The following is a 72,089-nucleotide window of genomic DNA, read 5'->3' as shown; positions in this document are numbered from 1 at the left end:
GAGGATATCTGGCTTTCGTGTCTTTCGTCAAAAACAACAACAACAACAAACAAACAAACAAACAAACAAACAAACAAACAACAACAACAAAACCACCTCATTTAGAGACATATATGCTTGTAGATGGAATTCTACAGTACCCCTCTATCTTTCAACAGTGCTTCATGAACACCGATATAAAGCAGTACGTAGCTACATCATCAACACCAATATCAGCAGTAGATAGCTACACTCATCAACACTGATATCAGCAGTAGATAACTATTTCATCAACACTAATCAGCAGTAGACAGTTACTTCATCAACACCGATATCAGCATTATAGCTACTTCATCAACACCGACGAAAAAAAATAGCAGATATGGTATACAATATTATAATAAATAAAATAAATAAATGAGTAAATAAATATGCATTTCGATGCAGCGGATATGCACGTGCGTGCGTGTTTTTTTTTTTAAACTCAGGTCCGCATTTGGGCCTAGTATGTGGTATTTCAGTCGTCATGCTGGCTGAAACTTCCAATGCTTCGAATCAGGATTATTTTCTCTGTCCTGGAAACAAAGTAATGTGATTCCAATGTTAACATTAGGTCATAGGGTAAAAGTTGCAAATGGTTTCATCCCCGGGATTTCATATTTATCCTCTCAATAGTATAATGATAATCTAGAAACTGATATAGCACATTGTCTATAGTAAATAAATTTATTATAATTCTTTGGCGAAATATGAAAATAAAAATACACGGAACAGTCGTATAGTGTATATTCATGCCGATCTATATAGTGCAAATAACCACGATTCAAGTGTGCTTTTTCCAGCCCAGGGTGACCCTTTACTTGATTATAAGGTGTCAGATTCATCATGAAATTAATTGTTGTACATTTTACGTTTGTAGGCCTACTGATGCGTGTTTTTATTATGAATGAGACTGTTCAGGAAAAGGATTTGTGCCCTCGCGCAATATTAAGGTATGACGGATCAACGTTTATAACGATAGAGGCTTAAACACAACCAGTCCCCCACTTTGTATAAGGCATCATGAATGCAAAGCTCCCCGTTTGAAAAAAAATTAAATGAAATAAGGCGAAAAAACTGTTCTTGGATTGGGCGTTGTTATTGGTGTTGCAAACAAAAACAAAACCACCCCCATTTAGAGGCATGGAATTCTACGGTACCTCTCTATCTTCCAGCAGTAGATATGCTTCGTCAACACCGATATCAGTACACATCATCAACACCGATATCAGCAGTAGATAGCTACACTCATCAACACTGATATCAACAGATACACTGTATCAAGACTGCACCGGTAGCAACAGTATATATCCTCAATACCAATACCAGTAATTTATATATAGCTACACGTCATCAATACTGATATCAGCAGTAGAAAGCTATATACTTTATCAACACCGATATCAGAAGTAGATAACTGCTTCATCAACACCGATTCACCGATATCAAGAGTAGATAACTACTTCATCAACACTGATATCAGCAGTAGATAACTGCTTCATCAACACCGATCAGCACTAGCCAGTTACTTCTTTAACACCGATATCAGCATTAGATATAATAGCTACTTTCAAAACTGACGAAAAAGATGGCATTAAATATTTTAATAAATAAAATAAATAAATTAGTAAAGGCCTAAATAAATATGAACGGTATTTCGATACGGCGTAATGCACACATGTTTTTTTTTCAACCCAGGTCCCTATTTGGGCCAGGTGGTATTTCAGTCGTCATGCTGGCTGAAACTAGCAATGCTTCGAATCAGGATTATTTTCTCTGTCCTGGAAACAAAGAAATGCGACTCCAATTTTAAAATCCGATGTTAGGGCAAAAGTTTCAAAATGGTTTCATCCCCGGTGATTTCATATTTATCCACACTTAAGGGATCTAAAATGAGCGTTTATTGTGTTTCGACAGTATTTTTGTGGGACATGAGAGCACCTCGGACCTATCGAATTGCATTCTGAATACGAAGCATGTCTTTCTGATATCAAATAATTTTCATTTTTGAAAATCACAATATAATACAAATTTTACGACAAATTATAAAAATTTGATATTTTTCAAATTGTTGATATATAACAGTCCTCGAAGTAAATTATATAAATCTAATGATATATTCTTAAAGTGTATGTAGCAGGAGGAAAAAGCCGACAGTCAATTGAAAATTTTGACCTTTCATATTGAAGATATGGATTTTTTCCCAAAAGACCTAATTTTTTTGGTGTTTTGGGAAAAAAATCCATATCTTCAATACAAAAGGTCAAAATTTTCAATTGATCGTCGGCTTTTCATCCCACCTACATACACTTTAAGTATAAATCATCAGATTTATAAAGTTTACTTCAAGTACTGTTAAATATCAAAAATATCAATTTTAATGATTTGCCATAAAATGTGTATTAAATTGCGAATTTCAAAAATCAAAATTATTTGATATCAGAATGACATTCTTCGTATTCAGAATGCAATTCGATATGTCTGATGCGCTCTGATGTCCCAAAATAAATACTGTCCAAACGTTCATACCCCAGCCCTTAATAGTATAATGATAATCTAGAAAATGATATATGGAGTGCATTGTCTATAGTAAATATTTTAATTCTTTGGCGAAAAATGAAAAAAAAAATGCACGGAACAGATATATATTATTCATGCCGTATAGTGCAAATAACCACGATGCAAGTGTGCTTTTTTCAGCCCAGGGTGACCCTTTACTTATAAGGCGCCAGATTCACCATGAAATTAATTGTTGTACCTTTTACGTTTGTACCTGATGCGCTTTTTTTAATGAATGAGACTGTTCAGGAGGATTTGTGCCCTCGCGTAAGATATGACTGATCAACGTTTATAATGACAGAGGGTTAAACACAACCCGTCCCCCACTTTGTGTAAGGCATGCAAAGCTCTCCGTTTAAAAAAAAAATGAAATAAGGCGAAAAAACTGTTCTGGGATTGGGCGTTGTTGTTGGTGTTGCAAACTAAAACAAAAACATCTTATTTAGAGGCATAACTGCTTTTAGATGGAATTCTATGGTACCTATCTATCTTCCAGCAGTAGACATGCTTAATCAACACCGATATAAGGCAGTATACGTAGCTACACCATCAACACCGGTATCAGCAGTAGATAGACACACTCATCAACACTGATGTCAACAGCAGATGTACACTGATACGGATATACCGGATGTAGCTACATCCTCAATACCAATACCAGTAATTTATATATAGCTACACGTCATCAATACTGATATTAGCAGTAGACAGCTATATACTTCATCAACACCGATATCAGGAGTAGATAACTGCTTCATCAACACCGATATCAGCAGTAAATAACTACTTCATCAACACTAATATCAGCGGTAGATATACTTCATCAACATCGATCAGCAGTATAGCCAGTCACTTCATCAACACTGATATCAGCATCAGATAGTTACTTCATCAACACCGACGAAAAAAATAGCAGATATGACATATAATATTATAATAAATAAAATAAATAAATGAGTAAATAAATATGCACGGTATTTCGATGCAGCGTAATGCACGTGTGTGTTTCTTTTCGCAACCCAGGTCCGCATTTGGGCGTAGGGCCTATGTGGTATTTCAGTCGTCATGCTGGCTGAAACTTGCAATGCTTCGAATCAGGATTATTTTCTCTGTCCTGGAAACAAAGAAATGCGACTCCAATGTTAACATCCGGTGATAGGGCAAAAGTTTCAAATGGTTTCATCCCCGGGATTTTCATATTTATCAATAGTATAATGATAATCTGGAAAATGATATATGGAGCGCATAATAGTAAATATTTTAATTCTTTGACGAAAAATGGGAATAAAATAAATACGCGGAACAGTCGTATAGTGTATATTCATGCCGTACCGTATATCAGATATAGTGCAAATAACCACGATTCAAGTGTGCTTTTTCCAGCCCAGGGTGACCCTTTACTTGATCATAAGGTGTCAGATTCATCATGAAATTAATTGTTGTACATTTACGTTTGTACCTGATACGGTTTTATTTATCTAATACGAATGAGACTGTTCAAGAAAAGGATTTGTGCCCTCGCGCAATAAAAGGTATACGGTATATCAGTGATCAACGACAGAGGCTTATAAACACAACAAGTCCCCACTTTGTGTAAGACAAGCAAAGCTCACCGTTTGGAAAAAAACTAAATGAAATAATTAAGGCGAAAACTGTTCTGGGATTGGGCGTTGTTGTTGGTGTTGCTTTTTTTGTTGGGTTGTTGTGCAAATGACTTGAAATTTGTTTCTCACTCTTTTCGTTCTCGTTTTTTCAAACAGAAAAAAAAAGATCCCCCAAATGTAAGAACTGGTCGAGTGTTTCCTACGTCATCTAAAATCGACATCCTGCTAAGTTGGTAAAAATGACACGTACAGTAACATTGACCGGCCTTTTTCCGGCAGCGCCTCATTCATTATTTTCTTCAATCGTGTCTTTCTCACCTTTAACCCCGATGCAATTTGTGATCCAGTAATAGCCATACCTCTCTAGGTTTTCGTGCTTCTGTTACCGCGGTAGATATTATTGTGACCAATTTATCACGTCACAGTAAGTAGTTCAATTAAATTACTACCTTTCAGAACTCATTTAATAATCAATGCAAGGACTCTAATTGATTCAAAGTGTTGGTGAGGTAAGGTCACTATTCTGAGCAGATGGGGAGGACACGTCTCCTTGAGTTACTCATCCCGAAGAAGGTGGTGTCTCATCGTGTTTGCAACAAGCAAAGGTCCGTGAACTTCTGGCGCGGCGTTTGAATGTTTTCTTGGAAACTATGAAATTATAAATTTGCAAGATCGTGCCGTATTAGGAACCAGAGATGCCAGTTTTCAGGTTTTAACCTGAATTCAGGTAATTTGTCAGTTCAAATTCCCGCGTTTTTATTTATTTTCAGCCTGTTTTGGGGCTTTTTGGCCGGCATTCACACGTTTTTCAGGTTTTTTGAGTGAAACTGACTGGCATCTCTGGGAACGACTGTGGCATAATGTTACATAAGTTGTTTTAGTGGTGAATGCAGAAATTTTTCAATGCAAATTTTAATAAGGTAAAGGGGTAGTTCCAGTAACTGTAACTCGTCATACCTAGGTCCGTAGATGTCATTATATTTATGATAAAGACTGAAGTCTTGCTGGCAGGACTAGGAAAAGGGGAAGACGGCTAAGTTTTTACAGAATTTGTGTATAATGTCCACGTTATTTTCCTTTACGGGGTCTGTAAACTACATTCATGTCATGCTTACAATGTGGTCTCATGTCTCCATGATATTAATTGTGAAAAACCCGTTAGATGCACGATTCACCTATCATGCCCATAGCAGTGATCGAGTTATAGTAGGCCTACACACTCACTGCCAAGTTCGTGGAAGTGCGCGACCCTGATCAGAATGAGGTAGTTAATTCAGTATGCTATAACTGCTGCTGCTTTCAAGATCAGATATTTCGAGCCGGTAAATTTAATTTGATGATTTCAAATAGATTGCTTATCATGTATATTGGTATGGTTGTAAACACATCGAATGTGTGTCATCGGTCCTCAGACTGTAGAATTGTGACTGCAGTACCCCATGGATTTAAGCTGATTTATGTAGGCCTAGTAATAGGCCTAATGTTGACGGACTGGAGCGTTTGGTTTTGCGTGATACAACAAAAAGAAATTAGAAACATTTTGGTATACCGCTGCAGTTCTTCGCTCTGCTCTGCCTCAGAACTGAATTACGCTATGACACACCTCAGTTGCCTATGACACAGCTCGGTTGCCTTGGACATTGTTGGATCACGATGTCCTCTATTTGTGAGTGCTAAGCACGAGCCAGATACCAAAGACGCATGCAGCAGCTTGCTTGTGGGTGGAGACCCCGGGTGGAGACACCATGAGGAATGCAACCTCTTTTAATTATCGGTATAGATGAAGGATAATACGAGTTGCCCATCCCCTCCCCATCCATGCATACTTCAGTTCATGATAAGCTTTAATAACATATATGAAGGCACTAACCTGGCTAACAAGTTGCAGTCCATTCTAAGCGTAGGTATTCATAAATAAAATGTCACTGAAATGTCTTCACTGATATTTTTACTCCTTTCACTCGTAGGTTATAGCGTAAGTAGAGGATACAAGTACACACTGGCTCATGGACTGCATGGATGGCGTAAATGTTGGATCAAAAAAATACCTACCATGGTACCACAATTTCTCCAATCTGACTTCAATAGTAAAAGCTCCCACTAAAGCCCTTGCTCAAATCAGCTACACATGGCTTGATAGTTTTTCACCTGAAGACCGTATAATGACTTCGAATTGATTATATTACATCATCATATTGAATCTCATCAATCCACACAATTCTCTTCATAGCTGTTTCTGCTGCTGGGTCGTTGACCTCAAGTTGATCAATTTAATTCTGCAACATTTTACATCATGCAAAAACATTTGGATTGTAGATAAGATTCAGATAATTTGGTGTATTTCATTTTCTTCTATGTCTATAGACTGTGTTGATTAAAAATAAAATCAGACCCATGTAGGAAAAAATCAGGACCAAAAGTTTCTTGGTAGGCCTACCGTTGGAATCAGCATAGCATGAACTATCTTCCTACATAATGGCTCCAGTCCAAAAACGTTGAGGGTTTGGGTAAAAGGTCATGAAACTTTATGCAGGGTCAAATTTCAAACTTGCTCAAATTATGTTAAAAATCATTATCAATGTATTCCACTAATCAAAAGGATTTACAAAATGTAGTTTAACAAATCAGGGATGTTTCAGTTTAGATTTATAGGCCCTTGGCCCTTTGCACTATAATATATACATGTAGTAGTTACATGAGGTCATGAGGGAGACATAACATGAAGACATAATTACTTAAATTCAATCATTTCATGAAGTTTCTTGGCATGAAAAACAAATAATGAGAGACCACTGATGTCAGATGGTGTATTAGAACTCATGAGAGAAATGAATGTTGGGGATCTGGTTCGAAGAAATTACCCTTTGTCCTATATAAACCCACCGTAATTGCCATCTTCAATAAGATAGTCAAAATAATAATCATAAAAAAAAGATAAAGAAACAAATATATATACGAAAAGATATTTTTAACAGATTCCGCTGGAGGTATTAATTATTTTCTTCGTAGGCCCTAAATGCTATCTTCAGAAGATAGCAAGCAAAAAACATGAAAATAATAATGTCCAAAAAAACATTGCCGAACTCACGTTGTAGGTGATGATTCAGTACGGCGCAAAACGGCAATACGAATTGACCGCGCGTAGAAAAAAACAGACAATAGGCCAAATGCAAAGCTATAAAGAAATGTTAAAATGACAAAGCTGACCAAAATTTAAAACGGCACCTATAGGCCTATAGCAGAGATTATCAGGAGAATGAAGGAAAAACAGAAACAAAAATGCAAAACATGGCTGGTATTAAAAAAAAAAAGCTCCATGATGATTAACTCAGTACGCAAGAAATCACCTTTTGTCTTATATAAACCCGCCGTAATTGCTATCTTCAGTAGATAGTCAAAATAATAATCATAAAAAATTATTAAAGATACAGAAAAAAGTATATGTACGAAAAGATGTTTTTAACAGATTCCGCTGGAGGTATTAATTATTTTCTTCGTAGGCCCTAAATGCTATCTTCAGAAGATAGCAAGCAAAAATATAAATAAATAATAATGTTCCAAAAAACATTGCCTAACACGCGTTGTAGATCATGATTCAGTACGGCACAAAACGGCAATATACGAATTGACCACGCGCTTAGAAAAAAATGCAATAAGCCGAATGCAAAGCTATAAAGAAATGTTAAAATGACAAAGCTGACCAAAATTTAAAACGGCACTTATATTGCAGAGATTATCGGGAACATGGAGGAAAAAATAAGAAACAAAAGTGCAAAACATTGGTGGTATTAACAAAAAAATGATGATTCAGTACGCAAGAAATCACCTTTTGTCTTAAATAAACCCGCCGTAATTGCTATCTTCAGTAGATAGTCAAAATAATAATCATAAAAAAATCATAAAGATAAAGAAAAAATATATATATACGAAAAGATGTTTTTAACAGATTCCGCTGGAGGTATTAATTATTTTTTTCGTATAGACTCTAAATGCTATCTTCAGAAGATAGCAAGCAAAAAATATGAAAAATAATAATGTTAAAAAAAATTGCCTAACACGCGCTGTAGATGATGTAATCACTGGTCCTTATGTACATTATGGTCAAAAAATGGTCTCATAAGTACATTTACTTTCGTTACAGGTGGCGCTAGATGGGCAGTAGGCACATAACCACTGCACATAACCTGTAAGATGGTGAAAATTGAGGCACGCAGCGTGATTATTGATTAAGTTCCTGCATTTGAAGGGTTAGGCCTACAATGCTCCGAAAATCTATGATGAAATGAAAGCTATCTACGGTGATGATTGCCCATCATATGGCACTGTTGCTTTTTGAAAAAGGAATTTCCAAACTGGCCACATGTTCGTCACAGATGAGCCAAGAAGTGGACGTCCATCACTTACGGATGATGCGGCCACAGTGAAGAAATTCAAGAAAGTGGAGGATCTTATCATGAAAAGGTTATGCGCCTACTGCCCACCTGTAAAGAAAGTAAACATACTTATGAGACCATTTTCGGACCATAATGTACATAAGGACCAGTGATTACACTGACAAAATTTCATCGATATAGCTCCTTCACTTCTGGGCGATGTCAAAAACTTTTGGATACCCCCTTGAACCATATTTTATACTTTGTTCTAAAACATTGCCAAAAAATTACCACAACCCCACTTTTGTTTCATTTGGTTTGCTTTGTAGGGCTTCTCTTTAATTGAACGCTGTCCCAGCACATTGTGTTCTGCCAAATGTAATTAATTTTCTAATAAAACATATTATCGACAAATAACTCGTTTGATATTGAAACAAAAGACAATGAAAATACCACTCCAATAAATGATTACATTGAGAACCATTGATATAGTACTCCGCATAGCGTCAGAGGATGATTTAAAGGCTTAATGTGCGATTTCCTTCAAATTTTTAATTTGTCATTATATACTCAAAATGCTGAAATAATACTAGTAATAATTATCGGGAATGGTTTCTGTCCATTTTGAGCTGAAATAACGAGGTAAAGTGAAAGAAACACTGCTTGTTATTTTGACCGTTTAACACGCAGTTCTATATGGGAGGACATAAAGTCATAATTCTTTGAATTATGACTTTATGTCGAACTTTGCTCTGTTTACCTACAAACACAACAAATTTGGCTGATTCCATTTAGGTGCAAGTTGTGACACGTGTAAACATTACAAATATGCCAAAAAATCAGGTTTGAAAAAAATTAACCAAATTCATATTATAAGATCGTACATTATGACTTTAAGCCCTACCCAACACCCAACTGGGTTAACTGTGCAGTGAGCAGAGCTGTATGAGAAACATGACTTTTATTCTGAAATCGACCAAGTAATAATGACACACAAACAATTCTAAAACAACATCTTTTGCACAGAGTTCAATGGGATTTGAAAAGTTAAGTGGCAGTTGAAACTCCAGCGATAACACTTTTGCAGTGCATGATGGGGCTTCCTTAAAAATCATCCTCTGGCATAGCGTTGCTTGTGCACGGAAAACTTAACCTCGATAATGTAGCAATGTGAGAGTATTACACTATCGCCGATTTCAAATGTCATTGTCATTGATTTACTTACATTAATTTATTTTAAGGTTGTAATAAACTTAGTAAAGTGAAATGAAAAAGTAAAATGATAAGTGAATGTCCTTTTATAGCAGAAATTCTTACAGTTTGTTTTTGCAACTTACTCATGCGTCGTTTTTCTTAAGTGCATTACACGAATTGAAAAAACACACCCAAAAACACCGGACACAGAAACTATTTTCCCAAATGTTTTTAACACACATTTAAAATGTAGAGATGAAATCGATATAAGCATTCAGCAGGCATCAAGTATCAAAGAGCTTTTAAATAGAAATAGAGTCGCAATAGATTATATAATCTTTTGTTCGTTTGATGCCGATTAGAAGTTGCGACAGGCTATTCATAAAAGTGGTACCATTGTTTCGAATAAAGGGTTCCGCCATTAAATTGGTCACTGATCCGGCATCATATTAACGCTCTACACAACAGGCGAGTATCAATAAGTGACCACACTACAGTCATGTGTAAGGGCAGTCATGTGTAAAGTGGTACCATTGTACTCATGTATCCCAAATGTGTGCTTGTGTGGGTCTGAAGACTATAAGGAGGCTTTAGCTGTCGATGCAATCATCTTTACCACCCACCTGACGATAGGTGTTTCATTTAAATAAATTGAATGCTCTTGGTGATCGATTACACATTAGAATGTATGAAGGCTGCCATTTCCAGTCCATATATCTATATATTACACTATAATGGTAATCGCTATACGTATACATGTAAGTATAAGTATAGGCCTATAAAGGTTGTTTTAAAGAAATTTCCATTTAATTTTATTTTAAGAAGGAGATTGGTATAGAAATAGTGGCGTACCCAAAGAGGGGAGGGGGTTGGGGAGGGACAGATTCACCTCTGTGAGAAGTCTTGGGAGGGGGGAGGGAGGAAGAGGGGAGGAGGGGATATGGAGAATGAGAGAGGGCTGGAGGAAGGGATAATAAAGACAAGTAGATAAATAGAAATATAAGGAAAATGATGGGAATGAGAGAGGGAGGGTGAGAGGGACAATGAGAGCGAGGGAGTGATAAAATGTAGGCCTAGGAAAGAATAAGTACAGAGAAGGGAAAAGAAAGGAATGATGAATACATTTAATAATAATTATTAGGCCTATATAATAACTAAACACATAACAGCACTGGGCAGCCATTCGACGATGTCAATGCCTTTATTCGTTACGTAATTAAAACGCCCAGTCAGATGTATTTCACACCTACCAAACACAACTCACCCAATTTCGCAAACTGGACGTTGAATGTACACTCTCATGAATATTGATTGGCAACATTTTCCAATATGTCAGCGCTCTAATCGGAAACAATAGAACAATAGACCCTGCAGAGCGTTGTCAAGTATCATGTAACAGCTTGTGTATGTTTTAGGCTTATGGTTGTACATAGAGGGTCTATTTCAATCTTCTTTTTTTTTAAATAAATGTCATTAACTTTTTCGTACTTAATTTTTTGGCACATTTGTAACGTTTAAACATGTTCAAACTTACTCGTAATTGGAAGCAGTCAAATGTACTATGTTTGTAGGAAAACAGAGCAATAATAATTTTCTATAATTTTCTATAATATTATCGCTGTGATACGAAATACGATAATAAATCGCCCACAGAGGTCCACCGTTAACTACGGAGGTATAAGAAATACATTTTTACCTCCACGGTTAAAATAACCTTCTTTCGTGTTACTTCATTTGATATTATCTCGCCTTAAAATTGATGAAATAAACATTCCTGATAGTTATTACCAGAGAAGATGTAATCTTTATTACATCTTCTCTGTTATTACTAATATTATTTTATCATTTTTGTGGAAGAATAAGAAAATAAAAATTTGACAGAAATCGTGTATATTTTTTTTAAATTTCTGGATTTTACACTCCCTAAAGTACGGTGCAGTGCACATGTAGTAAAAATAATTTCCACATATTCAAGAAAACACTATATTCCAGGAAAATAAAACACTATTTACATGATTTATTTGGATTACGAATATCCTGTTTTGCCGTACGAAATACAATTATTTACACTATAGTATAAGGGCTAACTTACTTGGAACAAAAATATAAAACGTTTTAATATTCTACCCATTTGGGAGAAAAATTAGGACATTTTCTGTCAGTTAACAAGGTGAAGATTATGCAGTCTAATATTTGGCAAACATGACATGTTTTCCTATTCCTTTTATTACTTACAATAAAAATAGAAGATATAATGGCGTATATAACACACACTATTTTACTAAGTTGACACTTTACTAAGTTAGAATATTAATATATTCTAACTTAGTAAAGTGCCAACTTATAGTAACATTAATATTTTAAATAGATACTTGATCTATATAAATGAATTTATGATAAATAATGCACTTTGCATGTATAGAATATGTTTTATTTTCATTCTTCTTAGATTTATAAATTGATGCATTTTGATGCAACGTGCCGGGGCAACGTGTTCTGTCCAACGTGGCTCATTCTTTGTTAGATCTAATATTATAATGTTCATGCGTTGGCCACTCTTACGCGCTACAGCTGTGCCCGACCAATAATAAATTTATTTTACTTTGTTCTAATTTTGCACATAATGGCTTAATAACAATAGCCACACATTGTGTTTTCTTGTTTAATGCAAGAAGAACCCATATATCGCCACAATGACCGTTGAAGAAAAACATTGAATATATATTTTCGACTTAAATCATTTTCTACGTTGTGATAATGATGCTCTTGCCTACTCGACCTCATAAACGGTGACTACAGTTTTACGGTGCGGTGTTGGATACTGTTGATAATTTTAGCAATCACAGCTAAATTTTAAATAATAACAGTCAACATGAAACGAAGGACACAGACCATCCTGTTGCTCATTATCTTAGCCTGTTTCATATATTTCTGGGATATATTCGGAATGCTTTCATTTGGACTGCCTTCATCTCACTACTATCCAAAATCAGAACAACGTCCTAAATCATCAAGATCTTCATCAGATGGTGCGGAGAGGTCACTTCCATATGGCTCAGCAAGAAAATCCAGAGAAATACTAATGGGTAAATCTCTGTTACAGAACAGCTTCAATGAGTCGTGGAGACAACCAAGATGGCCATCGAAGTCCTTAGAAGAGGAGGAAGAGAGGTTTAACAAATTCAAAGGACCTAAAACTCGTGCGACGAAGAAGAGGGTTAGTAATATCACGATGGCTACTGATTCGTGGCACCCAAAAGCCCTCGTTTGGCAGGTTGGTGTTCGTGTATCATGTGCCTATATCGAGGGTTGAGAACCACAAAGCAGTAAAGCCTTCTCACAGGACCGGATTTACCTTTTTGGGGCCCTGGGCCAAGCCAAAATTTGGAGGCTCCCAAAACCGTGAGGAAGGCATGTGCACTCAAGTGGCAAAGTTTTTAGATTTTTTAAATTTCAATTTTAGACTATTTAAAGAAAGATGCACACTGCACAGGGCAATTTTGGGGGCCCCAAAAAGTTGGGGGCCCTGGGCCCGGGCCCATCTGGCCCTATGGTAAGTCCGGCCCTGTTTACTCACAAAAGAATCCGTTGTGAGTTAAGGATTTCTCGCTCTCAACCCTCGATACAAATTATTATTGTTGTGTCTTGAATTTCTTAAAGATGGAACTTAAATATATGACCACACTCTTAGAAAAAAATGGTCTTAGTGGTTCTATACATACAGACCAGTTAGGTTCTAGGAAATGGCAAGAATCCTAAATGGTTCTTTACTGCGGGCTTTACTGAACCCTTCCCATGTCTAAAACGGTTCTTTCTTACCCTTGCAGAACCTTTTTAGTTCTTCTTGTTTGGCTTATCTCCGATATACATTTCTTCAGTTATAGCGTAGAAGGTCAAATGTCAAAATTTGGATTCCGCAGGAAGGACAAAAATTGAAAAATGCTGAGATTTTGATAAAAAATGGTTTCATACCGTATTGTTCCGCTTAAAAAAAGAATAGTTTGCTATATTTCAGGTGGTTTGTTACCTTGGTAACATGGCAAAGAAAATCGAATTTCATTGAGCCCTGTTGACCTTGACCTATTGTGATGTTACCTATGCAACAAAACAACCAAAATAATGCAACTTTTCTCATTTTGATTTTGAAAGGAACAATTTGAGACCAGTTGAAATAAAATTGGAGCATTGTAAACGGCTGTGGACCCAAGTTTGACCTTTTTGCCTATAACTCAAGAACTGTATGTCGGACACAGGTCAAACTATTCTTTTTCTGAATTTTTATGATAAGAGCAAGACATTGGTATGGTTTTAAACAAGATTTGAACAACTTTGAAATGTCACCCTCTGCATAGTGAAGAGTCCGTGAAGGCGAACCCGGAGTTGGAAAGTCTACACTATTGTTAATAAATTGAAAAGCATGATGTAACTTGTTTAGAACTATCCTGAATTACAATAATCAGTTTTGGAAATGTTCATGGCAATCAAAATTTCAGTATTAACGATATACTGTTACTCCATAACGCGATCGTAATTAGACGTTTTAATGTCAGCTTCGCTGAAAAACAACGAGTAATATATGCGTAGTCACGTACAATAGCACTGTGGCTAGTTTGGCCAATATGAAACAATGAACGGCTGTTATTCTTGTAATATAACATTTTCCTGAATATCATTATGTATGATATTATGTATGCATTGCGTCTAAAAGATAATAAAACTTCAAGCATGACACAGTTAATAACCCTCTTTCATACCCCGCTTTCATAATAACCTGATTTTAAAATTGACATAGTTTACGATTTGTAAGTATAGGACAACTTATCCCTGGCACTTGTCATTGACTTATTGTCGATTTCGTTACATCAAAGTATTCTGGCTAGAATACTTTGGTTACATCTAATTTTAATCCATTGAGGCTGTTCCAGTTAAATTCCACATAACTCTGTGGAAAAGTATGGAAATATCTTCCACAAGGGAGTGTGTTTTTCAAATGTAATTGGTCAAGGTTAATCATTTTGAAACCCATAATCACCCTGTACTCACCTACATCTTCCAAAACTTTTCGTTTCCCATTTTCTATTCTATTTGAAACTCATACTCCCTCTGTGGAAAACTTAAGCTAAATCTTTCACAGGGGTAGTGTAGATTTAAATAAAATAGCCCATTGAATAGGAAATATTAATACACCTCTATTTCATTATTAAAACGAAAGTGATCATTTTTCATGTTCATAACGTGACATTGAAATCTGCAATGTCAATGGCGTGTTGCAATATAATATCGCTAATATCTAATGATTTGTCCTTGTGAAGATTTCTTGACATAATATTGACGCATTAATGGTATTATTGGATTCTTAATTCATGTAAAACGTCAAATTGAGTTGTAAAGTCATTAAAGTTATTGTAAAGTCATTTAGAGACAATCATAAATCAATCTTTTACTTGATCTTGAAGTAGGGAAAACTATCACGAACAGATTTCTTCTGATTGTGTTTTTCTTCACGGCTTGTGAATCAGATAAATGCATGGTTAATATTGTAATTGGGTAGAGTTGGAACCAGATGGTTTCCGTATTTCGGATAATCTTCATAAGCTCACCAGATGTAGGTCATTACAAGGAATTCAGCGGATTTCTTTAACCATGGACAGGTGGGTGCATGGAATTAATAAGGAGGTAGATAGGATGAACAAGACTTTATAAGAGGCTGATTCATACTCCAATTCGCGTGTAAGCGATTTTTATAGCTATAAAATTTTTCAATATTGTATCTGTCGCGATGTCGTGGGATTTTGAATCTAACCACCGCGTCTTTATTTCGTGACCGATTTCAACAAAATGAGGTCTCAAATTCGAGCTAAAAGATGCAGCAATTGGCTGCTGCTTCTAATTATGATATTTGTCATTTTCTGGAATACACAGGGGTAAAAAACCTAGGACCTTAATTCTGTTGCTGTATTTTTTTATGTTGAACGTGGCAACAATAGTAGAGAGAGTGGAAATAATTATCATAAAATAGAGTTATAAGGTTTCGTGAATGTTAAAAATGAAAAACGAAAACAGACTAATGAAGCTTGTTCATGTTAATAAGACAGGACAATCAAAATAATTATGCAGATCAAAAAGTAATATTTTGTCGTCTTTCTGATACGTTAGCATTATTTTAACGAGTAAACAGAACATTGAAACAAGTTTTTTTATAAGTTGCAATTAAGCTCCAAATATATATAAACAAGAGATAGCCTACGGTATCAAATTTCTTTTAAGAATATATATTTACAATTTAATTGGTTCATATCAAAACAAGACATGATGCTATATCAAATGAAAGGACTTGTGCAGACCTATCTTGATTTTATATTATATTTTAGCGGTGTCGGTTTACAATATTGAGGACACACTAATATCAATTTTCATATAAGGCAAATATAAAAACAGACCATTATAACAGATTATTTGTCTTGTAAAATATGAAAACAGATCAATAGATAAGTTTTTTAGACGGATATGGGGATTAGAGAGGATTTTAAAGCATTGGTACATATTTATTTTTAAACTGTTCTTAAAGGTCAGATTTTTTTCATGCTTACATGTACATTGAGGCCTACTTTTAGCAACACCTGTTTTCAAATTTTGAGTTGTAATAACTCTAGCGGATCTGATATGAGAAGAAAAAACGTGCATAACAATGCTCATATACCGTATGCTATTACATACACTACAATGTACCCGAATCCTATTTCTGTCGACCCCAGAGCCATACACTGCTGACAATTACGTTGTGGCTACTATAGAGTACCAGTGCGGTACCAATCCAATACCAGTGTGTGTACTGTACGTGTGATTCCGATGTGTGTACTCTAGAGCACCCTCATGAGTACTCTATCATATCTATATATAGGCTACCATTGAAGTATAGCAGTGTACCTCATGGGGCAGCAGCATAAGGAATCTGATAGTGAACCAGTATGATTTCGGTGGTGGTTTTTTACCAGGTTTTGCCCAACCCTCTAAACGAAAAAAAATTTCCCTACAATTTTTTAATTCTTTTTGGGAAAAAAATGTGTATCTTCAATACGAAAGGTTAAAATGTTCAAATGATGGACGGCTTTTCCTCCCGGCTACATACACTTTAAGTACATAATCATTAAATTTACAAAGTTTACTTCGAGGACTGTTAAATATCAAAAAAAAAATGCAAATGTTGCTTTCCGATCTGTTATATTAACCTAGGCCTATGGCTAATAAAAAACCCCCGGAATAACGCCATTAAAAATAGGCTATTTCTTCTTTTTCTTTCTCAAATCAACAGGCAAAAACTGAAGTGTCACATGCAAGATTTGTCTATTGTTGACCTAAATCTTTATTCACCAACGCCCTCCGCATTACAACAAGTTGCAATAGAGCGAGTGACATACTCTAATGAGCCGTGACATCATCACCCAATTTACATAGCACAATCCATGTTGGCAAAAAAAAATTATAATGTGGAAAAATTTAGGTAATTTTCAAAAAATAAAGAAATACATAAGAAATGGTAAAATTTTTATGAAACTCTAAAAATAGGTGGAGTGAAGACTTATCTTTAGCTTGTTCTAAGTTTTAAATTAATACACAATTCCAATTTGCTGTTGTGGCTATTTTCCTGCAAGCTTGATTATCCGTTCATACTACCTTAATAACATTCTGCAAAAATATTTGACCCTGCCTCCTAAACAGCCAATCAGAATTTGCTTGATTTGAACAAAAAACAACAACTCGAGTGAATTTGTCGCGCGAAATGTTTCTTGAGATCGTAAAATTCATGGTTTATCGCCACAGAAAAAAACGACTTACGCGAATTGGAGTATGAATCAGCCTCAGATAAAGTCTTGTTCATCCTATCTACCTCCTTATTAATTCCATGCACCCACCTGTCCATGGTTAATGAAATCCACTGAATTCCTTGTAATGACCTACATCTGGTGAGCTTATGAAGATTATCCGAAATAAGGAAACCATCTGGTTCCACCTCTACCCAATTACAATATACAACCATGCATTTATCTGATTCACAAGCCGTGAAGAAAAACACAATCAGAAGAAATCTGTTCGTGATAGTTTTCCCTACTTCAAAATCAAGTAAAAGATTGATTTATGATTGTCTCTAAATGACTTTACAATAACATTAATGACTTTACAACTCAATTTGACGTTTTACATGAATTAAGAATCCAATAATACCATTAATACGTCAATATAGTTATATGTCAAGAAATCTTTCACAAGGACAAATCATCAGATATTAGCGATATTATATTGTAACACGCCATTGACATTTCAGATTTCAATGTCACGTTATGAAAATGATAAATGATCACTTTCGCTTTAATAATGAAATAGAGGTGTATTAATAATTCCTAAAATGGGTTATTTTATTTAAAATCTACACTACCCCTGTGAAAGATTTAGCTAAAGTTTTTCACAGAGGGAGTATGAGTTTCAAATAGAATAGAAAATTTGGAAACGAAAGGTTGTGGAAGATGTAGGTGAGTACGGGTTTCAAAATGATTAACCTTGACCAATTACATTTGAAAAACACACTCCCTGTGGAAGATATTTCCAAAATTTTCCACAGGGTTAGTGTGGATTTTAACTGGAATAGCCCCAATGGATTAAAATTAGATGTGATGAAATCAGCAATAAGTAAATGACAAGTGCCGGGATAAGTGGACCTATACTTACAAATCGTAAACTATGTCAATTTTTAAATCAGGTTATATGAATGCCGGGTATGAAAGAGGGTTATTAGTGTGTCATGCTTGAAGTTTTATTATCTTTTAGACGCAATACGTACATAATATTATATAAATAATGATATTAACGAAAATGTGATCTTATTACATGTATTACATGTCTCGACCAAGAATAACAGTCGTTCATTGTTTCATATTGGCCAAACTAGCCACAGTGCTATTGGACGTGACTACGCGTATATTACTCGTTGTTATTCAGCGAAGCTGACATTAAAACGTCTAATTACGATCGCGTTATGAAGTAACAGTATATCGCTAATTCTGAAATTTTGATTGCCATGAACATTTCCAAAAACTGATCATTGTAATTCAGGATAATTCTGTGAATATTTTAGCTGAGACAAGTTACATTGTGCTTTTGAATTTATTAACAATACTGTAGACTTTCCAACTCCAGGTATGCCTTTGTATTTGACCGTGTAATATTGAACACATTTGCTATAAACACTGTAGACTTTCCGCTTTCCGGTATGCCTCTGTATATTATGACAGTGTGATATTAGATACATTTGTTAACTCTAGTGTAAAGTTTCCATGTTGCAGTACGCCTTTGTATTTGACCGTGTGTGTATGTACATTTGCTAACACTAGTGATGGATTTTCCAAATTCTTTGAATTTGACTGTGTAATATTAATATTATATTTATTGTGCTAATATTTCTTTAGACATTCCACGTTCCTTGTATTCCATTTTATAATGACCGTGTAATGTTGGATACATTTTCTAACACTAGTGTAGACTCCCCACGCATTTGTTTACGGACCGTGTAATATCGCATACATATATACATTTGCTAATTTTGTATTTTGACGTGTAGGCCTATTGGATACATTTTATAACACTAGTGTAGACCTGCCATATTCTGGTACGCCTTTATATTTGACCGTGTTATACACTTACTTAACACTAGCTATCACGGTTGTTTCATATGATCATTTATTAATTTTTCTAACAAAACATAATTATAATGTTCAATTCTAGACCTGAATAATACCAACAGCGATCGGACTAATAAACTGTATGTACGCATATATTTTGTAGCAATTTTTAACATAGATTTTCGTTTCTATATCAAATTATTCATCTTTTTCTGCTTTTTTGTGAATTTTATATGTGCTCTACATTTGTGTGAAAATTGAGGGCGCTATTTACATATATTTTTAAATCTAAATTAGCCAAAAGTTATAACTTACATTTCATGATAAAAAGTGTTTTGAAATTTCTCTTGTCATTTGTCAGTTTTTTCGCTGATGTTCTAATACCAGTATACAAGTGTCTACCATTTGCAGTCCAAGAGAACGCCAAATATGGATCAGGAGTATTACATAATAATACCCTGCTATGACAATAGCTGCACTATATTAACAGTGTTGCCAAAACTTTTCAGCGTCAAGGCGCGGCACATTGACTCGCCAGGCCGCGGTAAAGATTCTCAAGTAGCCCAATTTTTAAGCTTCCAAAAAGCGCCCAATACCGGATATTTGGGCGTATTTACCCGAATTTAGAACGCAAAACACCCAATTGGGCGGAAAAGCACTTGACTTTGAAACTTCCGGTACTTACTGTGAAGTTACTCACCGATCAATAAATGGTCACAAAACCCATTGTAATTTCAATTTGGAGCTTCAAAGACTCAAAACCTTTATAAATCGGCTAAATTGAAAGGAAAATACATCAAATTAGTGCCGCGGCCTGAGACTGGCAAAAGTAGCCCAATTTTAGACAAGTAGCGGCATGCTTTTTTGAGTAGCGGCAAGTGATCGCCAAGTAGCCCAATTGTGCGCCTAAGGCGCGGCGTTGGCATCACTGTATATTAATCGTATAATCTCCTTATGTGGTTAGCATGACTGGGCCAGGAAATCCACAAGGTCAGCCAATGTATGTACATGTATTCGGTACATGTACCATATCTTTACAATGGGTGATAAATTTCTGGTTTGTTTTATTTCAAAACGCAACATTCGATATTCTAAAGCTTGGTCCAAATCCAAGAGAAGAACCAACTCTAGTAATTTATGTGGTTGCAAATTATATCAGACGTTGCCTTTTGATAGAAATGGTGTTTGTTGATGTGCACAGTTTCCCATTAGATCATAACATGTTGTTGTACATCCAAGGTCAAAGGTCTTTTAATCCATATTTGGCGTTGTTCTGGGACTGATTTGTAAAGATGCAAACAAGATTTAAGATAAATAGCGCCATCATTGTTCAACTTTTCTTTAAAATGACTCAGTTTTAGGCTACATGCCATTAAACAACCGTACACTATTGTGCGCTTCCACATTCAGGTACGCCTTTGCATTTGACCGTTAACGATTGGGAAAACACTTGCTAACTAACACTAGTGTAGACTTTCTTTGTTCTGGTACGCCTTTGTATCTGGTATCTAATATTGGGTACGTTTGCTAACACTAGTCCTAATTTAAAGTTTCCACTTTCTGGTACGTCTCTGTATGAGCGTGTACTAATGGATAAATTTGCTAACAGTGTGGACTTTCCATGTGCAAACTTAGGCATGTCATGTCTACGCGTGTGATACATTTGCTGACTAACACAATTGCAGACTATCCTTGTTCCAGTACGCAGTTGTATTTGACCGTGTAATATTGGATACATTGGCCAACACTATAATAGTGTAGACTTTCCATGTGCCGTCAGCACCTAGGCCATCGTAAGTTGGTGGTGGTGGTGGTGTGGTGTGTGTGTGGGGTGTGCGTGTGTGGGTGTGTGTGTGTGTGGGGGGGGGGGGTGAAAGTACCTGCCCACCTAAGTGATGTATGTGAGACTGGTATAATTGTTATAGTCGATTCGGATTGATGATTTGGAAAAAAAACAGTGTAGGTACAAAAGCGTTAATTACATGCTGTATCTATTAAGCAAGAAAAAACCAGCATTAGCAAAGAATGGAAATATAGCCAAAATCTTACAATTGGGGAAATAATCATTACAATTTATTGTAATAACAATTATTATTATTGTTGTCTTTCTAATAGGCTTGATAATTAACCACATTTGTTTTATAATATATTGTAAGTCACAGGCTCCAGTAAATCTGCGAAAAACAACTTTTTCTAAGTATTAATAATTAATCACTTTTTTTTAAATTTTCTAAATCACCTTTTTATATTTTCTAAATCATTAATCACCTGTTTGTTTATTTTGTCAAAACATATAACGACGTCTTTGTGGAGTAGACTTTGTACTATTTAAGGAACTCTCTCAGACATAGGTACGCAAAATGCAGACAACACTTGATAAACGATTGAGTCACGTGCTAAATATGGCCCACTTAACACATCGCTAGGCAGTCTAAATATGCTTGCTTTTGTCACTAATTTAGCTCTTACTCCCCTTCTTCTGACGGCTTGTAATTATTCAGCTTACTATTCCTTTGCCGGCATTTAATTATGAGAGCTAAATCTCAGAAAGGTAAATTGAGCGATTTAGTTTAGTTCATTTGTACGGCGTCACCTTTTTATGATAGAGAGCAAACGCGCCTCAATTAATCAACTTAACAGGCTAAGTGACGTATTTACCTATTTCATTAGATTATTATGGCCACGAAAGTATGTGAATGATTAATGTGTTTTTGGCAGCAATGATATAAAAATAACTAAGAATAATTTCTTTAGAGACATCACGCTCTATATATATCGCATTTGCTAAGCCCCATCTGTAAGGTAAGACCGGGTATATGGTGACTTTATTTGATTTCGTTTTTAATTAATAATGATAAATATTTTATTCAAAGTTACCGGATGGTATAGTGATATGCTTCTGTATTATTATGATAAATCGATTGCGGACATGGGGGGGTTCGAACTTGCAACACTAGCGTTTCCATTGAGCATGAGGATTCATATTTCTCGTGAATATTATAAAAATAATGTCTACATTTCAGTTGTATAAAATTTTAGGATGTGCGGTATTTACACATGGTATTGTTACAGCTTAAATTATAATGGGGTCTGGTACAGGGGCGTAGCCAGCTTTCTTGGTCAGGGGTGACAAAATACTAGTTTCGGGGGCACAGACGAAAAAAATGTAGTTGCATCATACAATACATATGCCGGTTTTGTTTTTGATAAAGAGCTTCCCAAAAGGCTTTATTGGGGTAATGTGCGAAAACTTTGTATTTTACACTATTTTCGCCCATTATCAGGATAAAAAGGGCTTTATTACGACAATGTGCGCGAGCAGCGTGATAAAGTTTTGTATTTTACACTATTTTGGTCCATGATTGGGGTGAATTTTGTAGGAAAAGGGCCTCCTTGCCCTTTTTCTTTTTCTTTGCCCTCCAGATTTTTTCTTTGATTTTTTGTCACAGGGGCACTTTTTTCTTTCATTTTTTGTCAGGTGGTGCCCCTGCCTCCCCGCTCGCTACGCTACTGGTCTGGTAACTCGCCTTATTTCAGGTGTAATATACCTTATAATTATAGACAAAAGTGATAAGATACAAAATAGTTCGTTATGTCAGTTCTGATAAGAATTAAATATTATATACTGGTTTTAAGGCATTTTTAAAGCATTTTGGCAAATATGTGTCCACCTCCATATATGTACTTGCAAAAGTGTAACCCCCCTCGAATTCGATATTTCTGGTGTGCTCTCAGGTTCCACAAAATACGTGAAAACGTCGCTGTCCGAGCCCTTAAGTTAGTTCTGGAATATCCAGAAAACTTCTTCAAAGTGTAATGCTAATTTGCTAGTATAATACTAACAACACTTAACATATGCAATTCGAGAACATATCCTTGTACGTAGAAACAGTGCGTTTGTGTTAAATGTTTGTGCTCATGAATTCGGTCAATTCACCGTATGATGCGCCTCCAGCGTTTGCTAGGGAGAGGCCAAACACAATATGCATCATGGGAAAAAGTCAGCATCCAAAACCCGCGTAACATCTATCACTGTGAAATACAATTTTAAATGTTGAAATGTATGCACACTAAAGATCCATTTTCTATCTATTGATCACACGGAATCCTTCGTTAAACTGTTTTCAACATTAATATTATCACACTTGCGTTACAATCCAATGGTGGCTTTTCGGCAGTGTTGATCCCGGAGGTCAAAAATTGGACTGGCCAAGAGCAACCGCTAGTAGCGCATTGAGTAATTTGAGTACAAGATGCAGTTGAAAGATATGTACCATAAAACAACTAAAACTATTTGATATCATGATTTACACTTCATTTGTGTGTTGAAAGATATGTACCATAAAACAACTAAAACTATTTGATATCATGATTTACACTTCATTTGTGTCTTTCAGAGTAAAAAGAACAGATCCGAGAGTGAGGACTCAGAAGAGTTTGCACAGCCCGTTACACTACCTGTTGACGACACTAGGTATCTACTACCCATAACACTTGGTAACCAAGGCCCAAATAACCAATTACAAAGCTTCAAATTCTGCTTAGCATTAGCTTTGATTCACAACTACACTCTGGTTCTACCGCCTTTCTTTGAACACCAAACCGATCCGGAAGCACTACCAAAACAAAGAACCTTTGAAGACACCATTGATTGGCGGGCATTACAAAAAATTGTTAAACTTGTATCAGTGCGTGGTTTTCGCACTGCTTGTGGTGGAGAAGTGGATACAATTATGGTGGGCACTGATTATGGAAGAAAAAGTCAAACTGATGAAGATCGTGTTGAACTAGAGGAATACGAAGATCAGATGACTAAAATCTTTGCCAATCTGACAGAACTTACCATACCTAGTATATTGCATGATAGCAGTAGGATACTGAAACTTCCTGGAGGAACTCCCCAGCACTTCATTCACATAGAGGATTACATAAACAAGTATCCTGCCGCTTTCAATTCTTCTTCCCGTTGCAATGCATTTGTACATGCTTATGGTGTGTTAGGGAGATTTGGATACCGTCATTTTAATCCAGTCTTTTCACAGTATTTTCTTAGAGCGGAGTATATACGAACTGTAGCGGACAAATTTATTACGCAATATCTTGGCAGCAGGTTTCTGTGTCTTCACTGGCGGTTTGATAAGGAATGGGTCGATTTCTGGTGAGTACATATTATCATGAAAGTAATACTGATAGTTTAGATAGCTAAGTTAGACGACGTTTGCAATTTATCCCGGGCAATTTTTTTGACAAGACTTACTAGCGGGTCAGTTGCCTGATGAAGTCTGGTGGTTCCAGACGCAACGTAGCAATAGTTGTAAAAAGTACATTCCACTATTAGATTTAATTCCAAAACTCTATTTGAAACTACTGGATGACTAAGAACATTCACTCATTTGTTCTTATTTATTGTACAAGGTAACAAGTAACATTCATAAATATGAATTGAATTCACATTTAAAGCGTCTCTTCCCAAATCTTTTGCTGTCTTTCTCTGTAAGTATTACTGTATTTTATATTGTTGGTCCCACTCATTATTTTATTTCTCTTTTTTTCTCGTACACACTCTTTCCCAAACCTATCACTCCCTCTCACATTCTCTCTTCCCTCTCGTCATGAATGTCTTCAATCTGCAATGTAATTAGGAATATCTGCAATAAAAATGTGGCCCAGGGCTGCAATTCCTTGTGTTTCGGTGTTTGTTATGTAACTTGCTTGGAGCAGTATAAAGTTGCGCCATGAGGATTTAACCTAGTTTGATTGTAGCCAATAGTGTAATTTGTCTAACTACTATTCAACACCTTTATCATTATGTCGACGTTTTTGAAGGTAGATACATAACATTCGACATTACCACCCTACTTCCTTAGGTACAGATCAGTGACAGATGAAAATAATAGACATCATATATCAATAAAATATGATGCAGTTTTAATGATTGATGTGAAACGAAACCCGAATCATTTTCATTAATAGTTCTCTTGTCATAGTTTGTCTACATCGTTTCCCGTAAGTATATCATGTATGTTGCTTTACTTTTGATGTCACTCACATGTGTAATAATGACGCTTGGTCGATATAAATCAACGTAACATTCTAGATTAAAACCAGTATAAACGGTGCTATGAGGTTTGTTGATAAATCTCGCCAATTATTTGAGCGAGAGAATTCTATATATTTTAGAAATACAAACTCTAGGGAAAATGTTGTTTTCAACCGAATTTGTATTTTACTATGTACATTTATATCGTATTATACGAGTATATAAGGGCAATCGACAAAAATATTAACAATTCAAAGACGGCAATTCGTTATTTAAAACTCATGTTAAAGAACAACAGTTATTTCTCTTATTCATAAGAAACAATTTCTTTTCTAATGAGTTAGCCAATTATATAGAGAGTCTCACTGAATGGGATTTCATCTTATGGAATAACCTATAAATGCTGGTGTCCCACAAGGCTCCATCCTTGGACCACTTCTGTTTATTATCTTCATCGACTACATCACTACCGGACTTACAAATCTATTTATTATGCAGATGATGTAACCCTAATATCATCCACCAAGTCAAAGGATGATAGAATTGGCGCTGCAACATCACTTTATGTAGACCGCAAGGCGATAGAGACACGGGCAAACATATGAAAAGCTTTGTTTGGAGTTGCGAAGTGCAAGACCACTACTATTTTCAACCGCAGAGATGCTCCGACTAGTCATCTTAGCCTCCATTTTTAGGAACAACTTTGGAAGAGGCATATACTGCAGTTACTGTCCGTTTTCCTATACACAATACACAGTGCTCTCACCATTGAGCTGTGACCTGTACAAATCGTGCCATGTTAGAAGAATAGGCATTTGTCTAGTTAACGTCAATGTGTGAAAAATAACCGGCCAATATTAAAAGTACTCTCAAAAACTTCTAGCAAATATATTCCTCTAACATGACCTAAAATTACAGCTAGGTTAGATGCTCAGAAATATTCGTACTTTGGTAAAATAGTGAGTGAGGGCAAGACATAGCTAGCCAACGTCCCGTGTTAATTGAATGGAGATTTGACCGAAAATTTTGGTAAACGGACCGCTCACTTCTGAAGAATGCCACACGAAAACGATACAAGCTACATTTAAAGTACTCTCTGTTCGATCATCATGATGAGTTTCTTACATAGTATGCCGAAATTGGGTACTGTAGGTGGTTGACAAAGGGTCGTACTTCGCTGATGAGTAAGTGACAGTGAACATGAAATTCAGCGCCCATAACCCAAGTTAGTAGCTAGTTAGTGGAGGCCGTCACGGGACTGATTATTGATTATTGAAGTGCCTTATTAATAGATACGCACGATTTAGGGCAAGAAAAACAAACCGGGACACTTTTGGAGACATCATCATCATCATCATCATCATCATCATCATCATCATGATCATCATCATCATCATCATCATCATCACTTTCTACATTTTTTCTAAACAACATACTGTTTTAATAAGATTTTTTTCTTAAAATGCATTTAACTATAATTATTGTTTAGAGCGTGGTGAAATAAAACATCACGATTTTCATCACAAAACAAATATAATGCATAAGAAATCGTTTGTTTTAGAGCGTGATGATGAAATAAAACATCACGGTTTTCATCACGAAACAAAGTAATACATAAGAAATCAATTTTTCGTGAGTGATGAAATAAAACATCATGATTTTCATCACGAAACAAAGTAATACATAAGAAATCGTTTGTTTTAGAGCGTGATGAAATAAAACATCACGATTTTCATCACAAAACAAAGTAATAGGCCTACAAAAGAAATACTTTTTTCGAGAGTGATTAAATAAAACATCACGATTTTCATCACGGAACAAAGTAATACATAAGACATCGTTTGTTTGATTGCAATCAACCGCGACAGTTCGTCTCACACACATAACAATGCACTGCGATCAAATAGGTTGATGACAACATTTGATTGAATGGACTGCACTGCGACATGATTACGGTGCACCGGTTCAAATCCTTTGTTTGGAGCCAATCAATAATTTCACGTACAGCCTCTATGCAAATTAGAGTTTACACACGCTGCAGCTGGGGTAATCGACCGAAGCTGGTTGTCGTTAGTGATCGAATGCATGAGCTTATTTGCTTTACTGAATCGATTTACTGGATTAATATCCTGTTAACTGGGTTTAATGCCACAAAGGTCGAATCGGGCTTGCCATGGACCATAAGTGCATCATGTATAGTGTAGACCTGTTTGGTCCTACTTTAAACAAAGTCTTGTCATTGACCCCTGTAGTGAACAAGATTGCAAGAACAGCCAGCCAACGTCTCGGTCTCTTTCGTCGTGGGCCCCTACCTTGTTCGTTCTCAGAGAGCAACGATATACAAAACCATGATCCGATCGAAGATGGAATATGACAGCTCCACATGCATAAGTGCTCCGCCCACCTCTCTGTCTAAACTTGATTATGTACAAAGAAGAGCGGTACGCATCATTGGTGTCTCAGAAGAAGATGAAAAACCCATCAAATAATAACACCTGGGACATAGAAGAGCAATGGGAGCCATCACTCTATTTCATAGGATGTTCTATGGCGAAGCTCCAGAACTCCTCCAACACCTGTTACCAGATCGTATTGATTCTCGTCTGCGGCGCTCTGTCAGATCCCACGACCAAGCTGTCAAAATTCCAAGATCCAACCTGGTGAGCCACCAGAGATCGTTCCTTCCATCCTCAGCTCACCTATGGAATGCTCTACCTGGTCCAATTATCTCCAACCAGAATCGACTGAGCTTCAATTAACTTCAGTTAACAACTATCTTGGCACCAACCCATCAGCGCTATCACAATGATAGCAGCTATACCTTGTTAATCTCAAGTGCAAGTAAACACAAGCTCACGTTATTGTTAATCGATTTTTCTCATACTCTCATAAAGAAAGAAAGAGAATTTGAAAGAAAGAAAGTATGAAAGAGCCACAGTTTGAAAGAAAGGCAGTTTGAAAGAAAGAAAGGAAGTTTGACAGAAAGACCGTTTGAAAGAACGAAAGAAAGGTTTAAAGAAAGAGAGTTTGAAAGAAAGTAGTTTGAAAGAACGTATAAAAAACCAAAGTTTGAAAGAAAGACATTTTGAAAGAAAGATAAAAGTTTGACAGAAAGACCGTTTGAAAAAATGAAATTTTGAAAAAGAGGTTTAAAGAAAGAGAGTTTGAAAGAAAGAAAGTTTGAAAGAAAGACAGATTAAAAGAAAGAAAGTTTGAAAGAAAGAAAGTATGGAAGAAAGAAAAAAAAGTTTGAAAGAAAGAAAGATTGGAAGAAATTGGATGCTGAAATTGTTGTTAATTCTTAATTAGTTTGAAAGAAAGAAAATAATTGAAAGAAAGAAAGTTTGAAAGAACCAAAGTTTGAAAGAAAGAAAGTTTGAAAGAATCAAAATTTGAAAGAAAGCTTAAAAGAAAGAAACTTTGAAAGAGCCAAAGCTTGGAAGACAGAAAGTTTGAATGAAAGAAAGTTTGAAAGAATGTTTGAATGTTTGAAAGAAAGTTAAGTTTGAAAGAAAATTTGAAAGAAAGAAAGTTTGTAAGAATGAAGGTTTGAAATAAAGAAAGTTTGAAAGAAAGACAAGTTTGAAAGAAAGAAAGAAAGTTGAAAAGAAACTTTGAAAGGGAAGCTAGACACGCTAGATAGCTGGATAAAGTTTGAAAGTTTGAAAAAATGTTTAGAATTTGAACGAAAGTTTGACAGAAAGTTTGAAAGGTTTGAACGAAAGAAGTTTGAAAGAAAGAAAGTTTGAAAAAAGAAAGTTTGAAAGAAAGAAAGTTTGAAAGAAAGAAAGTTTGAAAGAAAGAAAGTTTGAAAGAAAGAAAGTTTGAAAGAAAGAAAGTTTGAAAGAAGGAAAGAAATAGAAAGAGAGTAACAGAAGGAACTATAGCAAGTAAGAAGGAAAGTAAGAAAAAGGAAAGTACACATGTCTGTCTGTTGATCCGTCTGTGCTTTTGACTGTTAAAGTCGCGAGTTCATGTACTATATGATATAAAACACAGTCAGGAAGAGCCTAATTTAGAATTAATCTGTCACTTACAGAGTAAAAGTTGCCGCATCTTAGCAAATAATACTCTCCTCCGGTAAGCATTCAACGGTAATAATTAACTCGTTAATAATTAATAGATTGGCTTGGTAGGTAGTGAATACTATCCACCCATTGACATTAAAAATGGAACTACTGCACGTCTGATTGTGGACACTAAAGAAGGTTTCTTAATTCTCAATAATCTCCTTGACCGACTACCTACATTTAAATCTAAAAATAGTATTATATATTTCCAGGGCTAGGAACATTTGCAACCTTTTTGAAGATACTTAGATTGCATTATAGATTTTCAAAATATGGATATTATCTGAGAAAAGCTTAAACGAATATGAGTAATTTGATAACAAAAACTGATTTGTATTTGTATAGCAGTTTCGGGTTTCATCTCAAATCGGTCACAATGAGCACACTTGAGCCATGCTAGTGATTGCAATCGCTACTTTCAACGTGCCATCTTTTAATCATGTTTATATCGTGTGGTGAAAAACAGGGAACAATCCATTGGAAATATCCGAAACTGAGATGTATGGACTTAACCAGAAATCCAAAATCGAGATAAAAATGACTTGGGAAAAATCAAAGGCATTTTTTTAATCAGATGTTTGACACTGACGCCGATGCGGATTGATTTTTATGACTTTTGTAGCAAGTCAATGCGAAGTTTTGCATATTGTCTGAAACATTGCTTTTTGGTATAAATTTCCAATAGATAAATTCGTCGGTGCTATAGGACCAAATCATAGATATTTAGACCATGTGGGAAAAATGGGGAAATCTAAACGATGACGTCGTCGCTTTCGCTTTCTCCAATTGATCAGTGGCGACACTGTAAAATTACCTGTTGTAGACACTGTAATAATGTGGGTAGGAAATGTATTTAATTTAAATTCATGCATGGGCAATGACAAAAAACAATTTTTGGCTGGACGCTTTCTTTTTGTCATTTTTACCAAAATACCCTTGCAGCAAGTTTAAAACGTTTGCCACGTGCCGTTTTCTCAATACATTAGCGTTCCTATCTATTGCCTCTAGCTATATCTTTGAAACCATTTCCCGGTAAGACACATGCTATGAAAATGTGATATTAACCGTAGAACTACGACGGGGTGGGGTAGTTGTCGAACCCCCTTATTTTCAATTATAAACGTTATATAGCTACGGGTCTCCTCTATCCAGTGATACCAAAATAAGTACAAACATTTCCCACATAATGTCGCTATGACGTCATAATGTGAGGGCGCCCATGCAAATTTGGGAAATTCTGGCTATGTACAAAAATAGCTTATTGGTAAAATTAATTTTCGGCTAAAAATTCTACAAAAATACGATTTTCACCGAATTTTCTCCTATATATAAAAGGAAATGACGATTTTCACCTAACTAACAAGTAAAAATTCAGAAGCTCTTGGAATAATTTCACAAGAGCGAAATGAAAATCATTGGGGCCTAAACAACCCCTCCCCTCTATGGTCATCTTTCATGGCCGGTCCTATCCCCGGGTAAGATGCTGGGGTAAAAAGTGTATCACTAAAATGAGCGCAAAGGATGAATCTACGATTAGCTTATGTCGTTTGGGCGTAAACGCGTGCGTTTTTTCATGACGGATAAAAAATCTTGAGGTTCTTCATAGTTCTATGGTTAATCCTTCACATATCACCACTTACAGCATATTATGATGTGGACATTCAAACTTTTTCAAGCTACCTAGCGTGTCTAGCTTCCTTTTCAAAGTTTCTTTTCAAAGTTTCTTTCTTTCTTTCAAACTTTTCTTTCTTTCAAACTTTCTTTCAAGTTGTTGCCGTGTATATGCGGTATATTTGTTTTGTTAGGGTGGATAGAAGTTAATATTACCATGATTACTTACCATGTCAATAATTGATCATTTTTTTATTGATATAATAATATAATAAGCACAAGCATAAACAGATTCGCCGAACATTACGCAAATAACGTATTTCAAAAATTACCTGTTCACGGCGTTATAATATATAAGACGCTATTTAACATGATAGGGAACATTAACAGAAACGTGTTATTCAATTCTCGAAAGGTAGTTTGAAAAGAGTAGATTACAACGATCAACGACATTAATTTTTCTTCTTCAACTTGTTTTAAATGTTAATGTGAAATTTATAAGTACATTTGAGTGCACATAATTATTATTACCACTGTAATCATGGTAATAAAATTCTCAAGTTCACGATCTGTACGTCAATGACATCTTGATAGTTTGTTATTTCACATAAAGAGCATAATTGACGCTAATTAATCACATATATCACATAAAAGGGTATCTTAGCATAAAATTTTAAAATAAAAATGTCGTTATCCGTTATATTTAAAGTATCATGATTAAAAATAATTTTAAAGTTTGAGTAGATCTGAGAGCCATGTGTTATGCATCAAGACAACCAATTAAGGTGCATTTAAAAGCTTGTACCAATTAACAATGCTACAAGCTGGATCTTGAGATCTTGGAATGATTAGATAATGTTATGCAAAATGATGAATCTAATTTGATAATCAAATTAATTTACGTTATCCTTGACGATTGGATCTATTCTGATATACCACCTTGACACATATCTAATATGATATTATAATTTGTTTGTGTATGATTTATTTTAGGTGCAAGCAGTATTATGAGCATGGTCGTTTTTATTGTCCAATACTTCAAAGTACACCCATTGTAGAGGTGATTCGACGATTTGTAATGGTTCTGCAACAGTATCAACTCAATGTGGTATACTACGCGAGTCCTATTGATGCAAAACAGGTAGGCATTAACAACTACAACTTTGCTGGATACGGCAATTAGCAGAAGGCATAGACAATTTAATTTGGTAGATTTTTAGTAAGTTGATATTTTGAATTTGTTTCGTCCTTTTACCAGTGCAATAATCTTGATCTCCCACCTCCCATCTTTGGTGGACTTTCACTCTGACAGGAGTTGGCAGTAAAACACACCACATCCCACTGAGTTGCTAATTTTTTTTAAACTGAGAAGGCAAAAGGGATATTTATCTTGTCAATTTGGAAAATTAAATCAGCTGTAGTCGTAACTGAAAAAAATTTAGCTTTTCAAGATCTTTCATTGGAACTAAACGACCTTGACTGCAATGATTGGAATATCTTTCCCATGATATGACTTGTCGTAAGTTATTCGGTTTAACTTGTTATTCCCCTGTCTCTGTGGACAAGCGTGCCTGCAGGTGTACAAGACCCTGGTTTGACCTGTCCTACCGCAGAACCGAGCCTCTTGTCTTCTCTCTTTCTTATTGAATAACGTACCTTGTCAGTCAGGCGCTTGATTTAAACGATGTCAGCGTTAATGTATTATCATCCTATGCAATGGTAATGCCCTTCGCTTAGGTAGACTACTTTGCCTTTTCATTGCAACAAATGTTATTATATAGCCAACTTACGACTCCAATATATCTTATAGTATAATAACTATAGAGAGCGTCGTAATCGGCATTGCAATAAAAAAAGCCCTGATCCTGCTGATACCTGCTGATACAAAGCTGGTTTTGCCATTGCTGGTTGATAGTAATACGGTTTTTCTCAGTATGTAGAAATTATACCGAATACATAGCTGTATTCTCCATAGCATATATTTTACACAGGTTGTTACTGCTAACTTGGAAATTCATTGGCGAATTTAACTTTTTTCTAAATAATTTGGATTCTTCTTTGAATAGAATGATACATTTTAATACATTTTTGTAAATCAAGTGTGCAATAAAGTGATATCGAAACAATGTAAGCAATTATATCTCATTCGTCTATAGCTGTTAGTCTAAAATATTTTAATTCTTATAGATAACCATTTTTGGCGTTTTACTAGGAATACATTTTGTCATTTGAAATACTACCATGCCTTCGTATCATATTCGTGTTGTATCATGTACTGAATATGTAGAACTTTCAGGACATACATAAGCCCTAAAGGTCTCTACTCCATTGTAACCAAAACATTCCTTAAAACACTGTCAGGAGAATATAGTGTCAGCTGTGACGCCTTTTCTACCCACCGGCTATGTTGTTCACACTTTCTCAAAAGTCCCCTCCCTTTCCTCAAATCTCATCAAATCTCGTGTCTGACGAACGCGGTAACTGATGTTCACTAGTTAGCCTCTTATTCTTATGAGTATGTCACTTTTATTATTAATAATCACAATATTTAACACAGAAACCCCTCTTGGCAAGCAGATGGCAATACCATACATCTTATCTGTGCAGAACACCTATCATGTGTTAGTTTACTGTAGCTGTTAGAAGACCCACTCAAGGCATTCACAAACTATAATACCAGGTTTCAAAGTAAAACATCTTACTTATGATAGGGTAATATTTATCTTGCCAATGTTTGCCGGTACCATCCACTAAAGCGATAACGCAATTACCTTTAGTTGACAAACTTCTAATCGAAGGTTAGATAATTTAAAACAGGAATTGTACAAAACGACGAGCTTCTGTTCATATAAAACTAAAGATCCACTCTTTGAAAACAAATATTTGGTTGTCATGATCATACAGCAATATTTCAAAAATGTAATTAAACATATCAATTTGTAAGCGCTCTTTAGCAAAGTCATAGTTCATTGAAATTACAACCGTATGACAAAACAGGCGAAAATAGTAACTTTTTGCACAAGATTTGCAATTTAAAGAGAATGGGCCATTGCTCATTCTAATGACGCTAGTATATGGACAATATAAGTGTGCTTTTTCATTTAATGACATTAAATTTGAAAAATAATGTAAGGAATACTTGAGGTTTTGACTTTTAAAACCTATATTTTGGTCAAAAAATGTGCTTGGATAGGTAGTTTTCAACAGATTTACTCCTTGCTATAACATTGAATTGGGTTATCTGTTGACCTGATGACGAAACGTGTTTTTAGAGGGGGAGGAGTGTTAGCTTTCGTTTGATATAATTATAAAAAAATTGAATGAAGGGAACACTTGAGGTTTCGACAAAAACCAATTACAGAGGCCCATTTTCCAGCTAGAAGCTCCACAGCTCTTACGATGCTATGCACTCAACCGTGTAGTGTAATCAAAAACTGTGTGGAGACAATTCACTGCTTGCTTCAAAAGTCTTGGACGAAAATGTGTGCTCAGGTGTATCGAGGTGGAAACTGTGCATAGATGGTTTTTAAGAGAATCGTTTTTGTATAGAAACCTTTCCATATGTTGCTCTCTGGTACAAAATCCATTGTCAAAACAATATTACGACCTTGAAGAGTATTGTGTAATTGGAAAACAGAAAAGGCACATATAAGATGTAACATTCTGTAATTATCTCGGGCTTGCATTACTTCATTTGCGAGGTACTTATTATGTTACGTAAAGCTAGGGTGAAGATGTGTCTCTAATGTTGATTGCTAATTACGATAAACGTTAAATGAATAATACAATCGGTTAAATGCTTTCCTTTGAATGAAAACGATAATCAACGAAAAACAATAACAATACATAGGTCATGATGGTAATTTTGTTTCAAACCTAATACTAAAGCACTTAGCAGTGCACTTTAATTTATAAATGGGCTTTTATAAATACGCACGTGACCACCTCCTCGCTGCTATAGCAGCGTGTAGATAGTAAGTCTCGAAGTGACCTTCTAAATAGCGGGTGGTCTTCCTATACATTTGAATGCAAAGGTGGAACAACACGAGACTACTGTGCAGCAAAATTGTCTATTTTGTTCAACTTTTTGATTATATTGTAAACATTTCCGGCGTTGAATATTTTTTCAAAATTCGACAAATACTTTCAAAATGTTGTTTTTGATAACATATTACAAACTCGGAATCCCCCATGTGTAATAATTTTGTTATTTAATTAATTAAATTTGATGATATAGATCTACAGAGTTCCTATGCTTTTCTGTATAGCTAGTCGTCAATGCATGAGGATTTGGTCACGCTTGCTGGTCTTGGTATATCGTGTCCAAGAGTCACGTGCGCATTTATAAAAGCGCATTTATAACTATAACCGAAGTATACTGCTTAGAATTACTTCGAAACAATATGTAATACATTAGTGATAGAATCTTAAAATTCGTGCCTTGCTATTCTTAAAAACATATTATAACATTTTCGTTTCACTGCACTATATACTGTAAAAAATGTTAATGGTGAGGGTATGATGGAATCATGAAAAAAACATCCTTATCAACGTATTCTCCTTTCAAAGTCATGCCATTGCTAGGTGTTAAATGCAATATCTCCATTGAATTCTATTCTAAACAAACCATACCCCTTTCTTTTAAGTTGAGCACTTTGAAGATGAAATGGCCCCACAGAGGGATTTTCAATAGTTAAGGGACATCCGTGTATAATAGCAAACCAACATCCGTTTGCAAATTTAGTATTAAACGACACAATTAGATGGTTTATTCTTTGTTATCCAACGCGATTTCATTCTACTTCACGCGTTGATCTCTTTTGCATAGCTGTGTAAAAGCCCTTTCTTGTCATGTATGTTTATTTTTACAAAACCGTACAAGTTACAAAGTCGAAAACACTTTACTGCGTTACATACAAAACGTATTGAGTTGCTACGACAGTTTTACATTCTTTGATTTCGTATTACTTTGTTTTGTAACTTACATATGATAGTAAATGTGACAGTTAATGCTGTGTGTGCTAGCCATAAGCTTCAACATAAAAAAACCAATTTTGCAAGAGCTATCTAAAGAACCACTAAACCAATACTAGGCTTGTTTGTACTCATTTTAATGCATTTTTCATGCTGATTCCAAATATGGTAATGAAAAATTACAATTCTGAAATTTTTGAAATTTTGAATTTTATTTAAAAAAATTGTCGTCTACAGTCGACACCCGCGTGGAGAGAGTTAAGTTAAACCTAAAGGGATTAATTGTTCTTACAGGATGAAATGATGAAGAATCTACAGAGGACGCTTCAGTATTTCTTTACACGAGCAAACATCATTGGGTCAGCTATTCCTGGGACAGTGTGGTTTAAAAACGATAATTACAGATTATCTCTCCTAGAACAAGAGATCTGCAAACGTAAGTAAACAGTTTTGCTCGGTTTTCATTGCCCTGTCACTGCGCAATGAACACGTATGTAAAGCGACCTCCGTTTCGGGTAAATGTTCTTTTCCCCGTTATACATTGGGCCTTTGTAAGTTTTTAGTCCTGCATAACAATGCTGTTTCTGCTTTGGTTTCTCTATTGATAAATCCAAGATTTGATTTACATGTTCAATTGTCAAAATGAAGCCCCAATTAAAGCCATTTGGTGCATTTTGAGCCATGTTAACGCGGCTGTGTACTCTAGACATTGTTTCTTTCCCGAAATTGAGTTTTTTTTATATGTTTGTACTTTGTTATGTTTTTTATAAATACAAGGAATGAAAATCCAGATTTATAAACTCCAACTGCAATATTTTAAGGATTTTATTTCACTATTCCACTCGTGTTTGAAATTTAAAAGGAAAGAAAATCTTTGTTGTACCAGCAGGGTACACGCGCGCAACAACGCATCGCGTTGCGTATCGCGCAATTTGGTAACGCACAGATACGCTACGCATACGCGACGCTTATCTGCATGCGTGGCGCATCTTATGGAAACACCACGGAAGCACTGATTTCACAAAAACCTAGCGGTCAAATGGCTCCGTTTTAGCTGATAAAATGTGATTTTTTCAAGTTCTTTCCCCCGATTTAAACATCAAGATATGAATAGATTTAGCCCAAACTTCTCAAGGGGCTGTGGATTACCCGATGTTCACGTAATGTAAGGTAGAAAAACGAGAACTGCCGCATTCTCCTGTAAGCTTCGATCAAAGTGCAAAATGTGACCACTTTAAACTTCAACGGCCTTTATTTCAATGTTCATTTTCTCGGTAAAATGACGATTTAGGTACACGATAACGCAATAAATACAGCATCTATAGGTAAGCAATTATGCTCATCATAAAAAGCATGATTGACTTAAGAAATGGTTTTCTCATTTTTTTATATTTTGGTCTATTTCCAATTTTAGGCATCATTTTATGCAAATAGGCGGTTGTGAATTTTAAAAAGTTCATTTTGATGCCTTATATGGTCAATATCTCCAAAAATAAGGCCAATATCCAAAAAACTAAAAAAACCGTTTTTGGAATGGTGCCTCAAGATTAAGAAAAAAGCAAGACACACATTTTTGGAAAGAGTTTTTTTGTTATGATGTACCGAACAAAAATTGCCAAAAATTCTCTTTTTTGTGATTTTCTTCATAATTGTTGTTTTTACACTAAAACTGTACTTATATTGAGATTCATTGATGTCTTGCCTTTATAAAAATGTATACTTTTACATGTCTTGCGTGAATAATTACAAAGTTATGGCACTTTTACTACATGCGTATCTGAGAGTACACAGCTGCCTTAATGAATAAAGCTACACTGATAATATTTAATAAATAGCTTGATAATCTCCAAACTATATTATATAAGCTTACAGTGATGGAAATGTATCAGTCATCTTGAGCCAATGACATTGCTCCCATTTACTAATCTCTGTTGACTGAATTAAAATAACAATAATAATAATAAACAAAACTTCATCATTGTAATAATAAATACCCAATAACCTTGAAAATTCTCACATTTCTGTTAGATTCTCTTGCAGTTTCTTTATTATCATAAATACAATATTCCTTGTATTCTTTTAGAGAAGCAATGAACACAAACAAAAATCTCAGAACACTTTCCATGTTTCCATTTCAAATTACTTGTTAAACAACTTTTAAGTTACCATAATTAGATTATTCTACTCTTTTCCACATGACATCTACAAGAAATAGAAACTGCTTTGGTTTGAAGATAATTTCAATATTTATCTTCTTTAGATTTTATAATAGTAGACTTAAACGGAGATTCAGTCATGTCTGTTTCAATAAATTGCTTTAATGGGTGGGATGTATCAAACACACATATGCGATGGGGTGTACAATTATTTTATCACCCAGTGTCCTATTACTGCACTTTTAACTGTTATTTTAGACATTTAGAAAGTATCAGTATTAAAGATTTATTTTTTCAACTTTCTGTAGGCGTAAGTGTTGACGTAAAACATTCCAGGAAACATTACCACTTTTAAAAAAAGAAGACCTTTCAGGCTCTCTTAATTAATTGAATGCATCAATTTATACACACACTCTTTTAAAATTGATTTTAAAAATGTATCGTCAGATATTAACTGTCCTTTATTATAATACCGAATTTTCCCCATATTACATTAGTTGGTACGGAAATAATGAGATACACAATTGCAATCAATTTATCCAGTAGCACGTATCTTGTTTGGACAACAACGTAGTTAGGATTTTAGGAACTCTCGGCATGCGTAAGAGCAGACGACGCTAGCAAATTAGCAATTGATTGAAAGTTTCATATTTCAAAGATGTGTCAAATGTCAACATAATTGTTTTGTTTTGATTATGAGATAAAGTATAAAGACTTCAAGAATTATCATATAGATTTTTCTGTTTTTCACATCATAAATTAAGCCCCTGGGCCGGGCCTCCGGGCTGAAGCTTCATAAAATGTTGGCGCCAATCGCACGCGTTATCTTTAGCGATTTTCACAATTTGTTATCTACACTATCTTCCAGAGAAGTACGACAGTCTTTTGCTCTGATTGACGCGAGCGCCCTGTTAATGAGCGACATACGCGGAGCTGCTTTGTGTTCCCTTCAAGAGCGCCGCTCTACGCCGAACCGTAATCGGCCCGAGAATCGGCCAATCAGATTATCGATTTGTTGTTATACGTTATTGTTAGAATCAGCCAAATAGAACCACACTTCCGTGTTTACCCAGTGCACTCTCTCAAAATGTTAAGAAGTTCCGTTCTTCTCTGCCAGAAACTGTAATTAAATTTGTTCACACTATCAATCAAAACAATTGCTGTTGATATTATATTTTGTCCATTCAATTTCATTATAACACAGTCTTGCATAGACATATTAACTATAGGAAATTGACTTTACATTATAAAATGACAAAATATTGAAAAGGATTTTCCTATCTATATATAAATCCCGCCGTGAAATAAATATGCCCATATAACAAAAATATGCTACTCAAAAACGAAAAAGATAACTCATTAAGTCCTTTACTTTTAAGATGCCTTTTGAAGGCATAGAAAATATCATGAAATGATGAAGTGTAATACTATTAACTGGTGTAATATTTTAATCGCCACAGGGTCGGAGTTCTTCATCGCTAGTGAGCTATCTTCATGGAGTGATATGGTTATCGAAGACAGACAAGGCGTGTCGGTGCTTAGAGTTACAGACATTTTGAGATGATGGTGTGAAAGATGACGAGAAGGTCAATGGTGTCTTCATTCTAAGGAGTGGAAAGCTAATAGAGTTTAATCAAGCAAAGTGCTGCTCGTTTCCTTTTATAAATGGCTGAGTGCCTGGATATCTTTCGCTATATTTATTTTCCCAATCGTTTCGTCTGTATTTTTCTTATGCTATGATCTCGAAGTGCAAAACTGTTATATAACATTTAAACACTGGGGTAGTCGATTCTTGCTTACTTAATTTCGAAAGTGTTGAAAATGCCCTCATCAGCTCATTGTTTGTGATGATGAACACATATGCATATGTTTATCCTTAGTGTAAGAGAGCACGAAATACTAGGATTATTAGGGTTAAGGTTAGGGTTAGGAATTAGGGTTAGGGTTAGGGTTAGGGTTAGGGTAATGGTTAGAGTTAGGGTAGGATTATGATTAGGGTTGGGTTTGGGTTAGGATTAGAGTTTGGACTCTTTTGTTTGGCATTCTCTTACACGAAGGATACACCTATTTATATCATTAACAAGTCCTGACCTTTTCAACAGAGTACTTTTAAATATACACCCCTCAATCAACTCAAAATAAAGAATGCTTTAAAAACAGAATAGGATACCTGTAAATCTATATACATAATGAAAAGGTCCTTAACAGGTCAAAAAGTGGTACTTGTAGACTCCTGAATAAATTATGCCGTACTTCTGTAATTAGTTATCAGCGTACATTGTTGCACTACAAACGTCAATACTAACTGTCCTTACTAGAACTGTGATGTGAGAGACAAGTACTGGTTCATATTCAAATTTTATTCAAGCTGTCGCATGTGGCATTTAGGTAATATCTATCACGAGTCTATTATGGGATGTAGCACTGTTGAGGCGTATTGATTAACACTACACAGTCTGTAAGTCAAATTTGGTTTTACTTGCAAGCCTTCTTCAGTCAATTCGCCTATCACAGATTTAGATCACAAAGATAGTCGCTTTGAACTTTAGCCCTAAAGGTACATGGGCAGCCTTTGATCTGACCCATGCAACATGTTCAGTAAGAACGTTAATTACTACAAGGATCCAGAATTAATCGTGGCGAATTGCCGTATAAGTGTGAAGTTGCGTACTACTGCCAAAATGGCACCCTTGAGCAAATTGAGTTATTGAGGTCAAAGGTCACACAAGGGGATAAAATTTTAAAATGTTTAAATCAAATATAAAATAGCAGAAATTTGTCTTTGGGTCCTTGGGGTTTTGGGGGACCTTTGTCCTCAATAACACAATTTTCTCAAGGGTGCCATTTTGGCTCCCGACTGATTCTGAATCTACACATCCCTGGTTGTTACTTAAAAGGAAAAATGCAGTAGTACGCAACATTGCGCTCATATTGGTCTGTATCCTCGACTAAATATTATAGAACAAGGATATGTAAATACCGAAAAGTTCCTTATCCATAAAAACTTATTTCATTAGTAAGTCCATGTCTAACTTGTCCTTTTTCATATGTTCCCTTTAACCTACATCCTTTCACGGTTTATTTTAAGCTGAAGTAAACAAACCATTCGTAAATTAGTCTGAAGACGTGAATTTTATGTGTAATCGTATAATGTGTAATCGTAGATACATTGTGATAAGTGAGATTTACTAGGTGTGTAATTGCGATGGGCAATTGTAAATCAACCTGTGTGATTAAGACACTTGCTACAATACGCACAACAAGGATGAAATCTTCAATTAGCCTTTTCGAGATATGGCGTACACAATAGGAGGGCAGTCTTCAATATGGGTAAAACACGGCAAAGGCTAATTGAATTGGTGATACACAAAGCTACTCTCCCATTCTCTCATTTATATTTTCTCCTTCCCTTTCCCATTCACTCTCTTTTTCTCTCATGATATTATTCACAATAAATAGTTGGCCATGTGCTAAACCTTTGTTGCATTAGCAAAATTGTTATGTTGCATTTTCCTATGTTTTAATGTAGATTATGTAGATTGTTTGGGCAGTGTGAAATCTCACCATGAATTTTAAAGGAATTATAAGTGATTAGTGAAATGGAAAATGTGGAAGCAATCTGGCAAACATAATCCGATATTCAAAATAAAACTAATATAAAAGTGCGCCAGTACTTTCATTATCGTCGAAGTGAGCTGGATTTGCAGTGGGTTTGCAATCTTTTATATAAAAAAAGATATCAGACGATTTCACTACTCAAATAGAGAAATCAGTTACATGTATTTAAATGTGGCTTCAACTTTGTCAAAACTGCGATTTTCCTCATTGTTTTGCCAAAGTTTTCATTTCAAAAATAGCTTATGACAATTCTAATGACTTATCCTTCAAGCAATTTATACACAACTAATTTTTTTACACTTTCGCTGGGATCACTGAATGGGACTTTAAGCTAAAAGCGGTCTGTTTATGCTAAAGTGAATGCTAGGTTTAATTTTTAGAGTATTCTCCTTTCGAAGTCGTGCCATTACTAACTCTTTAAATCCAATATCTTCATTGTATTCAATTCTAAACGAAACATGTTTCTTGCTTTTAACTGAGCACTTCGCAGATGACATGGCTCCACTGGGGGACTTCCAATGGTCTTGCATTGAAAGACCAAATTAGGTGGTTTATCCTTTTCCAATGAGATTTTATTCTACTACACGCGTTGATATTTTCATATAGTTGCATAAAAGCCGTTTTTGGTATTTCTGTTTGTTTATAGAAACCAGCAAGAGTGTATGCGTAGTTTAACACTTTAAAATTATGTTATTTATAAAAAGTTGCGAGGATAGTTCAATCTTGATTCCGTATTATATTGTTTTGTAACATTGAAATGTATATTCTATCATCTACAAGTAAAATGATATCTAAATCATCAAAAATAGCAAGTAAATTAATGTTCTTACAGGTAGAAATGTCAAAGAATCCACAGAGAGAACGCTTCGGTATCTATTTACACGAGGCAGTACCATTGGGTCAGCTATCCCTGGGACTTCGTGGTTTCAAAACGATAATTACAGAATGTCTCGCCTAGAAAAAGAGATCGGCAAATGTAACAAACAGTAATGTTGATTTTCCTCGGGATTTTATTGCTCTATAATGTGCAACGAACACGCATCCCTTTTTCGCATACTGAAAAGGGCGCATGGAGCATCAGGATTGAAATCAAGTTTTATTTCAACTCGTGATTGTGCTGTGGTATTTTCTTGAATAACGACGATGTACCTTTGGATAGTTAACGGAGCTCAAACGTCACAGTGTCGTATAGTGTTTTCATGTAAGAGTCTAAATTGGATTAGAGTAGCAAGAAATGACCTTGAGAAACATATCTAGTCTATTCCAAATTTGCAATTATTTTACTGTAATAAACCCCAAAAGTAATATTATTCTAAAAATTTACTAAAGACATAGCGACAAAAGGGACACCATAATATAGAATACGGTAGAATTACCCTTCAGGAACTAGGCTTTTAGCACAATAACCCAAAGTTAATACAATGAATTACACATTCATAATATTTGATAAGTAACTGGATATAAAATAACCACTTACAAATTCCATCGCACCCATATTAGCTCATATTTCTATACCATATTATTACAAAATGTCAGACATTACATGATGTATACCTCCTGCTATGTAGCAGTCATGACATTACTCCCATTATACTGACCTCTGGTGACTACAATTTGAAGAAATAACAAAACCTAATATTATACAATAACCCAGAAAGTTCTCAAACTTTCTGTTAGGTCATTTTTATTATTATAAATTCTTGTATTCTTCTAGAGAAAAAACGAACATAAACGTAATAGAGCACTCATGAAAGTAAATGTAAACTCCTTTAGAGTGGCATCCTCTTCACATTACATGCACTTGTTATAATAACCGTTTTAAATACAAAATATGTTTTATAAAGTATCTTATTACTAACAGTTTAACTGTCATTTTATTTTGGTAGAAATGATAGGCGTTTAGGAACTATTAGAAGTAAAAGATTTATTTTCATTAAATAATCTTACGTTTAGGAACTGTAAGTATTAAAGGACTTATGGACATTATGAACTTTTTGAAGACGCAATAGTTTAGGTAAGCATTATTACTTTTTCACTAATTATATCTTTCAGTGCGGGATGACAGGAGACGTATTTGCCTAGTTCTAGCCGTTTAACTCGAACACGGCAGTGCACTTTCTAATATTACTCCATTGATCTTTTACGAATGGAGTCAAGAAAGCCAATAATCGAATCTATATTTCATTGTCTTGCGGCTGTTGAGCTAAAGCGACTAACATATCAAAACGAAAGTCTTAGGTATCTCTTCCCTCCCAAGAAAAGTCATGCAATGAGGAGGAAATTACACCCCTTATAATCAAGTCTTGAGGTGTCTGTTATTACCATTACTATTTTGTGTCAGATGTATTTATCTCAACATTTGAGTGCCTTAATGCATATATTTACCCCCCCCCCCCACACACACACACACACCCTTTAAGAGAATAATTCAACAAAAATGTCATCAAAAATCAACTGTTCTTTGTTTTAACACGGACTTCTCCTAATTTTACTTCAATTGGTTCGGAAATGAGACACACAAGTGAGATTAATTTACACAGTTGTACGTGCCACATTTGGTCAACAACGTAATTACGTTCTTTCCAACTTAACCTGGGCATGCGTAGGGTAAGAGCAGACGACGCTAGCAAATTAGCAATTGACTGAAAGTTTCATTTTTCAAGCACAAATGTTAACATAATTGTCTTGTTCTGATTATGAGATGTATCAATAATTGGCATTTAAGTTTTTTTTTACATTTTGAATGAAGCCCCCGTGGCTGAAGCCTAACAAAACTCTGACGTGTTTATGCAATACATTTGTCACAATTTGTTTATACCAATATCTTTTCACATTATTAATCGAGACAATCGCTGTTGATTTGATATTTTGTCACTAAATGAATTAATTCAATTTCATTCTAATTCCGCCTGGCACATGTATGTCAACCACGGGAGATTTACTTTCTAAAATGACAAGATCACCCCACAGATATTGGAACACATATCTGTGATCACCCATACATGTATAAATCCCTTGAGATAAATATGCCCATATCACAAAAACGTACTACTCAACAATTTTAAAGAATGGACGTTCAATTATAAATGATTCTTTCAAATTGCAAATCAGTTTCCCCTTTCGTTGGTATCACTGAGAGTGCCTTATAAGGGATAGAAAAAAGCAATACAAGTAGCGACTAAATGTTTGATTTGATTTGTTTGGGTTTGACAACCCAAGATTTCCCAAGAAAGTCTCTTGTGAAGCTAATTTCCATTGATGTCCATTTGAACACCAGGATGGGTTGGGACAGTCAGGGCTTATTATCCTACTCTCCTCGAAATTGACTACGAGCTACAAATTCGGCTTTTCTGTACACGATACCGACGGCTTAACGTCCCCTCCGAATGACGGGATTCTCATGTGGTTCATTTTAAATCATTTACTCAAAGTAGAAGCAATCTGTTAAATTCATCATTCAAATCAAAGGTTGAATAAAACGTCCATACTTTTATTACCACGGGAGTGGGCTGTTGAGTGCGTTACTTGCAATGTTTTATGATTTTGCAGGCGGCGAGGGGCATGATGGGCGGAGAGACGGCAAAACCGCTCAGCCGTATGGCATTTTCCACACACTCGGTTAGTTTTTTGGTGTTCATTATCGAACCCCAACGGTTTTAGCTTGTATTAATATTATTTATTAACATAGGACTATTTGTTTGTGATATTTTAAGCGTTTTAAAATTTCAAAATAATCCCAAATTCAAAATTACACGTTGACAACGGTAATGTACTGAATTTAAAGAATTCGTGGCGCCCACCACCTGTGATTTTGTAGTGGAGTAGTTTACAGAAAATCCCTGGTAACCCCTTTAAATTAGTTTGGTTGTAACAAATAATTTGTTTGTACTTTAGGTTTACAAATTATTCATTACTTTTGTCATATTTTGACGTTTTTGGAGGTAACATTATAACATTCGACATTAACACCCTACTTTCGTTCGTAGGTATTGATGGCAATAATGTATCACGTATCCGTCAAATATGATGAAGTTCTTAATGATTGATTTGAAATAAAACCCATTTATAATCATTTCCATTAATAATCATAGTTTGGCTACATCATTTTCCTTCATATCACAGCGTATTGTTTTACATTTGATGTACCTGAGGAGCTTAATAATGACGCTTGGTCGATATAAATCAACGTAACATTCAAGATTAAAAAAGAATAAACGGTGCTATGAGGTTTGTTGATAAATCATTAAAGCGTTGAATGTTTGAGCAAAAGAAATCTACACTGCAAATACAAATCAGCCAATGTTGAGTACAAAGGAAATAGAGTAACAATAGAGTCAATGAAACTAAATATTGCAATATGAGTACAATTTAAATCATTGATATGTTTTGATGAATCCAAGTGTGTGAAAATATTGGATCTAATGATAAAATTAGATTCGTTACGCTTGCTGTGAGTTTTATATACAATATTGGACGTGTCGTCCAAAATTTTAAAACGCATAGCTCGACCCGGAAGCACCACCAAAAACTGATCAGTGCGTGGTTTTCGCACTGCTTGTGGTGGAGAAGTGGATGGTGGGCACTGATTATGGAAGGAAAAGTCAAACTGAGGAAGATCGTATTGAACTAGAAGAATACGAAGATCAGATGACTAAAATCTTTGCTAATCTGACAGATCTCACCATACCTAGTATATTGCATGATAGCAGTAAGATACTGAAACTTCCCGGAGAAACTCCTCAGCACTTCATCCACATAGAGGATTACATAAACAAGTATCCTGACGCTTTCAATTCTACCTCCCGTTGCAATGCATTTGTACATGCTTATGGTGCACACCGTCAACATCCCTATATCTTCGTGTTAAAAATTGCCGTGATAGTACGATGAATCCTCACGTTTTTCAACAACTACGCATGGTGATTTTATTCGAGATAGGCCGTGCAACTCAGGCTAAGCATACAATTTGAGATTTTGAGCGCCTGCCACACTGTTTCTATTCTATGTTTTACGATTTTCGCATGATCAATATATGGCTGGCCGTAACCGCCACAACGTGGAGCTGCTACGCGTAGCTTACTTTTCGCTTCGCGGAGCTAAATTGACCAATCATGTTAGATCTTTTCATTACGCGGAGCCAGTGGATGCATCCTCGTTCCAGAGAGAAAACTCTTGCCAAATTAATGTTTACTATGGGGATTTTAAATGAATCGATTGTAAATAAACCACGACCAGTTGTACAGGATCAATACCATTGTTTGATTAGTGTATAGTCAATGTTACCTTGCATGCATGTGTCATGTGTGTGGCGTGTTTGTTTGTTTGTTTGTCTACTGTGTCAGGCCAGGATCACTGACACCCACGGTACTGATACTCTCATACTATCACGGTGATCATATTGTTGAATGTTGTTGACTTTAAAATAATCATGATGCAGTCATGTCTACAGTAGAACTCACCACGACCTTTGAAGGACTTAAACCCTATTAAAAGCTATTAAACCAAGATAACACTCAATGAAAACGGCTCAACTATGTTACATCAGATCTTCTCTGGTTAAATACACACTGCACTTGTGTCTGTTTTACCTGTGCAATGAGCAATGAGCTGGTATTATAGTTTCAGTTGGGTGAACGATTATAAAGCGAACGCAAGGTAACAATACTGTGGGCTTTTGTTTACGAAATGAGACAATAGTCTGCTTATTGTTAACCAGCGTTCTTGAAAATGAGAAGCTTAATGACTTAACACGGTTTAGAAATAATTTCTTCATATTTGTTGGTACAAAAGTACCAATATTTCCAAACACCTAAATTAGCTAAAATTTAGGACATGTTACAAAACTATATTTTCTAGAATTTCAGAGAATACTTTAAATATTGGCCGGTTATTTTTTACACAGTAGTGACGTCAACTAGGCAATGGCCTATACTTCTAACATACACTATTTGTAGAGGTCACGCGTCAATGGTGAGCGCACTGAGTATTGTGTATAGGAAAACGGACAGTAACTACAGTATGTATGGCCTACTACTAGTATATAAAGTAAATCCGAACTGGTTTGCAGTTTGCTGAAGGTCGAATTCCGCAGGGACACCGCGCAAGTTATACAAATTAGCTCCCGGCGATACACTGCAGATCGCAGAACTGTGTGCATAGTTTACCACCACTCTGCTTAGCTATATAGTTATGTACAATACTGTATGAGTTTCTTATGAGTGCATGTCCATCTTAATAATAAGTCAGTTCGTACTTTTCATAAACTACTTTTTGAATCATAACTTTCGTGACCGAGGATATCTTGCAACTACGTGACGCTCGTCTGGCAAATTCTTAATGAATAAATTCGCTTCACGTAATGAGTAAGTCGTACTTAATTAGTCAGTTTTACCTCCGAGTAATGAAAAACTCTAACATGATCATGATTGGTCAATTTGGCTCCACGGAGCAAAAAGTCAGCTACGCGTAGCAGCTCCACGTTGTGGCGGTTGCGGCCTACCATATCAGTATCCCATATGATATTTCTATTGCAAGAAAATTTTATTTGTTGTCAGGTTTTATCTTAAATACACTAACTGGAAATTAAATACACTAATTAGTGAGGACCGGTATTTTGCTGTGGATATGTTTAACTGCAATTTGCGGGTAAAAATTTGAAATCCTGAGTAAAAATTTTGATCATATTCAACTCTTTGAGAAAAAATTTATATAAAAGAATGCATGTAAAATCCAGCTGCAATACAATGTACATTATTGACACACTATCACTCTCTTTATCTACGGCAATAATAGAATATCGATTTCAATCGAATTGAATACGATGCTCAGTTTTGAGTTTGTAGTTGACTACTAAGCGACCTAAGCGATCGATTGCTAGCCAATCAGATAGAACTCCTTTTCTTGCGTTCGGTGAAATAAGAGTCGCCCGTCGCTCACCAACGGAGTATTAAATTTATATTTATCGAATAGGAAGTCGACACTGTGTGGTGTATTAGGGAGATTTGGATACCGTCATTTTAATCCAGTCTTTTCACAGTATTTTCTTAGAGCGGAGTATATACGAACTGTAGCGGACAAATGTATTACGCAATATCTTTGTCAGCAGGTTTCTGTGTCTTCACTGGCGTTTTGATAAGGAGTGGGTGGACTTCTGGTGAGTATATTTATTTGACAAGACTTACATCATTTTTGTTCAAGGTCTGAGTTAAGTCTCCATTTATTACAATCTTAAACAAGTTGTTAATGATGTAAGCAACCTGAATAAACCTTCAATATCAACGTTTTACATAATGAATCAAAGACTGTATAGCAATGATACTGTTGGTAGTATTCAAGTGTGAAAGTTTAAACAAGTCTTCAACATTCACCTTTTTTATCCGTATATTTCGGAGAAAAACTTTTCCGTCATCAGCGGGTGGTAGCTGAATGTTGACAAGTTGATCCTCTATCCAATCTGGACGTTGGTGGTGTCCTAGGTAATTCCATTAGAGAATCATAAAGTCTTGAGAGTTCAATGGTTAGTTGCACCAAAAGACTCTAATAGAAGATCAGTCTGGTGCAATTTATCGCATCCCTTGCAGTTAGTGTGATAAAGTCTACGTGCGAGAAACCAAAAGGACCCTGGGTAAGAGACTAATAGAACATACTGCCAAAACAGCGAGTAACACCTCAACTATTGCAGAACACAACATATATGTGATGCGATCAAGCAAAATCAGTCGGAACTCGGAAAAAATAAATTTTCAGATTCTTATAGGTTAGTAAAAAGCATTTACAAAGCTGCATTTTGCAGAAAACCCAATAGAAATTGAACAACCAGATCCAAAGATATAAGCAATTAAAGAGTGTCCAAAACAAAAGAAAACAAAAGGAAATATTTCCTTTGTTTGGCTGTATCTCAAAATCAATATTACCGAGTTCCGACTGATTTAGCTTGATCGCATCACATATACAGGACACAGTCATTACCTGGGAGGTGTCACTGTTATCTGTACAGAAGACAATTTTGTTCAGCGCAAAGTGAGGGAGGCTATTTGCATAAAGAAGGAGACCAACCCCACCCTAAACAGGGAATGGGCCGTGAACTCTCAAGACTTTGTGTGATTCTCTATTGGAAATACCTTGGACACCACAAACCTCCAGATTGAATAGAGGATCAACTAGTCAACATTCCGCTACCACCCGCTGATTGCGGAGAAGGGTTTCTCCGTAACATACGGATAAAAAAGTGAGTGTTGAAGACTTGTTTTAAACTTCACACGGAGACTGTATAGTGTGACATATATGTTTGGCAAACGCTCGTATTTATTGTACAAGATAACAAGTAACATCCATAAATATGAATCGAATTCGCATTTAAAGCATCTGTTTTCAAATCTTTTTTTGTGTCTTGCTCTGTAAGTATAACTGCATTTTATATTGTCTGTCTCACTCATAGTTTTCATTCTCTCCTTTTCTCGTACACACTCTTTCCCAACCCTATATCTCTCCCACTCACATTTTCTCTTCCCTATCTCTCGTCATGAATGTCTTCAATCTTGCAAGGTAATTAGGAATATCTGCAATAAAAATGTGGCCAAGGGCTGCAATTCCTTGCGTTTCGGTGTTTGTTATGTAACTTGCTTGGAGCAGTATAAAATTGCGCCATGAGGATATAACCTAGTTTGATTGTAGCCAATATTGTATAGTATTCAACACTTTTATCATTATGTCGACGTTCTGGAAGGTAGATACATAACATTCGACATTAGCACCCTACTTCCGTAGGTACAGATCAGTGACAGATGAAAATAATAGACATCATATATCAATAAAATATGATGCCGGTTTTAATGATTGATGTGAAACGAAACCCGAATCATTTCCATTAATAGTTCTCTTGTCATAGTTTGTCTACATCGTTTCCCGTAAGAATATCATGTATATTGCTTTACTTTTGATGTCACTCACATGCGTAATAATGACGCTAGGTCGATATAAATCAACGTAACATTCTATATAGATTTAAACCAGTATAAACGTCGCTATGAGGTTTGTTGATAAATCATTAAACGCCAATTACTTGAGCGAGAGAATTCTATAAATTTTAGAAATACAAACTCACTTGAGGGAAAATGTTATTTTCAACCAAATTTGTATTTTACTATGTACTTCACATTTAGATCGTATAGTATTATACGAGTATATAAGGGCAATCGACAAAAATATTAACAATTCAAAGACGGCAATTCGTTATTTAAAACTCATGTTTAAGATCAACAGTTATTTCTCCTATAGGAAACAATTTCTTTTATAATGAGTTAGCCAATTATATAGAGAGTCTCACTGAATGGGATTTCATCTTACTGAATAACCTATAAATGCTGGTGTCCCACAAGGCTCCATCATTGGACCACTTCTGTTTATTATCTTCATCGACTACATCACTACCGGACTTACAAATCTATCCATTATGCAGATGATGTACCCTAATATCACCCATCAAGTCAAAGGATGATAGAATTAGCGCTGCAACATCACTTTATGTAGACCTCAAGGCGATAGAGACATGGGCAAACACATTGAAAGCTTTGTTTGGAGTCGCGAAGTGTAAGACCACTACTATTTTCAACCGTACAGATGCTCCAACTAGTCATCCTAGCCTCTATTTTTCGGAACAACTTTGGAAGAGGCATATAGTGTAGACCTGCTTGGTCCTACTTTAAACAAAATCTTGTCATGGACCCCTGTAGTGAACAAGACTGCAAGAACAGCCAACGTCTCGGTCTCCTTCGTGGGCCCCTACCTTGTTCCTTCTCAGAGAGCAACGATATACAAAACTATGATCCGATCGAAGATGGAATATGACAGCTCCACATGCATAAGTGCTCCGCCCACCTCTCTGCCTAAACTTGATTATGTACAAAGAAGAGCGGTACGCATCATTGGCGTCTCAGAAGAAGATGAAAAACCATCAAATAATAACACCTGGGACATAGAAGAGCAATGGGAGCCATCACTCTATTTCATAGGATATTCTATGGCGAAGCTCCAGAACTCCTCCAACACCGGTTACCAGATGGTATTGATTCTCGTCTGCGGCGCTCTGTCAGATCCCACGACCACGCTGTCAAAATTCCAAGATCCAACCTGGTGAGCCACCAGAGATCGTTCCTTCCATCCTCATCTCACCTATGGAATGCTCTACCTGGTCCAATTATCTCCAACCAGAATCGACTGAGCTTCAATTAACTTCAGTTAACAACTATCTTGGCACCAACACATCAGCGCTATCACAGTGATAGCAGCTGTTAATACCTGTTTGAAAGAAAGACAGTTTGAAAGAAAGAAAGGAAGTTTGACAGAAAGACCGTTTGAAAGAACGAAAGTTTGGAATACAGAAAGGTTTATAGAAAGAGAGTTTGAAAGAAAGTAGTTTGAAAGAACGTATAAAAGAACCAAAGTTTGAAAGAAAGACATTTTGAAAGAAAGATAAAAGTTTGACAGAAAGACCGTTTGAAAGAATGAAATTTTGGAAGAGAGGCTTAAAGAAAGAGAGTTTGAAAGAAAGAAAGTTTGAAAGAAAGACAAATTAAAAGAAAGGAAGTTTTAAAGAAAGAAAGTATGGAAGAAAGAAAGTTTGAAAGAAAGAAAGATTGGAAGAAATTGGAAGCTGAAATTGTTGTTAATTCTTAATTAGTTCTTCTCAGATTCTCATATCTGGTATATGGTTCTCTTGTCTGGCTATTTTTCTGAATTTCTGTAAATTACACATGTCTGTCTGTTGATCCGGCTTCCTTAAATCTATGCTTTTGACTGTTAAAGACGCGAGTTCATGTATTATATGATATAAAACACAGTCAGGAAGAGCCTAATTTAGAATTAATCTGTCACTTAAAGAGTAAAAGTTGCCGCATCTTAGCAAATAATACTCTCCTCCGGTAAGCATTCATTTTTTTAAAACAATTGTTTATATTATTATTATACAATAATGATGAAAACTTTTTAATGGCTTCAATTAGGCTTTCGTTTCACCAATTTGCGGCTGTTTCAAACTAAAATAGTACCCTATTAGTGCTAAAATTGATCCAAAAAATGACAAATGGCTTCAATTGGGCCTTCATTGTCCAAAGGTTTCTCACCTCTATTGCCCCCGGACGCTGGTTGCCCTGATATATCAGATTTGCAGTACTTTTGGTACTTATTAGCCAATATTTGACCATTTTCGTCAAAATTTACCCCCTTAAAAGTTGTCTTTCCCCACTTTGTTCACCCTCTGAAAAAGTGCTTGCTACGTCACTGCCTCTAAGGGGTCAAAAACCCTCTCAAACATCCTCTCCTCCCCCACTTTTCTGATAGGGTGGACGTCCCTGTTGGTGCCACATGCGACGGATTCGCCGGTCATTTGTCGGACGTTGAACGATTGAATATAAAACGCCTGCAGGATTATTAGCGGCCACAACGCATAGAGAGACGAACGGGAATCGGACCCCAAATCCGGACATTTGTCGGACGTTGACCCCCAAATCCGGTCATTTGTCGGACGTTGAACGATCGAAAATAAGACGCCTGCAGGATTATTAGCGGCCACAACGCATAGAGAAACGAACGGGAATCGGACCTCCAAATCCGGTCATTTGTCGGACGTTGAACGATCGGATATAAGACGCCTGCAGGATTATTAGCGGCCACAACGCATAGAGCGACGAACGGGACTCGGACCCAAAATCCCACCGAATCTTCTGCCGGACTGGTGATTTTTCCACCGAATAAAATATTTTTGTATTCGGTGATGTACGTTGATCCAGTCCGTCGTAGTGTGACAGACCTATAAGCATAAACAGATTCACCGAGTATAACATAAATCTACCTGTTTACGACATTACAGTTTAGCAGTCAAGTCAGGTTCGAACCCTGACGGTGCCTATAGTACGCTCTCGTGGAAAAAGTTAGCTTGAGTTAGCTTGAAATTCCCTTGGACACGGAACTTACTGCCAATTTGTCTCATTGTAACCCGTACAAAACTCGGGGAGCTGATCCTGGTTGCGAAGGTTATTTGTGGAATGTGTAGGGTGTGCGCTCTTGAAGCAGCAAAGTCCCTGAATAATTTTTGTTTAGTGGTTTGTGGAATGATGTGGGCCGTAGTGGTCAGCGACAACCTGTAAAGTGTGCTGAGGCTTGTGGATCAACGTCTAGGCATTGTGCATGTGCGTAGCGCACTATAAATCACTGCGCTTTAAAAATATTTTCAGTAGGCCTATTTAAGACGCTATTCAACATGATACAGAACATTAACAGAAACGTGTTATTCAATTCTCGAAAGGTAGTTTGAACTCTAACGGGACTTGAAAGGAGTAGATTACAACGATCAATGACATTAGTTTTTCTTCTTCAACTTGTTTTAAAGATTAATGTGAAATTTATAAGTACATTTGAGTGCACATAATTACATTACCACTGTAATCATGGTAATAAAATTCTCAAGTTCACGATCTGTAAGTCAATGACATCTTGATAGTTTGTTATCTCACATAAAGAGCATACTTGACCCTAATTAATCACATATATCTCATAAAATTGTATATTAGCATAAAATTTTAAGATAAAAATATCGTTATCCGTTATATTTAAAGTATCATGATTATAAATAATTTTAAAGTTTGAGTAGATCTGAGAGCCATGTGTTATGCACCAAGACAACCAATTAAGGTGCATTTAAAAGCTTATACCAATTAAAAATGCTACAAGCTGGATCTTGGATGAGTTAGATAATGTCATGCAGAATGTTGAATCTAATTTGATGATCAAATTAATTTTTGTTATCCTTGACGATTGGATCTGTTCTGATATACCATCTTGACATTATATCTTTAATATGACATTGTAATTTGTTTGTGTATGATTTATTTCAGGTGCAAGCAGTATTACGAGCATGGTCGTTTTTATTGTCCAATACTTCAAAGTACACCCATTGTAGAGGTGATTCGACGATTTGTAATGGTTCTGCAACAGTATCAACTCAATGTGGTATACTACGCGAGTCCTATTGATGCAAAACAGGTAGGCATTAAACAACTACAACATTGCTGGATACGACAATTAACAGAAGGCATAGACAATTAATTTGGTAGATTTTTTTAATGACATTCTACTCTTTACCCTTCCCATTTTCACCCCTGACAAGGGGAGGGGAGTTTGCCGGAACTAGTAATATTAAATGTGCCAAACTTTTGACGGAGAAGGCAAAAGAGATATTTATCTTCCCAAATTTGGAAAATTAAATCAGCTGTACATGTAGTCGTAACTGAAACAAATTATGCTTATCAAGATCGTTCATTGGAACTAAACGACCTTGACTTCAATGATTGGAATATCTTTACCATGATATGACTTGTCGTAAGTTATTCGGTTTAACTTGTTATTTACCTGTCTCACAACTATTCTGTGGACAAGCATGCCTTGAGGTGTACAAGGACCTGGTTTGACCTGTCCTACCGCAGAACCTAGCCTCTTGTCGTCTCTCCTTCTTATTGAATAACGTACATTGTCAGTTAGGCGTTTGATTTAAACGATGTCAGCGTTAATGTATTATCATCCTATGCAATGGTAATGGCCTTCGCTTAGGCAGACTACTTTGTCTTTTTATTGCAACAAATGTTATCATATAGCCAACTGACGACTCCAATATATCTTATACTATAATAACTATAGAGGGCGTCGTAATCGGCATTGCAATAAAAACAAGGCCCCTGGTCATTACTGAGTGTGTAGAAATTATGCCGAATACATAGCTGTAATCTCCATAGCATAGGTTGTTACCATGGTCACTGCTATCAAGAAGTACACTTGGAAATTCTGTTGGCGAATTTAACTTTTTTCTAAAGAATTTGGATTGATTTTCTTCCTTGAATAGAATGATACATATTCAATACATTTTTTTGTAAATCAAATGTGCAATAAAGTGATATCAAAACAATGTAAGCAATTATATCTCATTCTAAATTTTTGGTGCTTTACTAGGAATACATTTTGTTATTTGAAATACTACCATGCCTTGTATTGTATTCGTGTAGTATCATGTACTGAATAATAGAACTTTCAGGACATACATAAGCCCTAAAGGTCTCTACTCCATTGTAACCAAAACATTCCTTAAAAGACTGTCAGGAGAATATAGTGTCAGCTGTGACGCCTTTTCTACCCACAGGCTATGTTGTTCACACATTCTCAAAAGTCCCCTCCCCTTCCTCAAATCTCATCAAATCTAGTGTCTGACGAACGCGGTAACTGATGTTCACTAGTTAGCCTCTTATTCTTACGAGTATGTCACTTTTATTATTAATAATCACAATATTTAACACAGAAACCCCTCTTGGCAAGCAGATGGCAATACCATACATCTTATCTGTTCAGAACACCTATCATGTGTTAGTTTACTGTAGCTGTTAGAAGACCCACTCAAGGCATTCACAAACTATAATGCCAGGTTTCAAAGTAAAACATCTTATTTTATGATAGGATAATATTTATCTTGCCAATGTTTGCCGGTGTCATGCACTAAAGCGATAACACAATTACCTTTAGTTAAAAAACCTCTAATCGAAGGTTAGAAAATTTCAAACAGGAATTGTACAAAACGATTTTGATTGCTAATTACGATAAACGTTAAATGAATAATACAATCGGTTAAAACGATAATCAACCAAAAACAATAACATGTTGGTAATTTTTGTTTCAAACCTAATACTAAAGCACTTAGCAGTGTACTTCGGTTATATTTATAAATGCGCTTTTATAAATACGCACGTGACCATCTCCGCGATGCCATAACAGCTTGTAGATAGTAAGTCTCGAAGTGACCTTCTACCAGGGGGGCAGAGTGCCCCCTGACAAAAAACTGAAAGAAATGGTGCCCTCTGACTAAAAATGAAAGAGAAAATCAGGAGGGCAAAGGAAAAAAAAGGGAAGGAGCCCTTTTCTAGCAAAATTCAGGGCCAAAATAGTGTAAAATACACAATTTTTCCGCGCTACGCGCGCATATTGTAACAATAAAGCCCTTTTTTTAGCCGGATAATGGGCGAAAATATCATCCCAATAAGGCCCTTTTCGGGAAGCTCGAAGACATACAGTCTCTATATATTGTATGATGCAACTGCAATTTTTTTCGTCTGTGCCACCAAAATTTTATTTTGCCCCCCTGACCAAGAAAGCTGGCTACGCCCCTGCCTTCTACATAGCGGGTGGTCTTCCTGTATAATAAATAATAAATAAATTTATTCCTATACATTTGAATGCAAAGGTGGAACAACACAAGACTACTGTGCAGCAAAATTGTCTACTTTGTGATTATATTGTAAACGTTTCCGTCGTTGAATATTTTTTTCCGTTGTCAAATACTTTCAAAATGTTGTTTTTGATAACATTACAAATTCGGAATCCCCCATGTGTAATAATTTTGCTATTCAATTAATTAAATTTGACGATATTTAGTTAACGCTGTGCGTGCAAGCCATAAGCTTCAACATAAAAAGACCAAGTTTTGAGATATATTCTCAAAATATCAAGAGCTATCTAAAGAACCACTGAACCAATACTAGGCTTGTTTGTACTCATTTTAATGCATTTTTCATGCTGATTCCAAATATGGTAATGAAAAATTACAATTCTGAAATTTATGAAATTTTGAATTTTATAAAAAAAAATTGTTGACACCCGCGTGGAGAGAGTTAAGTTAAACCCAAAGGGATTAATTGTTCTTACAGGATGAAATGATGAAGAATCTACAGAGGACGCTTCAGTTTTTCTTTACACGAGCAAACATCATTGGGTCAGCTATTCCAGGGACTGTGTGGTTTAAAAACGATAATTACAGATTATCTCTCCTAGAACAAGAAATCTGCAAACGTAAGTAAACAGATTATGTTTTGCTCGGGTTTCATTGCCCTGTCACTGCGCAATAAACATGTATACCCATCTGACTCGTGAAAAAGCGCCCTCCGTTTCGGGTAAATGTTCTTTTCCCCATCATACATTGGGCCTTTGTAAGTTTTTAGTCCTGCATAACAATGCTTTTGGTTTCTGCTTTGGTTTCTCTATTGATTATTCCCAGATTTGATTCACATGTGGTGCACCACATTTGATCCATTTGATCCATTTGGTGCACCATTTTGACACAATGAGGGTTAAATAGGCGGAAAAATACAATTCGAAGTTAATGAATAAAGACACACTTATAATATTTAATAAATAGCTTGATATCCCCAATCTTATATAAGCTTATAGTGATGGAAATGTATCAGTTATCTTGCAGCCAATGTCATTACTCCCATTTACTAATCTCTGTTGATTAAATTAAACTAACAACAACAATAATAAAAAAAAATCATAATTGTATACGAGTGGATATTCATACGTTTAATTCATTTCATAATTGTAATAATAAAACCCAATAAATACAAACATAGTCCGTATACGGTATTCTGTTTGAGAAGCAATCTCAGAACACTTTCCATGTTTCCATTTCAAATGACTTGTTATATAACTTTTAACGGGTTAGGCCATTTTAAATCGACTTTCGAAAAGTTTTTTGATACATTCATTGATTTCTCAAAAAGTAAAAATCGCAGTTTAACAAATAATGGTTCAAATGAAAGCCATTATTGGGGGCTAATTATTGTATCACTATGAAAGGCCTGACACCAATATAAACACTTGTTTCGGTGACCCAAGTTCATGGTCATTTCTGCTCACGCACTTTTTTACAGATGGCCTGGAATTTCATATTTCGGTTTCAGCGATTGCCCGGAAAAGGTGGTATGTTTTTGAAAAGCGTTTCCGCTTGGAATGTAGATAGTTATTGTTGCTATTACTCTTCGCGATTTTAATTTATGCCCTCTTTCAATGCATTTTACACAATAGATACGTCGCTTACATAAATACCGCTATTTTTAACAGTATCGTGTTTGTTCACCAACATACCATCCAAATTAGTTCTCAAGACTTTGATGAAACCATAGATACCAAATCGGACTGCATGTGATGAACAGATTTTAAACTAGAATCAAAAGAACCAGCGTAGGCCCTCTCAAAATGTACTTTTAAAAATATCGCGTTGTGATAAAAATGACTGCCTTTTCCTTGTTTTTTATAACAAGGAAAAGCTTTACTTACCTCAAACTTCACTCGTAGTGTTGTCTCAGTGTCCGTTACTGGTTGGTATTATTCAGATTAAGCGATTTTCATGATTTAGGCCTACTTAGCCTTCATTTGACCAACTATTTGCCCACACCGTATACGAATGTATTCCAAACATGGCGCTGCATTCAGTATCACACTAACGACAAGATTATACTAAGATGTGTAAGACTTTCTGACACCATATTCACGGTTTTTCTAATGGCTATTTAAACTTATGACAAATTTGGTTGGTTTGCGTTGTTCAATACCATTTCACCCTGATGTGACAGTGACGTCACATCCGGGGTCACGTCAGTATAAAGCTGGTTTCATACTACCCTGCCGCTTGCAATGAGCGGCGTGGTGCACGCACATTGCATACAATCGGACACAATCAAGGCTTGTCATTGGTTGAAACGCTCTGCCGCTTGCAGGAAAGTATGCTGGGGGCATTATACGAATTGTATTAGGCGCAGCATCACTCGCTGGAGTTCGATGGCGCTGGTGTACATACGCACGCGCTTAAAGACACCGCATAGATGCGCGAGAGAAACAGCTGTTCACAACGCGTTGACATCACTGCCACATCGGGGTGAAAAATGGTATAGACGAATCCAAATCCACGCATTCCTACACCTGACTAGTAGCCTTTAGTTGGGTAGCCGCCGGCTACAATGCACCCAAAATGTGAAATGATTCAGCCTTGGCGGAAATATTAAACTGCATTCCATCACCCGTTTTACACCTTCCGCGAAAACACAGGTAGACAAAAGAATAACACAATACAGTTCCCTTCGACAAAGCACACAGCATGGTATATTATCTTCTATTCGCTGTTGAAGTGACATAATAATCATGATAATCGGATTAACTACACGCGGTATCTATGCATTGATGTATACTTGCGAACAAAAGGACTATGTATGAATAGATGCGACGGGATTACCTGCGGAATTATCTCCATTATAGGCCTATATATTATTAGCTATTATTATATTAACCCTCCTCGTCCTTGCATCTTCTCTAGGTGTTAGGCGGCTTTTATTTGCACAATTGGACGCTCAAAACACCAGGTTGGTGCAAGCGGCTACCCAAAGATGTCCGACCAAATCCTGACCATGACTTGGCTGCTTGGATTCGTCTATAGGTAATAGATGACTACGAAACCTCAAACTCGCCCCTCGATAAAGGTTGGCAATTGAAGCAGGCCTCAGTTTAGCGAACTTTGTCTAGTTTAATGCGATGCGAGTGCAAGCGCCGCTCGGACTGTGAAGGTTTCTGGATACCGAATATGGGTTTAGATTAGGCCTATATCATGTCCTCTAGGCCATATAATTTATTTTTGGAACGGAAAAAAAGTTTAAAGGGACTGAATTTTGTCATAATAATATAAAAATTAATACTTGTCGTCCATAACAAGAAAGAATACCTCGCAATTTTTTTGATATCCAGCCATAGTATTTTAATTGATTAAACTGAACATGAAGCTATATCTTTACTAGCTTCATGCACTAATTTGCAGACCCGCCCGGCCTTCTTCATGTAGTGAGTACCACATTAGATTGTGTTTACAAGAAATAATAAGCGCTGCCTCCTCGAAATTTCTTATGCCAGCAGCTTTGATGATTAAATATTATCTACAACCTGGCACCTGTGTTCAAGGCCTTTCTTTTATCTATTGACCTCAAAAGAAAGGATAAGAATGATCAGAATACCGTCCCTGACCCCTTTCCACACATTAATAATGAGTCGGTAAGGGAACGTGCTCCCGTTATACTTCAGCGAGTACGTATGGCCACTACACAGTTCAATGGCCTTATTGTGATCTGGCGGGCGTTTTAAAAGCACGGTCCCTGACTGCGTGGGCATATTTCCGGGCAAGGAACAATAGAGACCAATTGCCTGGCAATGACGTCACATGTAATCCCAGTCTATAGTGTGATTAGAACATTATAGGCTGGTGGTCACTTATAGTACGATCAGTACGAAAAGTCCAATGCGATTATTAATGTATTTTCTAAAATTAAAAGAACCACTTTTTAGCGGGAATTTTTGTAAGTTACACAGCTGAAGTTGTGAAAGGGTTGAAAGACTACAATATTACGGCATAAACAAGAATTTCTTTGTTTGGTCGTTATTTCTATAGGCTCATCCCTTAAGTTATCATAATTAGTCTACTCATGCCCACATGACATTTATAATAGCAGACTTAAACGGGGATTCAATCATGCATGTTTCAATTATGCGATGGTGTGTACAATTATTTTATCACACAGTGTCCCATTACTGCACTTTTAACTGTCATTTTAGACATTTAGAAAGTATCAGTATTAAAGATTTATTTTTCAACTTTCTGTAGGCGTAATTGTTGACGTAAAACATTCTAGGGAACAGTATCACTTTTAGAAAAAGAAGACCTTTCAGGATCTCTTAATTAACTTAATATATCACTTTATACACACACTCTTATGAAATTGATTTCAAAAATGTATCGTCAGGTATTAACTGTCCTTTATTATAATACCGATATTACATTAGTTGGTACGGAAATAATGAGATACACAATTGCAATCAATTTATCCAGTAGCACGTACCATGTTTGGTCAACAACGTAATTAGGATTTTAGGAACTCTCGGCATGCGTAAGAGCAGACGACACTAGCAAATTAGCACTTGATTGAAAGTTTCATATTTCAAAGATGTGTCAAATGTCAACATAATTGTTTTGTTTTGATTATGAGATGTATTTACAATAAGTATAAAGACACCAAGAATTGTCACATAGATTTTTCACATTCTAAATTAAGCCCCCGGGGCGGGCCCCCGGGCTGAAGCTTCATAAAATTGTGGCGCCAATCGCACGCGTTATCTTTAGCGATTTTCACAATTTGTTATACTAGTTACTTGTTACACTATCTTTTGCGAACCGTAATCGGCCCGGGGGGCACTTCCATGACAGATATGCATCATGTGCCTCGGGATAGACCCCCTTTTTCAAACCGGCTTGTACCCAATGACCCCCTTTTTTGTGTTATGGTCCTACCTATTACCCAATGACCCCCTTTAAAAAAATTCATGTACTCAATGACCCCCTTTTTCTATTTACTGCTATACCCAATGACCCCCCTTTTAATTCCCAAATTTAGGTGGTATTTGTGTTCTCCTCCAGAAATAATGAGATTTTTGACATTTCCAAGGTGGCCAAGTTGTTTTTACGCAGTTTGGCACTTATTTATGTGTACTTAATGATACTCTATTGGCAATCCTGTACTCAATGACTCCCATTTTACTTTTTGTTACCCCAATGACCATCCTTTTTTCAAAGTTTCATACCGAATGACCCCATTTTTATTCAGGTTGTGTACTGAATGACCCCATATTTTTGTAATTGTACATTTGACCTGAATGCCCCCTACTTTTAACATGGCCGAGGCACATCCCTGCCATTTCAGATAGGGAGTGCCTCCCCCCGGGATAATACGGTCTTGCATAGACATAATTATGGGAGATTAACTTTACATTATAAAATTACAAAATATTAAAAACGATGTCCCTACTATCCATATAAATCCCGACATGAAATAAATATGCCCATATAGCAAAAACATGCTACTCAAAAACGAAAAAGATAACTCAAAAAGTGTATCCTCCACTTTTAAGATGCCTTTTGAATGCATAGAAAATATCATGAAATGATGAAGTGTAATACTATTAACTGGTGTAATTTTTTAATCGCCACAGGGTCGGAGTTCTTCATCGCTAGTGAGCTATCTTCATGGAGTGATATGGTTATTGAAGACAGACAAGGCGTGTCGGTGCTTAGAGTTACTGACATCTTGAGATGATGGTGTGAAAGATGGCGAGGAGGTCAATGTTGTCTTCATCCTAAGGAGTGGAAAGCTAATAGAGTTTAATCAAGCAAAGTGCTGCTCGTTTCCTTTTATAAATGGCTGAGTGCCTGGATATCTTTCGCTATATTTATTTTCCCAATCGTTTCGTCTGTATTTTTCTTATGCTATGATCTCGAAGTGCAAAACTGTTATATAACATTTAAACACTGGGGCAGACGATTCTTGCTTACTTAATTTCGAAAGTGTTGAAAATGCCCTCATCAGCTCATTGTTTGTGATGATGAACACATCTGCGTCTTTATCATGTTTATAGGTTTATCTTAGTGTAAGAGAGCACGAAATACTAGGATTAGGGTTAGGGCTAGGAATTAGGGTTAGGGTTAGGGTAATGGTTAGAGTTAGGGTAGGATTAGGGTTAGGTGTAGGGTTTGGGTTAGGATTAGAGTTGCGATTTGTTTGGCATTCTCTTACACGAAGAATACACCTATTTATATCATTAACAAGTCCTGAACTTTTCAACAGAGTATTTTTAAATATACACCACTCAATCAATATAAATAATGTTTTAAAACAGAATAGGATACCTGTAAATCTATATACATAAAGAAAAAGTCCTTAACAGGTCAAAAAGTGGTACTTGGAGACTCTTGAATAAATTATGACGTACTTCTGTAATTAGTTCACAGCGTACATTGTTGCACTACAAACGTCAATACTAACTGTCCTTACTAGAATGGTGATGTGAAAGACAAGTACTAGTTCATATTCAAATTTTATGCTGTCGCATGTGGCATTTAAGCAATATCCATCACGAGTCTATTATGGGACGTAGCACTGTTGAGGCGTAATGATTAACACTACACTGTCTGTAAGTCAAATTTTGTTTTACCTGCAATGCCTTCTTCACATCCCTGGTTGTTACGTAACTTCACGCTCATACTGGTTCCGATATTTCGATAGTAAGTCCATGTTTTGTGTTTTGGTGTTGATTAGCTTAATTGTTATGTTGCATTTTCCTATGTTTTAATGTTAATTATGTATATTGTTTAGGCAGAATGAAATCTCACCAAGAAATTTAAAGGAATTATCAATGATTATCCGTGACCAGGACAGCCTAAATGTATTACAAAGTTTTGCATTTTTGGAACAAGTATAGATGTGCTGATGAAACGAATAAATGGGAAATCTGGAAGAAATCTGGCAAACATAATCTGATATTCAAAATAAAACTAGTATAAAAGTGCGTCAATACTTTCATTATCGTAGAATTGAGCTGGATTTGCAGCTGGTTTCCAATTTTTTATATAAAAAAGATATTAGGATCAAATTGCCATTATTCATAATTGTCCATCGTTTCGATCGAATGTACAATCTTTATAAATTTTTAGATTTTTCTTTTTTTCTTCCAAAATGATAATATGAAATCATTATGAAAATTCCCAATACATTTGGACGCGAAAAAAATTTGCAAATAAACAACATCATAAACTTCACCTCTATCACTCGAAATATTTCGCACTTTTTGGATTAGGACGCCGAGTGCGGCCTCAGACTCAATCTCCTTTTGGCAAATATGCCCAAAAAAATCGGTTTTGAAAATAATAAAGGTATATTCTGAAAAAGATCGTACATTAAGGCTTTAACTCGGTTTGGTTGCAACAAACTGTATCATAAGTGTATAAAGTATTCATTACTTCCGTCATATATATATTGACATTAACACCCTAATTCCGTATGACAATAATAGCCATCATGAATTCATAAAAAATGATGGAGAGTGGTTAATGACTGATTTGAAACAAATCCCTTAAATCGTTCCCGCTTGGTCGATATATGTATAAATCAACATGACATTTTAAATTTAAATGAAATAAACTTGATAAATCATTAAGCATACTTATTTTTATTTATTTATTTATTTATTTATTTATTTATTTATTTATTTATTTATTTATTTATTTATTTATTTAGTTAGTTAGTTAGGTAGTTAGTTAGTTAGTTAGTTAGTTAGTTAGTTAGTTAGTTAGTTAGTTAGTTAGTTAGTTGGTTAGTTGGTTAGTTGGTTAGTTGGTTAGTTGGTTGGTTGGTTGGTTGGTTGGTTGGTTGGTTGGTTGGTTGGTTGGTTGGTTGGTTGGTTGGTTGGTTGGTTGGTTGGTTGGTTGGTTAGTTAGTTAGTTAGTTAGTTAGTTAGTTAGTTAGTTAGTTAGTTAGTTAGGTAGTTAGGTAGTTAGTTAGTTACTTAGTTAGTTAGTTAGTTAGTTAGTTAGTTAATTAATTAATTAAAGGGCTAGAATGCCTGGACAAGCCCAATAGTGAAAACGCCAAATTAAATGAGAATCCTATACATTACAGAAGATTTTGATCTTGTTATTCATTAACATGTTGACAGGAAATGGGATGTTATGGTAACTTTCCACATTTAGTTAAATTGCCAAGATTAATTTTAAAGAATAAAAGCAATTTACCATTTAAGGAACCAGCACTAGACTTACAACATCTATGTTACCCCTGTGTGGTGACCTTTCGTGACCTCTATGGAAAAAAAATTGAGTCCACAGTGATCTCATATCTAGGGTCTATCCAAACACCTCATGGTATTAAACATTGGTTGACATGGGTGTTGACCTCTATCCTTAAATAAGGCCCGTATAGGCTATTTAGAGTAGTCTCCTTTCGAAGTCGTGCCATTACTAGCTCTTTAAATCCAATATTTTCATTGTATTCAATTCTAAACGAAACACGTTTCTTGCTTTTAACTGAGCACTTCGCAGATGACACGGCTCCAATGGTTAAGTGACATCCGTGTACGCATATGTAAAAGCACACCAACCTTCATTCGCAAATCCTGCATTGAAAGACCAAATTATATGGTTTATCCTTTCTTATCCAATGAGATTTGATTCTACCACACGCGTTGCTATTTTCAAGTGTAAAAGCTGATTTTCGTCATTTCGGTTTGTTTATAGAAACCGGCAAGAGTATGCGTAGTATAAAACACTTTAATGTTATGTTATTTATAAAAAGTTGCGAGAATAGTTCAATCTTGATTCCATGTTTTATTGTTTTGTAACATTGAAATGTATATTCTGTTATCTACAAGTAAAATGAAATTTAAATCATCAAAAATAACAAGTAAATTAATGTTCTTACAGGTAGAAATGTCGAAGAATCCACAGAGAGGACGCTTCGGTATCTATTTACATGAGACAGTACCGTTGGGTCAGCTATCCCTGGGACTGTGTGGTTTAAAAACGATAATTACAGATTGTCTCGCCTAGAAAAAGAGATCGGCAAATGTAAGAAACAGTTGTTTTTCCTCGGGATTTTATTGCTCTACTATTGTGAAACGAACACGTATCCCTTTTCGCATACTGAAAAGGACGCATAGCATCAGGATTGAAATCAAGTTTTATTTTAACTCGTGATTGTGCTGTGGTATTTTCGTGAATAACGACGATATACCTTTGGATAGTCAACGGAGCTCAAACGTCACAGTGTCGTATACTGTTTATATATAAGAGTCTTAAATTATTGGATTAGGGTAGGAGGAAATATCCTTGAAAAACATATCTAGTCTATTCCAAATTTATTTGCAGTTATGTTACTCTAAAAAAACCCAAAAGCAATATCATTCTAATATTCTAGAATTATACTTCAGGAACTAGGCTTTCAGCACAAAAAACCAAAGTTAATACAATGAATGACACATTCATAATATTTGATAAGTAACTGGATATAAAATAACTACTTACAAATTCCATCGCCTCCATATCTCTATACCATGTTATAGATTCTCAGTTACAGTCCTAAAATGTCAGACATTACACGATACAGACCTCTTGTTATGTAGCAGTCATGACATTGCACCCATTATACTGACCTCGGTTGACTACAATTTTAAGAAAAAACAAAACCTTATATCCAATAACATAGAACATTCTCCCAATTTCTGTTAGGTTCTCTTGCAGGTTTTTATTATCAAAAATAGAGACCCATTTCTTGTATTCTTGTAGAGAAAAAAAAACCGTAACAGAGTACTCATGAAAGTACTATGTAAACTCCTTTAGAGTGGCTTCCTCTTCACATTACATGCGCTTGTTATAATAACCGTTTTAAATACAAAATATGTTTTATAAAGTATCTTATTACTAACAGTTTAACTGTCATTTTATTTAGATAGAAATGATAGGCGTTTAGGAATTATTACATTAAGAAATGATTTTGGAGAAAACCTTATGTTAATAAAATACTATGCTGAGCCACCAGCCTGGGTGACTCACGCTCCAGTAATTTCAGATGATTGAGCTCAGTAATACATCAAAGAATGTCTTCCAAATCATGAAAACAAATGAATATATGAATACAAAAGCCACCTAAGTCCATACTTTGGCCAAATTGAGTTAAGCATGGGAAATTGTTGCTATACATAGGCCTGTCATATGTATGAAAGAACAACTCAAATTCATTCTCTGTGTCTATTGGGCATGTGAAAAATAGCATGTATGAAAGAATCACCCAATTCCATGATTTGAGTCTTGTAACACATTGATTGAAATCCAGTATGTATAAAAGTTCACTTGTAACACGTTCATTGCTAGAAAATGACTTTTGAACAAAAAATGGGTTTAATAAAGGAAAGCGTGTGGTTTATATTACATGGCAGAATGCTTATCAACATTATACATACCTGTGTGCTTTATTTTGTATTATCTTACTAGTGGTAATCTCATTCTAACATTGTTGTCTTTGTATATGATTCAAAGTCCAAAATTTAAAATGAACCCCACGAAGTTCCTGAAATGCTAATCGTCATACCTAATACAGGTTAATCCACTTATTTGCACGTAAAACTTACCATATTGACCAGGTAAATCTAACTGAAGGAATTAAAATGATACACGGATTTTTCTCTCTTCGCATGGACTTAGGTGGCTTTTGTATTCATGTATTCAAATAGATAATCAGCTTATCGGATTAACAGCTTAGAGGGAAGGTTTTGCTGCTCAGCGAGTGTTTGTAATTATCAGAAGGTTTTTTTCAAATTCATTCTCTAATGAGTTGTAATTATAGTATTAAAGGACTTATGCATGGACATTTTGAACTTTTTGAAGGTGCAAGAGTTCAGGCTCCTGGAAGCATTATTACTTTTTCACTAATTTAGATATTTTAGTGTGGGATGGCAAGAGACGTATTTGTCTAGTTCTAGCCGTTTAACTGAAACACGGCAGTGCACTTTCTAATATTACTCCATTGATCTTTTACGAATGGAGTCAAGAAAGCCAATAATCGATATTCCATTGTCTTGCGGCTGTTGAGCCAAGGCGAATAACATATCAAAACGAAAGTCGTTTGTATCTCTTCCCTCCCAACATGCCCAAGAGAAGTCATGCAATGAGTAGGAAATTACACTCCTTATGTCTTTTACTACCATTACTATTTTGAGTCAGATGTATTTGTCTCAACATTTGGGTGCCTTAATGCATACATTTACCCCCCCCACACACACACACACAACTGCCGGTAAGCGCCTCCAAACGAGGACAGAAATTGTGTAACCGCCAACCAAGTTTCAGCAGTGAGTCACCTTACCATGGACATACTGTGACATGGTGCTATCCAATCGGGGACATATCCTATACCTACAAGAGGTATTGATTTGATTGTGCTCTAAATAGCCATTTACGTTATTTTCATCATACTTCACCTCCTTAGGAACCGAGGACGTCCACGGTTGGAAGTGTGTCCTCGTTTGAAAGTGTAAACTTAAGATAAGACTTAAGGGCTCGTTTGAAGGTGCTTACAGGCTCACATCCCTTTAAGAGAATAATTCAACAAAAATGTCATCAAAAATCAACTGTTCTTTGTTTTAACACGGACTTCTCCTAATTTTACTTCAATTGGTTCGGAAATGAGACACACAATTGACATAAATTTACACAGTTGTATGTGCCACATTTGGTCAACAACGTAATTACGTTCTTAACCTGGGCATGCGTCTAGGGTAAGAGCAGACGACGCTAGCAAATTAGCAATTGACTGAAAATTTCATTTTTCAAGCATAAATGTTAACATAATTGTCTTGTTTTGATTACGAGATGTTTTTTAACATCTTGAATGTGTTTATCCAATACATTTGTCACATTTGTTTTTACTAATACCTTTTCACATTATCAATCGTTGTTTGATTTTATATTTTGTCCCTAAACAGATGCTAAATGAATTGATTCAATTTCATTCTAATTCCGCCAGGCACATGCATGTTAACTACGGGAGATTTACTTTACTTTTCTAAAAATGACAATATCACCCATACATGTATAAATTCCGTCTTGAGATAAATATGCCCATATCACAAAAACGTACTACTCAACAGTTTTAAAGAATTATCGTTCACTTATATATGATTCATTCAAATTGCAAATCAGTTTTCCCCTTTCGTAGGTATCACTGAGAGTGCATTGTAAGGGAGAGAAAAAAGCAATACCAGTAGCGACTAAATGTTTGATTTGATTTGTCATGTTTCTTTGGGGTTGATATCACTAGATTACCAAAGAAAGCCTCCTGTGAAGCTAATTTCCATTGATGTCCATTTGAACACCAGGATGGGTTGGGACAGTCAGGGCTTATCATCCTACTCTCCTCGAAATTGACTACGAGCTACAAATATGGCTCTTCTGTACACGAGATCGACAGCTTAACGTCCCCTCCGAATGACGTGATTCTCTTCTGGTTCATTTTAAATCATTTACCCAAAGTGGAAGCAATCTGTCACATTCATCATTCAAATCGAATGTTGAATAAAACGTCCGTACTTTTATTACCACGGGAGTGAGCGTTACTTGCAATGTTTTATGATTTTTTCATACACTCTTAGAACCACATAGCCAATCAGAAAAGCTGTTAGATAAATACGCGGAGTGCATGAATATTGTATAATTGCACGGGCGCGCACTTCGCGTACTACGCGCAGTGCTTTTGCACGCGTTCGCATTGCGTAGGATTGATTTATTTTCCTTGCGGTTTGATGAATTTATATTTGGCCGTATTTTCCAACATTTTTAGTGACAATTTTGTTATAAAATTGGCAAAAATCACGACTTTTCTTCTCGTGTATGAAATAGGTAAAAAAATTCGCCTTACTTGTTGATCGAGAAATTGTAGAAAATAATGCACTTGTACTGAGATGTCTAATGCACCCCCTCGTCGGGCTCGTGCGTTAGACGCATCAACATCTCAGTACGCATGCATTATTTTGTACAATTTCACTCTCAACAAGCAAGACGCATTCATTAACCTATAAGTAGTGGCAAAGTTTACAGAAAATCCCTGGTATTCCCTTTAAAATTTATTTGTACTTTAGATTTACAAATTATTCATTACTTTTGTCATATTTTGACGTTTTTGGAGGTAACATTATAACATTCGACATTAACACCCTACTTTCGTTCGTAGGTATTGATGGCAATAATGTATGATGTATCCGTCAGATATGATGAAGTTCTTAATGATTGATTTGAAACGAAACCCATTAATAATCATAGTTTGGCTACATCATTTTCCTTCATATCACAGCATATTGTTTTACATTTGATGTCCCTGAGGAGCTTAATAATGACGCTTGGTCCATATAAATCAACGTAACATTCAAGATTAAAAAAGAATAAACGGTGCTATGAGGTTTGTTGATAAATCATTAAAGCGTCGAATGTTTGGGCAAAAGAAGCAAAAGAAATCTACACTGCAAATACTAAATTACCCAATGTTGAGTACAAAGGAAACAGAGGGACAAAATGAGTCAATGGAACTAAATATTGCAATATGAGTATAATTTCAATCATTGTTATATTTTGATGAATCCAAGTATGTGAAAATATGGGACCCAAAGCATAACAACGATATAAAATTGGATCAAAGCGAGACCAATAAATATTGGGCGTAAAGCATCCAATTTTATCATTATTATGTTTTGGATCCAATATTTTCACACACTTGGATTGGATTTATCAAAACATAATAATGATAAAATTAAATGCGTTATGCTCGGGTTTCGGCGCGGACCCCACCTCCCGAGCGTCTGCCGAGATATCTAAAAACCCGAACTTATAAATAGTAATCTCACACAAAGAAGTCATTATGCGATATAATTTAAGTAAAAACTGGAGGGGGAAAGCTGTTTTCAACCGCATTTGTAAGGGTATATTTTTCAAGGACGTGTTGGTAGGAATTCAAAATTTCACAATTCAGTTTTTAAATAAAGAACATCGATTTCGGCAACCAAACCCACATGTGGCATCGCGGGGAATTGAAGTGAGTGAGGATATTGCTACACTTTCCCGTGCCCGTCCTCTCACGACTTTATGACATATATATACATGAAGATATCTGGGTGTAATGCCATGATATGTTTTGACGATTTTGAAACTGAATGACCTTGACTGGAATTTCTTTCCCATGATATGAGATTAAGTGGCAGTTTTGGATTGCAATTGAAGACCTGAGCGCAAGAAGACCGTAAGTCCATTTGGCCCCTCAGCACGTATACACTTAAGTTGCGTATAGTTTCGTATAGTTTGGTAACATTTTATACATGTTCAGGGGCCAAAACAAATCTTTCACAACCTTTCATGTTTTCACCCTGGAACATGTATTAAACATTATAAAACTCAAAGAATCTTCTTGCGCTCAGGTCTTCAATTTGTCATAAGTCATTCCGTTTAACTTGTTATTCATCTGTATCTACAACTATTCTCTGGACGCGTGTGCCTGCAGGTGTACAAGACCCTGGTTTGATCTCTCCCACCGCAGAACCTAGCCTCTTCTATTCTGTCCTTCTTACTGAATAACGTTCCCTGTCACCTTGGCGCTTGATTTAATAACGCCACATACTGCAGTTACTGTCCGTTTTCCTATACACAATACACAGTGCTCTTACCATTGACGCGTGACCTCTACAAATAGCGTACGTTAGAAGTATGGGGATTTGCCTAGTTAACGTCGCTGTGTGAAAAATAACCGGCCGATATTAAAAGTACTCTTCTAAAATTCTAGAAAATATAGTTTTGTAACATGTCCTAATTTTTTAGCTAATTTAGATGTTTGGAAATATGCGTACTTTGGTGTTTTAGTGTATGTTATAGGTAATAGTACATTGCCTAGTTAACGTCGCTGTGTGAAAAATAACCGGCCAATGTTA

The 72,089-nt window shown here is 35.8% G+C and overlaps 1 protein-coding gene across 1 annotated transcript; it reads left to right on the top strand.

Moving 5' to 3' along the window:
• Positions 1-12,409: 12,409 nt before the first annotated feature.
• On the top strand, positions 12,410-40,192 carry LOC140158258 (uncharacterized). The gene is made up of 5 exons (XM_072181368.1): positions 12,410-12,965; positions 23,820-24,580; positions 32,137-32,284; positions 36,412-36,553; positions 39,734-40,192. Exons 1-5 carry the CDS (start codon positions 12,621-12,623, stop codon positions 39,835-39,837), a joined length of 1,500 nt encoding a protein of 499 aa, XP_072037469.1. The 5' UTR covers positions 12,410-12,620; the 3' UTR covers positions 39,838-40,192.
• The last annotated feature ends 31,897 nt before the right edge of the window (positions 40,193-72,089 follow it).

The sequence above is a fragment of the Amphiura filiformis genome, chromosome 8 (genome assembly GCF_039555335.1).
Source record: "Amphiura filiformis chromosome 8, Afil_fr2py, whole genome shotgun sequence".
NCBI lineage: Eukaryota > Metazoa > Echinodermata > Ophiuroidea > Amphilepidida > Amphiuridae > Amphiura > Amphiura filiformis.
This window is presented reverse-complemented; position numbering and strand designations above follow the sequence as displayed.

Coding starts and splice junctions, on each gene's coding strand:
- LOC140158258 (XM_072181368.1), top strand. CDS start 12,621: ATGAAACGAAGGACACAGACCATCCTGTTGCTCATTATCTTAGCCTGT. Junction 12,966..23,819: donor CTCGTGCGACGAAGAAGAGG/GTTAGTAATATC, acceptor TGTGTCTTTCAG/AGTAAAAAGAACAGATCCGA. Junction 32,285..36,411: donor GTCCTATTGATGCAAAACAG/GTAGGCATTAAC, acceptor TTGTTCTTACAG/GATGAAATGATGAAGAATCT.